The 54,986-nt window shown below is 37.9% G+C and overlaps 1 protein-coding gene and 1 pseudogene across 3 annotated transcripts; both read right to left on the reverse strand.

Annotated features, from left to right (window-relative positions):
• Positions 1-14,909: 14,909 nt before the first annotated feature.
• LOC129438980 (uncharacterized) lies at positions 14,910-40,218 on the reverse strand. 3 transcript variants are annotated; one of them, XM_073865786.1, is made up of 3 exons: positions 38,759-40,218; positions 15,875-15,897; positions 14,910-15,788 (listed from the first exon to the last, which is right to left on the reverse strand). In XM_073865786.1, exons 2-3 carry the CDS (start codon positions 15,884-15,886, stop codon positions 14,925-14,927), a joined length of 876 nt encoding a protein of 291 aa, XP_073721887.1. In that variant the 5' UTR covers positions 15,887-15,897; positions 38,759-40,218; the 3' UTR covers positions 14,910-14,924. The 3 variants fall into 3 exon arrangements, with proteins under 3 accessions (XP_073721887.1, XP_073721886.1, XP_073721884.1); XM_073865785.1 differs by having other exon boundaries at positions 15,875-15,931; positions 38,759-40,204; XM_073865783.1 differs by lacking the exon at positions 38,759-40,218 and having other exon boundaries at positions 15,875-16,139.
• Positions 16,438-46,345, reverse strand: LOC141349265 (uncharacterized; annotated as a pseudogene).
• Between the last annotated feature and the right edge of the window lie 8,641 nt (positions 46,346-54,986).

The following is a 54,986-nucleotide window of genomic DNA, read 5'->3' on the forward strand; positions in this document are numbered from 1 at the left end:
CGTTATTTGGTGTTGTACCTGCAGACATACATTTGAATAGCTCACAAATTAATGTATTGTGTTTTGTGATGTTGCTAGCCAGATGCCTAATTTTACTAAACTGGAAAAATGAAATTCCTCCTAGTCATCAAAACCTTCTTCGCGATGTAATGGCGTATTTACAATTGGAAAAAATTAAGTATTCTTTAAGAAAAAAAGAACAAACATTTTACTCAATTTGGCAACCTTTTATTGATTATTATAACAGGTAAACTTGGTCGGTCCTCCTAATGTTTGATTTGATATATCTAAGTAATTTGTACATAACTGTTGAAAAACATTAATAAAAAATAAATGGGAAAAAAACATATTTTGCTCAGTGCCTCAGATTAGTAGCCTAGAAATCTAGACGCACCCTAGCGGCCGCAAAATATATTTGCTGCCAGGGTTTAGTCTAGGCACTCACAATACACTTAACAGCTCCAAAACCCAAAATTTGGTCAGGCCAATCACATCGTGTGTAGCGTCTGAGGGGCGGGCTTAACATGATGACGACAGAGCTGCCTGCGACGGTTCCTACTTGAAAACAAAGAATGGCTGCTGCTGCTGGCGAACAGCTTTCTTTTAAAGCGGCTTTGGCCGCGACTCTGGAGGACTTAGACTTATGTTTTTCTTTGAGAGAAGAGCAAATAACCCTACTGAAGTCCTTTTTAAGCAAGAAAGATGTGTTTGGAGTTTTGCCGACTGGTTACGGTAAAAGTTTGATATACCAATTAGCTCCACTGGTGGGGAAACGCAGGGGACTCATACGTCACCTTCTTCGTTGCTCTGATTGGTCATAGCGCTATCCTATTGCGTGCAGAGGCATTTTGAGGGACAACCTTATATCCCGCCCCTTGCATTGAGCCGTTTGTGTGAAGAGTTGCCAGACCTTACATCTTGATGTAGGTCTGGCTAACCAGGCTATCAGATTAGATAAATAGGGGGAGAAAAAGCGAACTTGTGTGACTGTCCGAAGACATTCAACCACATGTGCGTTCACACTACAAAAACAACCCAGTCTCATGTGTTAAGTCAACAACCTCTTAATGTGGTCGAAAGTGGACAAGCTCAAAACATTTTAAACATCATTTACACCTGTCTTTAGCGTCGCCCACTTGTGATCCACTGGTGATTACAGCACAAGAATGTGATTTCTTTACTCAAGTCTTTGTTTTAATGTAGCCTGAAGCTTTTACAACAAACTAAGAAAAAAATTGTTTGTAAGTTTGATAGTTTACAGTAAGACAAAAATATGCATTCTCTGTATTTGTAACGAATTTATTAATGAAATTAGTTTTAGTGCTTATTTTTTTGTTTTTTAACCACCCAGTGACTGGTGCAACCTATGCATTGTGCTAAACATTATTTTTTAAAGACCTACACAGGTAGACCTATGATAACGTTAGAATAACATTAGGGGAACGTTATTTTTAGGTTAGTTTAACGTTACCCTAACCTAAAAAAAAATGCTATTTTAACGTTACACTAACCTTAATATAAAGTTCTATTTCTGTAAAGAAAACGTTCCTGGCTAACAAAAACAAACCTTAAAAAATAACATTATGGGAACCAAAAACTAACGTTAGGGGAACAATTTTAGAGCAAAAAAACGTTAGGAAAACGTTTTGGTAACCAAAAATTGTTAGCTGGTTTTTCTTTATTCTCATTTCACATGTTTGTTCGTTTCTTGAAATTTGCATTCATTTTTATTGGCACAAAAATGATCCAATAACGCAGGGGTGGGCATCGAGGGCCACAGTCCTGCAGAGTTTAGCTTCAACCTTAATCGAACACACCTGAATGTCATTTCCAAACAGTCCTGAAGACTTCAATTAGATTTTTCAGCTGTGTTTGATTAGTGTTGGAGCTGAAGTCTGCAGGGACACTGGCCCTCAGGACCAGGAGTTGCCCACCCCTGCAATAACGCAACACATACCAGTAGAGACCATTATAGTTTCCATTACAACCAATAAGAATACCATTAAAACTATTACATCCAATAGAATTTATGTGATGATTTCTATCATTTTTTAGCAGGGAGGTTTTGGTTCCCAAGAAAACAAAAAAACAAATACCATATGGGAACATTCTGTGTTTGCTGGGCTCTCGGTTTTCATCAAAAATATCTAAAAATGTGTTCTGAACAGAATCGAAGCACTTGGGGTTTAGGACGACACAGGCGTAAGTGATTTATGATCAAATTTTCATTTTGGGGTGAACTAAGCCAACATGCATGTTCCTCAATAAGCCTATTAAATATAGCCTAAACTCCTTTAAAATTTTCATTTTTTGGTCTTTTGATTAGTGAGTTTGTGACTGAAAACCCAAAACAGGTGCTCACATGACAGTTAAAGTGTAAAAAACACGACAATAATTATTAGGGGCCAGTTGTTCAAAAAGTTTAATCTTTTGGTAAACCATCTCACCTTTGTCCTGGTTTTTCAAAGCAAAATTGGATTGGATCACCCTGATCCAGATACACACTTTTTTAGATTAGCAAATCTGGATTAAATGTCAATGTTGACTATTAGCTATGTAAGAAACAGCAGGTAGTTTTGTTTGTATGGGGTCACTAAGTGTTTTTACTTGAAAAGACAATAAAACAACATAACTTTCCCTTACTTTGCCATACTGCCATACATTGTTATAGGAAGGGGAACGCTGGCGCGTTTTGGCTGCCGCTCCTTTCTCCCGTTTTGTTTGTTTTATTATTGTTTTATTATTGATTATCTCTATTTTTGTTTTATGTGATTACGTTTTGGAGCTTTGAAGATCGTTGTGTCGTTTTATTTTATGGCGCTGTGTGATCACGCAACACGCGTTGGATTATTATTTCTACTTCTGAGTGTCTGCTATTGGAACCAACTCTCCTATTACCCTGCATTGGATTTACACTGCTGCGAGACTGCTGTTAGTGTGGACTCCTCCTGCATGGCATTAAGGTACACTGCCTGTCAGCTGTTGAAACTTAAACGGAACTTTTATTTGGCAAATGACATTTATAAAATTGGTGATGATGCGGGAATTCTCAGGCGTAAGCCCTACATACATCGCTCTTCTAGGCACAGTTTCATACATCTATCATCTGATGTTGTTTCCTATCCCACATTTCATCGTAAATCTCCAAGGCTGTCACACAGACCTGCTGGGATTAATTGCAATAACCTGTCTGCGCCCACACAGATTGAGTTTTCCGGGGCACCTCCTGAGTCCCCGCGCCTGTTGAAATCTGCGCTTTTTAATACACGCTCTGTCAACAATAAAGCGGTGTTGCTATCTGACATCATCGTGGACAATAAACTTGATATTTTATGTCTGGTTGAAACATGGCACAAGCAGTCGGATGGTCTTCTTTTTAATGAACTTACTCCTGCTGGCTACGGGTTATTTGATTTTCCTCGTTCCTCTGGTAGAGGTGGGGGAATCATTGTGTTGTATAATACAAAATACAGTTTAAGTCCAGTAGCTGCTCCGTTATTTAATTCATTTGAATGCCTCGTTCTGACAATTTCCGAATCGCTCCCCACTGCTATAGTTACAGTCTATCGGCCTCCTAAGGCAAATAAAGACTTTCTACCAGAATTTGCAGAGCTGTTGTCATATGTATGCCTCAAATATGAGAGAATCCTAATTTTGGGGGATTTCAACATCCACATGGACAAAAATGACTCTGCATTAACTAAAGACTTTTTGTCTTTACTGGAGTGCTTTGACTTGATTCAGTCTGTTGACCACCCTACACATAATAAAGGTCATATTTTAGACCTGGTGATCTCTAGTGGATCCCTTGTGTCTCAGTTGTCGACTGTTGATCTTGGATTGTCTGATCATATGGCTATCATTTTTGATCTGTTTTTACCTGGTGCCAGTGTCTCCTCTTCTCGTACAGTGACATATCGGAAATGGAAATCTATTGAGCCCTCTGACTTTTCTGTTTTTATTGATTCCTCATTAAACGGTTTCTCTTCATCTGATCCTGTGGAGACTAAAGTCTTTATGTTAAATTCTGTTCTCCTGTCTGGCCTGGACTTTTTTGCACCTCTAAAGTCACGTTCTGTATCATATGTACGTCCTGCTCCTTGGTATAATGATGACTTGCATACGATGAAGACATCTTGTCGTAAAATGGAACGTAAGTGGCGTCTGACTGGTCTGACTGTTCATTATGAAGCTTGGAGAGACTCCTTACAACTATATAAAGCTAGGATTGTATCTGTAAGATCTGATTATTTTTCAAAGATGATTGGTGACGGACTTCCGGTTTGGCTAACATGTGAAAGCAGCGTTGTTTCAAGCTCCCGCAGCAGTAATTTCGGAAATTTATCTTTTCTCTTTAATCCCCGAAAACTGAGACTTGAAGTATCAACATTAAAACTTTGAACATCCTAGAAAAAATGTCAAAAGCATCAAAAGCGGCGAAAAAGACTGAAGCAGATGTCTGTTCTACGGACAGCAGCACAACGCTAGCCACCATTGCTAATATGCTAGAAGATCACAGAGCTAGTATTGCGGCCGACTTCAAAGCAACATTCGATGCTCTGGAAGCGAGACTTGACAAAATGCAAACAACGATAACAGAACATGGTCAGCGAATGAATTCGTTGGAATCCCACGCTGAGCTGCAAGCCCAACGAATTCAAGCACTGGAGGAGAGGTGTCTCGCATTAGCGGATAACAACGCTAAGCTAACAGCGAAGACTATCGATCTTGAAAGCCGCAGCCGCAGAAATAATATTAGAATAATCGGCCTCCCAGAATCAATCGAGGGACCCAGGCCCACGAGCTTTTTCGCCGAGCTCCTGACTGAAGTACTGGGTGATCAGATCCTTCAGTCTCCCCCTGAACTAGACCGAGCGCATAGAACGCTCGTCGCTAAACCACAACCCGGCTCGCGGCCCAGACCGGTTATACTTCGCCTTCATCGCTATCAGACCAAAGATCTGATCATTCGGGAGGCTCGTAAGAGACGTGGAAAACTTCAATACCAAGGAATACCAATCCAGATATTTGAAGATTACACACCAGAAATCGCTGGGGAACGAGCTAAATATCGTGCAGTGATGACTGAACTTTACAACCTCGCTTTACGGCCAGCGCTCCTTTTCCCGGCTCGTTTACAGATCACTCTGGAGAACGGAGCGAAGAAGAGATTCTCATCCCCTGAAGAAGCCACCACCTTTGCGGCCAAATATCAGCAGGCCCCGAGGCCTCTATAGTTTGACTGCTATGCTACCCACGACATTTGTGGACCATGTTAACCTAGCTAGATCTTTTACGGGAGGAGCTGTGCTCGTATTGAGATGTAAGGTCTTGTTGATCGATGGATCGATGTTTATCACTTAAATACTATACTGGACTAACCATACATCTGGCTCAGCGGTTTCAAGATACAATATTGTTGTGTATTACACTACACTTTATTCTAATTTGAAGTTAAAGTAAGTAAAAGCTTATATTATTTTATTTCATGTTTAAGTTACAACGATCTCAAGCTACTATATGGTTATAAATGATTATTTTGAGTGGAACGGTAGTAAACATGCAGTTCACTCGATGTTAATCGAGATTAATATCCAATATATTATTTTTTCACTCTACATTTACATTTCCTTTTTGTTTGTTTTGTTTTATTGCTTACAAATCACTTATTTGATATCCAGCGGGTTCAGAAGCTAAGATTCTAATTTAAAGTTACTCAAAGACAACAATATTTTATATTATATATTATATTATATATTATTTTACTTATATTTAAGTTAGAAGGTTGTCAAGCTAATATATGGCTACAAACGATTACTATGATGTAAAGGGGTTCTAAACCTGCTGCTCACTCAATGGTTAATTGATTCATACCCTTATTATTATTATTTTATTTATTTATTATAATTTTTTTAATTCTACATTTGTTTAATCTTCTTTAATTATTATTATTACTATATGTATATATATATATACATATAGTATATATATATACGTTTTTTTATTTATTTTTTTATTTTTTTTTTATTATTATTTTTTTTTTTATTCTAAATCATTTTGTGACTTTTGAATCACACCATGGCATTTAGTTTATCTTGATATCTATTCATGCTATATAGCCGTTATGAAAACATGTTTACGGTTCACGTTCATTACACTAGGGGTCCCAATTGGCTCTTTACGCTGCGGGAGCTGGGACAAATAAGGGGAATAGGAAAGACAACGCAGAAAGGGAAGTATGACTACTTGGGTTTAGTTCTGATGCATGGGATAGGGGAAAAGGGATGGGGAGGGATATATTCACTTGATTTTCTTTATTTTGTGTTTTGTACTATGTGTGTACTTATTTTGTACTGGGCTATTTTTGTACAGAAGATCCTACTTGCGGTTTGCTGCTTGCTCCTTGAGACTGTTCTGACAACCTTACCACGGGAAGTTGAACCATGGCTAATGTAACTAAGGGGGGGACTGCTGGCGGACAGACTGTGAGGATTAGCTCACTAAACACTGGTGGGTTAAATGCTGTAATTAAACGCACAAAAGTTATGACACATATCAAAAACCTAAATGCAGACATAATGTTTCTTCAGGAGACACATTTATGTAACTCTGACCATAGAAAATTAAATAGACCTTGGATTGACCAAATTTTTCATTCACGGTTCAATGTAAAATCTAGGGGCACGGCTATTTTAATCCGGAAAAATGTCCATTTCACCTCAGATAAAGTAATGACAGATTCAAACGGTCGATATGTTATTGTTACTGGTACGCTATATGAAAAGCAGGTAATCCTGGTATCTGTCTATGCTCCCAATTGGGATGACCATAACTTTGTGAGTTCGTTGTTTGCTACCATCCCAAATTTAGATTCTCACCTTTTGATAATGGGAGGAGACATGAACTGTGTGATAGATGCAACATTGGACAGGTCTAGTACACGGTTAACCTCAATCATGAAAATGTCCCAAGCCTTTTCCACACTTATGAGTCAATATGGATTGGTAGACCCATGGCGATTTTCACATCCGTCTGCGAGACAGTATTCTTTCTTCTCCCATGCACATCGTTCATTCTCGCGCATAGACTATTTCTTGATAGATAAAAAGCTTATTCCAGCGACCATCTCCACTCAGTACCTTCCCATAACAGTGTCAGATCATGCCACTGTGATCTTGGACCTTCACTTTAGTAGGAAACCAAAAGGATTCAGACATTGGAGGCTAGACCCGCTCTCGCTGGCAGATGCCAACTTTTGCAAACATATTTCGGAATCGATCACTTTCTTCTGTGAAACTAATAAGAATGATGAAACTTCCCCATCTATACTATGGGATACTCTCAAAGCTTACATAAGGGGTAAAATTATTTCTTTTACATCACATACAAATAAACTGCGCAGATCTCGGCAGAAGGAGCTGGAGGAAGCTATTGCAGATCTAGATAACTCGCTCTCGTCCGTAAATTCACCAGATTTATATAAAGAAAGAATAAGACTCCAAACAGAACTTGATCTTCTTCTCACTTTTGAGGCTGAGCAGCTTCTCCTTCGCTCTCGGGGGTTAGTATACGAACATGGTGACAAAGCAGGACGCCTTTTGGCCCATCAGCTGAAAGCAAAAGCAGCGTCAAACCAAATTACCCAGATAATCGATGATTCAAACTCAATAACTAACAACCCGGACAAAATAAATGACACCTTTAGATCATTCTTTTCCCAATTATATACATCAGAGTCCCTCACAGATGATAACCAACTAAATAACTTCTTTGAAAAATTGGACTTACCTAAAGTGTCACCTGAGGACAATCAGAAACTAGACGCCGCTCTAACTCTCTCAGAAATTAAAGAAGCGATAAACTCAATGAACTGTGGCAAATCCCCAGGCCCTGACGGATATCCGGTCGAGTTTTATAAGAAATTCTCAGATCAGCTAGCCCCACTACTACTGGAAATGTTTAATTACTCATTTAATCAAGGCACCCTGCCGCCCACGCTTATGCAAGCTTCCATCTCTCTGATTTATAAGAAGGGAAAAGACCCACTGAGCTGTGCTTCTTACCGACCAATATCACTCCTTCCGGTAGATGTTAAAATACTCGCAAAAATCTTAGCTCGGCGATTGGAATCTGTCATGCCCAAGATAATTTCAGAGGACCAGACAGGATTTATAGGGGGAAGACACTCATACTCTAACATAAGAAGGCTTCTCGGCGTCATCCTCTCCCCATCTTCTTCTAAAGTCCCAGAGGCAATAATATCTCTTGATGCCGAGAAGGCCTTCGACAGGGTGGAATGGGCCTATCTCTTCTTCTCCCTGAGACAGTTTGGTTTTAATACTAACTTAATTTCATGGGTCCGATTACTTTACTCCTCTCCCTGCGCCTCAGTGTGCACAAATAACCAACGCTCTACTCCGTTTCCTCTTTTTCGGGGAACACGGCAGGGATGCCCACTATCCCCGTTGCTATTTGCGCTAGCGATTGAACCATTATCAGTGGCTCTAAAAATGGAGGAGGGACTTGAGGGGATTGAAAGATGGGGCGTAAAGCATCAAGTCTCGTTATATGCAGATGATCTGCTTCTCTATATAAGTAACCCATTGGCAAGCATCCCACGTATCATAACTTTGCTGGATTCTTTTGGTCGTTTGTCGGGATATAAGCTAAATATCTCTAAAAGTGAATACTTCCCAATCAACCAATTAGCTGTAGCCATATCGCCATCAACTATACCGTTCAAAATAGCCAACGCAGGATTTAAATACCTTGGCATTACAGTTACACAATCCTTGCGAACAATTCGAGAACAAAATTTTACATCATTAACAATGACGGTCAAGTCTGATTTACAAAGATGGAATTATCTTCCGTTATCCTTGGCCGGTAGAATACAAATTATAAAAATGAATGTGTTACCAAGATACTTGTATGTTTTTCAATGTCTCCCCATATTTCTCCCCAAGTCCTTTTTCACAGCTATAAATGATATTATTTCATCATTTATTTGGGCTGGTAAACGGCCACGGGCAAGCCGTACACTGCTTTGCAGGGATAGATCAGCTGGAGGGCTTGGCCTACCCAATCTAATTGGCTACTACTGGGCAGCCAACATGCATAAGATATTATCTTGGTTTACATCACCTCAATCCAGTTGGTGCCAGAGTGAGTCAGCCTCCTGCTCTTCGTCGCTGCTAGCTTTAACATGTAGCACCTTACCCTTCTCCCCCTCAAGCTTCACCTCTAATCCGGTTGTTGTTGGATCTCTAAAAATTTGGACGCAAATAAGACGCCACTTTGGATGGCTTACCCCCCCTTTAGCAACTCCTATTTGCAACAATCACCTGTTCATTCCAGCAAAGACTGACTCACGATTTTCAGTGTTAGGAAACAAAGGGCTGCGTAGTTTGGGAGATCTGTACATTGATGGTATATTTGCAAGTTTCAATCAATTAACCTCTGCCTTCAATCTACATAAATCAGACTTTTTCCGATACTTCCAGTTGCGGGACTTTGCGAAAACACACGCCACATCATTCCCACAGATACCAACACCCAGCGGGATAGACCTGGCCCTTAAGGCTAAAAACATGTCAAAGGGCCACATCTCCTTTCTCTATAATTTAATTTCCTTAAACAGTGAATCTATTTTAAATAAGATCAAGATGAATTGGGAGTCAGAACTACAATTAAATCTTTCTGAAGAATTCTGGGAGGGAGCCATGGAAGTTGTTAACTCGTCATCCAGCTGTGCTAGATTGTCACTAATACAATTTAAAGTCTTCCACAGATTACATTATAGTAAAGACAAATTATCAAAGCTCTTTCCAGACAAAATTGATGGGAAGTGTAGTAGATGCTCGCAGACTCCATGCAATCTTACCCACATGTTTTGGGCATGCCCCAAGTTGTCTGAATTCTGGCGACTATTTTTTAAAACAATTTCGGATATACTAGGCATAATTGTAACCCCAACCCCACATATCGCCATTTTCGGCAAGCCCCCAGACGACCTCCTTACAACTACCATTCAAAATAATGTAATTGCCTTTGCTTCCCTTATTGCTCGTAAGAGAATTTTGTTATTGTGGAAGTCCCCTCAACCACCATTACTAAAAGTCTGGTTACACGACATCTTAGGTCTTCTGAAACTGGAGAAAATCAAATTCTCACTTATGGGGTCATCTAGCAAGTTTTACACACATTGGAGACCACTACTTGATTATTTAGATAAATTGCCAGCTGGGGAAGTCTCCTTGTAAAGTCTCAGCTTCCTCAGTTCCATTCCACCAGCGGCAGAAATCCCCCCCAAGATCTAGACACTTCAACATAGCAAATAATTTGCTCTGATGTCTGAGGAGTAAGCAGCAACTATTTGACATTTACTTTGTACAATTAAGGATTAGTACTAGCAACTTGCACTAGTATTGGTAACTACTACTATGTACTAATTGTAAGAATTATAATTTTAATTACATCGGTATATTTAAATGTATGTATATGTATAATGAGTACATAATTATTTTTATTACTGGTAGTTATTATTATTTTTTATTTTTATTATTATTATTATTATTATTATATATATATATATTTTTTTTTAATGTACAAGTGAATTATGGGTCTGGGGTGGGTAGGGAGAGGGAGGGAGGGGATGTTGTTAAGTTTAAAAAACAAAAGACATTGTATTTTTGTATGCACCTTATGTTTGTACTTTTTGCATTTGACAAATAAAAGTTATAAAAAAAAAAAAAAAAGATGATTGGTGACAACCAAAGGAATCCAAAACAGCTGTTTCATTCTATGAACAAATTGCTGAATTGTAATTAGGGATGGGCATAATTAATCGACGATCGATAATTGATTGTTAAGAATTTCGTCGATAACGTTAATTTGTTATCAATTAAGACTAGTAAGTGTGGATTAAGGATGTTTAAAATCTGTAGCCTGGTGGTCAGGATCTGAATGGATCAAATCAGCAGTTTTGCAATGCTTTATTTATCTCCACATATAAGTTATCATAAATAAAAATAAGCAGAGTAACTTTGCAAGTCTACCCTTCCACATTATATATTTCCTACTATGTATGTATATGATTTCCAAATAATAAACGAGAGTATTCAACGACAAAAAGCGTCTCATATGGAAATAAATCCTCACAATATTATTATTTCTCAAAACTTTATGACAAAAATAAGCAACTGTATTCCTACAGTTATTCAAAGATGCACACATTATTCCGCATATAATTTGAATATTATATAAAAGTATTCATTTAACGGCACGTTTCATATGGCAAATAAATATCCTCACATTAACATAACAGCATAATGAAATAAATAAACAGACAATGAAACAGGATTGAAATATAAATTGTATTATTATTACCGGAAAAAAGCAATATTGCTAAAATAATCTCTGAGGTAAATGCGTCAAAAACGCTGTTACCCGCACAATAAGTCTAAATGAGCAATAACAGTGAAAAAAGCATTATTAGGCCATGTCTCAAAACTTTATATGACAAAATATATTTAAAAGAAATGTATACTTACAGTTATTCAAAGATGCACACATTATTCCATATTACTCCCGTTTAGGAGCACGTTTGTCTCTGGCCTCGCTCTGTTATGTAATAGATTGACAGGTGCGCATCTCCGTCTTTCAAACATATATCATTTTGTAATTACTACCTTAGGAAAATTAGCCATGATTTTATCATTGTGAAAATGTTTTTTTTGCAGATTAAAAACGATTTGTATTTCCGCAATTTTACTACAAATAACATGGTTATGGTAGGCTATATTGTGGAGTTGGAGACCATAGTAAAATTGTGTCTACTGTTGTTTTACAACAAATAAAAACTAAAAGACTATGTTAGTATAATTATACAATGGTGAATGGGGCTCACAAAACGCACGCTGTTTCACACATACTCTGTATGCGGAATAAGCCAAGTTAGCGCTGAGGTACCTGTGCATCCCGGTCAGTCTCCTTGGAGCGGGTGTTTTCGGCGGCGGCTGGACTGACGGTCACCATGGGTTGCGGTCGCGTCCGACCCCAAAACATGTTTTTATTTCTCAAAAAAAAAATCAGTAGACTGGTGCAGAAGTTTTATGCGAGTTACTAAAGTTAGTTATTTTTCACGAGGCTTTAATGCCTAATTTGTTATAGCCTAATGTTAGGAAGGCTAATATCTTGCACTTTCTTCTGGCTTGAATAATTTTGAGTTACATTTTGACAAAACCTTTCAGATCTAAGTATTATGTTTTTTGTTTAATTTAATGTTAAACATGAATCTGTTTTTTGTTTTTTTTTATTTTGGAACTAATGAGGTCTCTGTTTAAGAACGCTGGCTCGCAGCTGCAGGTTTCGCTGCTTTAGAGCACTGCACATGCACGCACATATATGTTTGAAACATAGTTTAACTGTCTGCCACAAGTTGATCTTGTAATAAAGGTCTCATCGAGGAAAAACACGCTGTATATTTGTATTCATTGCATTTTTTAAGTATAAAAGTTAAATAACAAATTTTATTATAAAAATATTAATGATTAATCGATAGTCGATCGTTAATTCTCCCGACGATCGACAAAGAAAACTTAATCGAATGCCCATCCCTAATTGTAATAATTTTTTCACATGTTACTGCATCAACTCAACTATGTAATGCGTTTTCAAACTTTTTCAATACCAAGATTGATACTGTACGCAAGGGTTTAGGTGCTTCAACTTCACTTTCGTCTGTTTTGGTAAATTTTTCTTACTCAGGTACTGCTTTTTCTAATTTCTGTGTACTTGATTCAATCTCTCTTCATAAGGAGGTTTCTCAAATGAAGACAACCACCTCTTTACTTGATCCCATACCTACTAGTCTGTTTCAGTCATGTTTTGATTCCCTGTGTCCAGTTGTTTTGAGTATCATAAATGACTCTTTGTGTACTGGAGTTGTTCCTTCAGCATTTAAAATTGCTGCAGTTACTCCAGTACCAAAGAAGACGAATATTGGTTATGAAAACCTTTCCAATTTTCGTCCCATATCAAATCTTCCTTTTCTTGCCAAAATTTTGGAGCGAGTGGTTGCTTCTCAGTTAATTTCCCATTTAACTGTGAACAATCTTTTTGAGCCTTTGCAATCTGGCTTCCGCAAATTCTATAGTACCGTAACAGCGCTGGTAAAAGTTACAAATGATTTGTTAATTGCCTCAGATTCTGGGTATCTTTCAATATTGATCCTTCTTGATCTCAGTTCCGCGTTTGACACTGTTGGGGTATGTGATACTGCATGTTTTTGGGGTATGTGATACTGCACTGAATTGGTTTAAGTCCTACCTCTCTGATCGTAAACAATTTGTGTCTATGGGTGGTTTCAGGTCTGAAACTAGTGTTGTGCAATCTGGAGTCCCTCAGGGATCAATTTTGGGCCCCTTGCTTTTTAACATCTACACTTACCCACTTGGTCAGTTTTGAGATCTCTTGGTTTAAAATTTCACCTATATGCAGATGACACTCAGATATACATACACACTAAGCCTAATGACAATGTGCCTGTTGATTTTATTACCACTTGTATTTCAAAGATAAAAGATTGGATGACACGCAATTTTCTTTGTTTTAACAGTGAAAAACTGAGGTTATGCTTATTGGAACACCACACCAATTACGTAAAGCTGGGTCGGTTACTTTGCCCATTGATGGTTCAGTTATGGAATTTAAACCAAAATTGAAGAATCTGGGCGTGATTTTTGATTCTAGTTTAACATTTAAACCTCATATTAAAAACACTGTTAGAACATCCTTCTTTCATCTTAGAAATATCGCGAGATTACGTCCGATGCTGTCTTTCCCTGTTGCTGAGAGGTTGATAAACACTTTTGTGTTTACCAGGATTGATTATTGTAATGCCTTGCTGGCAGGGGCATCTAAAGCTACCTTAAACAGATTGCAGGTAGTGCAAAATTCAGCTGCTAGAATCCTCACTAGAACTAGCATGAGTGACCATATTACCCCGGTTCTGGAGTCTTTACATTGGCTCCCTGTTGGTTTTAGAGTTGATTTTAAAATTTTGATGCTTACTTACAAGGCTTTACATGGATTGGCACCTCAATATTTGGCTGAGCTTTTAATTCCATATACTCCATCACGTGACCTTCGCTCTTCTGAAACTGGCCTTTTAACTGTTCCTTTAACTCGTTTAAGATCAATGGGCGACAGGGCTTTCTCTTCATTAGCTCCAAAACTATGGAACTCCTTACCTATTGAGATAAGGCAAGCCAATACTCTTAGCATTTTTAAATCTCGCCTTAAAACTGATTTTTTTAGGTTAGCTTTTAAGTGAACATTTGTATTATATTTGATACCTTTGTTTATGGTTTTACTTGTTGTTGCATTGTTTTATATATGTGTGTATTATTTGTATATTGTTGTTGTTCAGCGCTTTGAGATTTACATTTAAAGGCGCTATAGAAAATAAAGTTTATTATTATTATTATTATTATTACTTTTAATTTTAATTTAACATGCAGTCTGTTCTTCTGTTTTTTTAAGTCATAAAGAGGTTAAATTTCAGGTAGTTTACATTTGTAGAACTGCTGGTTGTTAAATCTTTTGACTGTTTGGTTTCTGATGGTTGTGATTTATTGAATACTGTACAGTGTCAAATGAGAGTTAAAGGTTACTTTTGTTAAAATTAAATTTTGGTTTGCTATTGTCTGCTGTATGAGGGATTTATTTTGACTTTTTTTCTCAATTGACTGGAAGGCTTAATATAGCCCAATGTTATACTTTGAATACTTTATCATTAAACTGAACTGAACAAAATTTCAACAAACAAATGATAATCTTTTTAAATATTACAAAATACAAATGTTGTATTATAGACTAACTGTAGGTTTCTATGTTTTAGTAACATTTTATTGGAAGTTTTATTACATTTTTGTTCCTGAAATCCACCCTTTTGATGGGATCAGAATAATCCTAATTTTTGGGATCAAACAAATCCCAATCTTACTAAAATGTTTTGACCAACACAAAGTGACGATCTTATCCAGATCAAAACCTAGATTGGATTTTGTGATCCAATCCAAATTCAGAATCCATTTTTTTGTTTTGAACAACCCATTTTGAAATTTTGATCTAATCCGATAGCTGAAATCCAAATGGATTACTTTTGAACAACTGGCCCAAGGAGACATACCTGATGGAATAAAATCATCATCTTCCTCGGTGCGATCTTCCTCTTCTGTGGGTTCAGTTTTGATTTCTGTGGGTTCAGTTTTGATTTCTGTGGGTTCAGTTTTGATTTCTGTGGGTTCAGTTTTGATTTCTGTGGGTTCAGTTTTGATTTCTGTGGGTTCAGTTTTCATTTCTGTGGGTTCAGTTTTCATTTCTGTGGGTTCAGTTTTCATTTCTGTGGGTTCAGTTTTAATCTTCATCATGAGGTTTGTGCAGTCGATGAGTTTAACTGAACACATCTTCAGTTTGGTCTGCAGGATCTGCTGCTGTTCTCCAGCGTTACAGACAGAATCCAGAGACTCTGTGGAGGTTTGATCCTCCTGTAAGCTCTGTTTACTGTCACACACTGTAGTGTCCTGAGTGTCTGTGAGCTTTGACTCAGTATAACAGAGTAAAGTCAGACTGAGATCGGAGTCCTGTGTGTGTCTGGATTTCTCTTCAGAGAGTTTAGAGTCCAGCAGTGTCTGTGGTGTGCGGCTCTGATCTCTGCTCATCCACACTGAATCCAGACTCCCATCATCAGTCACATACACTGAAGATTCACAACAATCCATATCCTGACAACACAACACACACAAACAGTAAGATTAGAAATTATCTGATGTTGTCTGATTCAGGTAAATGATGTTTAAGCTGTACAAACCTCTCGATTCATTGCTAAATCTCCTCTTGACCTCAGCTTTGTCTCCAGTAACGCCACCTCTTTCTTCAGCTGAGATTTCTGTGATGAAATCATCAATATATCCAGCATGGACAGATCAGTTCATACTGATTTACAACCCACTCACCATCAACGTCTTAACACTTAAATGCACAGAAACAAGACTCTGTTTACACTCAATGAAACACGCAAGAGAGAAAAACACTGAGGATACACAAACACATCACACGCGCTCTTTCTTTCTTTCTTTAGTGAGTTTATTTGCGGACTAAAGAGCTGCAGCGCCTCCTGCTGTACTGGAGACAGAAGACGCTCACTGCTTTACAAGTGAGTATGAGGAGGCTGCAGATCTGGAGGCAGATTTACGGCTCTGTTGTTTCTGGTGTGTCAGTAGGTTGTACAGTGTGTACGAGCGTACACGATATAAGATAAACAGTGTAATGATCTGCACAAAATATTAAAATATACGTAGATATTCACTGTTGATTTAAACACTGCCTACAGGAGACGATTGAACTGCAACGGAATTTAGTGAACAATTACTAAAACAAATTATGGTCCCTCCCTTTATTAACAAGGGTTTTATTATGGTAAAAGTGTAGTAACCATGGTTTTTGTGTAGTGATTACTATCGGCAAAACCATGATTTTACTACACTAGTCAAGGTTTAACTATGATTTTTAAAGTGTTACTACAGTAACCATGTTTTTTGTTGTTGTAGTAAAACCATGGTTAATTTTCATTTTCTGATAAACTATTCTCTCTTGAATATGAAAATGAAACTTGCAGTTGAAGTATAAAGCCTTATTTTCATCTGTAAAGATACCTGTACAATGACATTCTTCCTTTTTTCTTACCACATCACATTCAACTGTGATTGTCATAATAATAAAGTAAAAAAAAACTGTTATACAATATATGGTATCCGTGCAGTGAAAGTGTGACAAACTTGTCAAGTACGCAACCTAAACTCAAATAGTGGTGTTCCTCTCAGCAGCAGTCTTTACTCCTCTCTACAAACTCTTGCAATTCATTTCCATTGTGCTACCACATCATACTGTGCATCTGGACAAGATGATATCAATGCAATAACAGGTCCTTTAACTTTCCTAGAAAGAATAAAAAGAATGACAAAATACTGAATAATTATGTAAACTGTCATTTACCAGCCCAGAGAAAAAACCTATAGCAGAAGTCAGGAAATCATAAAAATGATAAATGTGTTAATTCATGTTGTTTTTCATATTTTATTAACACTATTGTAGTTATGAACAGTTTGTTAGCTCCCGGACACATACACTTTTTAACAGCTTGGCACCTAAAATGCAAATTTTAAGGCACTGACATCATGTCAGGTCATCATGTGGGCCGCAGACGCTGATAGTTTAAGATGTTCGGTCAGACGTTCAATTAGTTCAAAGGAAGATATTTTGAGGATCGGTTTCTAATCAAACTGATCGTGAGCCCTATTAAAAAAACTATGAAAGTGAATGGAGCTCATAAATGTTTTAATTTCGAAACATTCCTCAAAATATCTTACTTTGTGTTCACCAGAACAAATACATTTATACAGGTTTGTAACAACATGAGAGTGAGTAAATAGAAAGAGAAAGTATTTTTCTGCAATAATGATCATAATTTGATTATTTGTTCTTACTATTAACGGGGCTTTTTAACAATATTTAAAACTTTATACGTTAAAAGTTTTTGGTGTCATAACCGTATTATATCACTGGTGCGTTACAAAGTTTGACTGTTAATAAACTCTTCCCACAAACATTACAGTGTTAAGGTTTTTCTCCAGTATGAACTCTCTGATGAGATTTTAAATGACCTGACTGAGAAAAAGTCTTGTCACACTGAGAGCATTTAAAAGGTTTTTCACCTGTATGAATTCTCTTGTGATATAGTAATGTAGACCCTTGACTAAAACTCTTCCCACAGACACTACAGTGATAAGGTTTCTCTCCAGTATGAACTCTTTCATGGGTTTTTAAGCTACTTGAACAAGTAAACGTCTTGCCACACTGAGAGCATTCATAAGGTTTTTCACCTGTATGAATTCTCTTGTGCTTTAATAATGTATGCTTTACACTAAAACTCTTCCCACAGACACTACAGTGATGAGGTTTCTCTCCAGTATGAACTCTCTCATGAACTCTTAAATGAGTTGAATTAGTAAAGCTCTTTCCACATTGAGTGCAGACGTAAGGTTTCTCTCCAGTGTGAACTCTCTGATGGACTCTGAATTTAGATGAACTAGTGAAGCTCTTTCCACATTGAGCGCAGACGTAAGGTTTCTCTCCAGTATGACGTCTCTGATGGATTATCAGTTGACATTTATGACCGTAACGTTTATCACAGTGTGAACACTGATAGAGTTTCTCTTTAATGTGAGTAATCTGGTGTGATTTTAATGAACCTGAATCCCTAAAGGTTTTGTCACATTCACTGCACTGATACGGTCTCTCATTGGTGTGTGAATGCACATGTCTCTTCAGATTATATTTACAGCTAAATCTCTTCTCAAAGTGAGGACACTCGTAAGGTTTTTCACCTGTATGAAGTCTTTGATGAACTTTAAGATTGTGTTTGGTTCTGAAGTATTTTCCACATTCAGTGCAGTTAAAAGGCTTTTCATCACTGTGTGTCCTCATGTGATCATTTAGATCAGAGGAAGAGACAAAACTCTTCCCACATTGCTCACAGTGAAACTGCTTCTTCTTCTTCTTCTCTCTGTGGTCTTTTGAATAAAGTTTCTTCTCTTGTAAGGTAGTAAAGCTGATCTCAGATCTGGTGAAGTGTTTCTGTTCTGTGTGTTTTCTCTCATGTCTCTCTAAATGTCTCTGTGAGCTGAATGTCTTTCCACAGGTGATGCAGGAAAGAGTTTGTGCTGTCAGTCGCTCTTTTGACGTTGAGGACGTTATTTCTATATCCAAACATGAATCGCTCTTCACACCTGAAAGAAACATGAAACAATTAAATTGTCTTTTCACTCTTATTTACACAAAGAAGGATGAAGAATTGAGATTCTGTATCTTTTTCTAGATTCACACATAAGACAGAAGTCAGGTGTCAGTCCTGTTATTACAGCTGGGTCATTGTTAGTGATGGAATATTTAAAGCGAGGGTTCGGACTGGAGCGCATGTCTAGAATAAATGGATATGGGTGTGCGATATGACGATATCGTGAACGATTAAAATGTCTCTACGATCTACTTTTTCGGAAACATCATTTTATCCGTGCCTTCATCAAGTACGTGACAATGGGGCGTCCACGGAGCTTTCAAAGTATTGACTGTGTACCGAGTCCGACACATACGCAATACAAATTATTGTTTAATCAAATTATTACTCTACCAGGCCATCAGGGCATCACTGATGTGCAACATTTACAGTAAATAAAAAAAATTAGGATAAGTGAAGAAAAGTAGCCAATCCACCATTGCAAACAAAGTTTAGAACAAACAAAAAACAGGAATCAAACATTAGGGTGACAAAAATGCTCCACAGCTTTTTTTCTTGGAAGAATTAAAAATTAAAGAAGAGAAAATAACAGTGAGTGAGTTTACATGCACAGTCTTACACCAATTATGCTTAATAAACTGATAACGTGTGGGGTTATGTAAACGCGTAAAACTGTTTTCCTTTATCGGGGAAGGCCCATAAACGGCGTAAGCAAAAACCGATCGGCACAGGTCGTTTTTTTGCTCATTACGCCGATTCGCGTGGCATGTAAACACCTTAACCGGCTTTCTCACGGTTTTGTCCATGTGCGCATGTCTCCGCTTATGAAAGATAAACGTCAGATGCGGAAGTAAGCGCAAAGTAACATATAAAAGTCTCAGCTCGACTAAGGCCCTGTTTATATTAGAGCATTTGCTTTTTAAAACAACATTTTAAAATGAAAACGATCCTCGTTTATACTGGCATTTTAAAAAGAATCTTCATCCACACTATACACCACCATAAATGCATGAAACATGACCATTCACGTAACTGAGCATGCGCATAAAAGTGTAAAATAACTTATTCCTCTAATAATAGCTTACCTTTGCGCGTTTATGCAGCCTAGGGGTGTGCAATATTGAAAAAAATTCATACCTGGGTCCTTTGCTGGCAACTATAACAGACACTATTTTTGAACCTATAAAAATGTGTTTGGGAAAGTCTTATACTGTTCTAGCTCCCCCCTACAACATAGTAATATGATTAATAGGTTGATTTTGATTTTATAACTAAACAGAAAGGTCTTTATGATTTAAAAAAAGCATTAAGTGAACAGTACTAAACGAACTTGAAGCAAAAATAAATTTCAGCAAATGCAAACTTCAATCAAACATAGTACAAGATGAAGTATTGCTTTAGCCTACAGAAATGCTTATTGCATTAATTTTTAAAAGTGTGCAAGGTCCGTGCACGTCCTACGCTAGCAACACAGAAATAGCTAAAAGCGCAAGCGGCTAAAGGAGCATTAAATATTAATGACGTTGAGTTTATTGTTTTTATTAATTATATTCACAAAACTTATTAACAAAACATTGATTAAAATTAAGAGACAAATTATCTGAAACAAAATTCGACACAGAGGTAATTGATTTATGATCAAATGATCATTTTAGGGTGAACTAACCCTTTAAGCCTACATACCTGTTGCTCAATAAGTATTAAAGATATCCTAAACTGAAAACCCAAAATAGGTGCTCCCAGTTAAAAATATTAAAAACACAACAATAACTAGATATTAAAGTTTGAAGACAAACTTTATGTTGGCTTGAAAAAGCGTGGCCTGAACAGTTTCACAGGATACACGTAAAGTTAAGACGTTCAATTTAGTCTAGCTGGTTGTTTGCATGATTAAGAATGAATACAGTTTGATTTATCATGAAGACAGCATGACTGGAATGAAGTTAGCATGAAGTTAGCATGATTAGCATGAAGCTAGCATGATTAGCATGAAGCTAGCATGATTAGCATGAAGCTAGCATGATTAGCATGATAAGCATGAAGCTAGCATGATTAGCATGAAGCTAGCATGATTAGCATGAAGCTAACATGATTAGCATGAAGCAAGCATGATAAGCATGACGCTAACATGATTAGCATGAAACTAGCATGATTAGCATGAAGCTAACATGATTAGCATGAAGCTAGCATGATGCTATCATGATTAGCATGAAGCTAGCATGATGCTAACATGAAGTTCGCATGATGTTAGCATGAAGTTTGCATGATTAGCATAAATAGCATGAAACTAACATGATTAGCATGAAGCTAGCATGATGCTAGCATGATTAGCATGAAGCTAGCATGAGGTTAGCGTGATTAGCATGAAGCTAGCATGATACTAGCATGATTAGCATGAAGCTAGCATTAGGTTAACATGATTAGCATGAAGCTAACATGATTTAACATGAAGCTAGCATGATTAGCATGAAGCTAGCATGATGCTAACATGATTAGCATGGAACTAGCATGATGATAACATGATTAGCATGAAGCTAGCATGATGCTAACATGATTAGCATGAAGTTAGCATGATGTTAACATGATTGGCATGAAGCTAACATGATCAGCATGAAGTTCGCATGATTATCATGAAGCTAACATGATGATAGCATGATTAGCATGAAGCTAGCATGATGTTAGCATGATTAACATGAAGCTAACATGATTTAACATGAAGCTAGCATGATTAGCATGATGCTAGCATGATTAGCATGAAGCTAGCACTAAGCTATCATTAGGTTAACATGATTAGCATGAAGCTAACATGATTTAACATGAAGCTAGCATGATTAGCATGAAGCTAGCATGATGCTAACATGATTAGCATGGAACTAGCATGATGATAACATGATTAGCATGAAGCTAGCATGATGCTAACATGATTAGCATGAAGTTAACATGATGTTAACATGATTGGCATGAAGCTAACATGATCAGCATGAAGTTTGCATGATTATCATGAAGCTAACATGATGATAGCATGATTAGCATGAAGCTAGCATGATGTTAGCATGATTAACATGAAGCGAACATGATTTAACATGAAGCTAGCATGATTAGCATGATGCTAGCATGATTAGCATGATGCTAGCATGATTAGCATGAAGCTAGCACTATTTAACGTGAAGCTAACAAGATTTAACATGAAGCTAGCATGATTTAACTTGAAGTTAGCAAGATATAAGCCGTTTCTCAATATGCGTTCTTGTCTGTACTTGCGTTCTTGTGGACTTGTGAAACGTCATCAGTCGCGGCCCAAGTACTGTTCCAATTCAAAGTTCGCATCAAGCCCAAGTTCACATAAAATCCCCGGATGTGTTCTTGATCCGCCCATTTTATCGAGGATGCATCAGAGGAGACTTGTGTGGACTTATGACAGCGAAGTTTCCCAGAATGCATTTCGCGTCAGGAGTTCGTTCTTCCGAGTCTGAACTTGCAAGTTCGAACTACGAAGGACACAAGTCCGAGTTTGGCGTACTTGGTATTGAGAAACTGCCATAATATGATATTAGCATAAAGCTAGCATGAAACTAACATGACTTAACATGAAGCTAACATGACCCAAAGACCCAACCCCCATGTCTCTATGATGTTCAGATCCAGAGATATAAGGCTTTGTTTATTATGTTGCTAGGGTGCTCATATTTGGTTGCTAGGGTTGATATTAAGACTAATTGGATGCCCGAGTAAAATGACTCCACCCCTATGTCTCTATGACACTCTGGTGTAAAGATATCCATCTGGGCTTTTTATAATGGTAGTCTATGGGAGATGTTGCTAGGGTACCCAAAATTGTTGCTAGGGGTGTGGCTTAATAGCTCTGGGGTAATCCTAAGAGACTAATTGGATGACTGAGTAAAATGAGCCCACCCCCATGCCTCTACGACACTCAAAAATGAAGATATTCCATCTGGGACGCTTTTATTCCCTAATATGGGCATGTTTCCTGCCCCATTATAAGTCAATGGGAAATTTTGGGGGCCTATTACACCCCAGGGGTACAGCTTACACCATATTGTGATGTATGTTCTTACAGAGCCTGTCAGGCTCCTTAAATGTGGTAAGCCACAAGTTTCTACAAGCTTCTCACTCGCAGCTATGACCCGTCAAAGTTTGTCTCCATGTTAAGTTAATGGGAATTTTGGGGTGTTTGAACGCCCGGTTTAGGAATTCGGAAGGTCCCATCAGTTAGAAAAGATATAGCACACTAAGTCAGACCAGTCTGAAGGTCTGTGGAACACTTGGTGCATGTAGCTTTAAAGCTCTAGGACGAGTTAGTGTCAGAAATTTTGGGGTGCTAAGAAGAATAAGATATAAGTTTAAACACAATAACAGTATGTTGGCTTTTTCAAGCCAACATAATTAAGGAGACATACCTGATGAAATAAAGTCATCATCTTCCTCCGTGCGATCTTCCTCTTCTGTGGGTTCAGTTTTGATTTCTGTGGGTTCAGTTTTGATTTCTGTGGGTTCAGTTTCGATTTCTGTGAGTTCAGTTTTGATTTCTGTGGGTTCAGTTTTAATCTTCATCATGAGGTTTGTGCAGTCGATGAGTTTAACTGAACACATCTTCAGTTTGGTCTGCAGGATCTGCTGCTGTTCTCCAGCGTTACAGACAGAATCCAGAGACTCTGTGGAGGTTTGATCCTCCTGTAAGCTCAGTTTACTGTCACACACTGTAGTGTCCTGCATCGTCTAAACACTAAAATACACAGAGACAAGACTCTGTTTACACTCAATGAAACACGCAAGAGAGAAAAACACTGAGGATACACATCACACGCGCGCTCTTTCTTTCTTTCTATAGTGAGTTTATCTGCGGATTAAAGAGCTGCATCGCCTCCTACTTTACTGGAGAAGGCGCTTCTTCTTCAGTGGTTTTACTGACAGTTTACGAACAATGTGCATTACCGCCATCTTCTGGAGTGTGGCGTAAACTCCTTGGAAAATAAATAGACGGTATGCACCTTTGGCGAAAGTGCCTGCGCGGTTACGCCCATGAGTGGCAAAAAGACAGAGCGCAGAATTTGAGTATAGAATCTGGGAAAAAGCTGTTGTGCGATAGACTGTACTAACAGATTTAACAAGAATTCGGATCTGTCGTTTTACAGACTACCAAAAAAAAACACACCAAAAAAACACAAGGAGAAGTTAATAGATCATTCATGCCAACGTCCACTGTCCACAGGTGGGTTGATAAGTTGTTATGGTCACTATCAAGCAGAGGTTTACTTTCTACTTAAAAGTATTTTTTCAAGTATTGTATTTTATCTGTGTTTTTCTTTGGAAACATACCAAAGCATATTATCATGTCTATTAAATTTCATAAATACAAGTTTTTGTCTTCTCGCGGTTCAATTGAAAAAATTAAATAATAAAACACCTCTGACACTTCTGAGTGTAAGTACAAATAGGGCATGTGTGCTGCACAGTTTAAGCCCTTTCTGTGAACGTGTGCATGCCATTTATTATTTATTTCATCATTTCCTGTTTTCTATTATTTCTTACTTATATTTATAGCCTACGTGTTTGTTCTAAAACTTTTATGTTTACATACAAATTAATATGCATATGCCTGTTTATATATGAATCACTTCACGATTGTGTTTGTGTGTTATATGTATATATTTATTAAGTATGTAAACATAATAATTTTAGAACAAACAGGAAGAAGAAATAGGCTAAGATATAAGGTAAAAAGAAATAATAGACAACGGAAAAATTATGAAATATTTAATAAATGGTGATATTCCTTCATAGTATAACCCATTCAAAACTTAATCTTTCTAAATAAATTATGAATGTAATGTGATGAAAACGCTATAAGAAACACATAGGGAACAGACTTCAACAACAGGTCCTTTAGCTTTCCTAGAAAGAATAAAAAGACTGACAAAATACTGAATGATTATGTATACTTTAATTTACCAGCCCAGAGAATAAGCCTATAGCAGAAATCAGGAGACGTAATCATTGTAAAAATGAACAAAGCATTTATTATCTGAACAGTTCCTTTTCCAGTGTTTTTTATACCAAGCAAAGTTAATTGACAATTAATGACATTATGGTCCCAAGACATTAAGACTTTAAACCTATTTGTAAAATCACATAGCACACAATATACAATAAACAAGTTTGACACATAACAAAAGAGTTTATAAAAGAGACAAATGTGTTATATAAATAATAAATCTGTAAATAAAATATGAAAAACAACACAAATTAATACTACTCTATATAGTTCTGAACAGTTAATTTGCTTCCGGACACACACGCTGTTTAATAGCTTGGCACATTACCTCATAAAAACCCAGCTACTTTTAAGACGATGACGTCATGTCATATCGTCATGGGTTGCACATGCTGCTAGGCACTAAAATTTCAAGACGTTTGGTCAAACGTTCGATTAGCCATTTGTCAATTGGACGTTTATTTGCACATTTTATCCGCCATATGGATAACCTGCCATAGATTAATAGTAAAGCGGCATTACCTGGGGCCTCATTTATAAAATGCTGCATAAAATCCATCCTACTGCTGCGTCCGAAAACTCAAGGCAGTGACTCGTTGCCTCGCTGCCTCATGAGAAAATGACTTCGGAGGCATGAAGGTAGCTCAGAGAAAGACTATCAGACACACTTCTAGGCAGCATGTTTGAAATTTAAACAGAGAGCGCCTTTGTGATAACTAATCACATATTTGAATACTAATTTCTCGCTAGAAATGCAATTAAAAGGTGTAAAAAGTGAAAAAATACTTTTATTTACACTAAATTGGTGGTCCAGTCGCGTCCTTGGCCGCCATTTTATTTTTTCGAACTCGACCAATCACATTCTTAATGTACGTCCACGCATAGGTATCTCAGGAGACAGGAAGTAAACCAAACATTGAATTCGGACATGCCTTGCTGCCCTGGAAAGCTGCCTCAGAAGGCAGCATTTTAGAGTTTTCAGACGCAGCCTACATTTGATCTTACAATCATTTAATAAAAATGCGTACGTGTGATTCATAAACCGAACGTACACGCAGAAAACGAGCGTACCCCTTTCAAATCTATAAATCGCAAATGAAGTTGAACTTGTGCGCGCAGCCGAGCAGTTTCAGATCTTTGCCTTTAAATAATGCGTAATTAATGTCAGACATAAAAGAGCCCTTGTCAATGTTTAAACCCAATTTCAAACAGCAAGAATGGCTTATTTTCCAAAAACCTGCAGCAATCGGACAAGCAAAAGTGTGTACCTCTGCTCAGACCCTGACGTGGCGCCAAGCACATTTCCATGTCAAAGACAGTTTTTATAAATATGGACTTTCCCATGGATTTTTGGGTACGCACACTTTACGATCAAATCTGTGCATACACACGCTTTATAAATGAGGCCCCTGCTTTCTGAACCGGCTGCCGCTTTACTGACGAGATGCGCGAGACAATCCCATGCGATTTATCATGCAGCCCTCTTTTTAAGTTACATTATTAAGCCAGAGAAAACTAAAATTATATATTGTAAATGAATATGTGATGCTAACGGGTTGTTTTGTAATGCTAAAGTCTTTAGTAGCCACAAGTTTAGATAAAATATCTGTTGGAAATCAAACTTTTTTTTTTAAGTTACAGACACCGGCCCATTTAGGGTACAGAAACTAACATTTAGTTACCTCCATGGGTAACATTATTTCAAAACAGGTCTCAAAAAACAACACTTTCATAGAAATATTTTTTTTATTATGGAAGCGAATGGGGATCACAAATAGCTTGATTTCAAACTTTCCTCAAAATATCTTTCATTGTGTTCATCAGACACAGGTTTGTAACTGTTACAAACAACATGAAAGTGAGTAAAAAAAGAACATAAGGACATCATAACCTAAAATAAAACTTTCAAATATGGGACCTTTAAGTCATTTTTAGTCCTCCATAATACAGTACTGTTAGATTAATATAAAAACATGAGCAGCAGTTTTATTTCAATTGTTTGTTTGTTCTGTTCTATTTATCTGCAATATTCCTCATAATTAGAATATTTGTTCTTTTTTTACTATTAAGTTTTAACAATATTTAAAGGTGTCATAACCTTATTAAGGTCACTGGTGCTTAAAGCTCAAAGTTTGACTGTTGATGAACTCTTCCCAAAAACATTACAGTGTTAAGATTTCTCTCCAGTATGAATTCTCTGATGGGCTTTTAAGTTACTTGAACAAGCAAACGTCTTGTCACACTGAGAGCATTTGTAAGGTTTTTCACCTGTATGAACTCTGTTGTGCTTTAGTAATGAACCCTTTACACTAAAACTCTTCCCACAGAGACTACAGTGATAAGGTTTCTCTCCAGTGTGAACTCTCTGATGGGATTTTAAGTAACCTGACTGAGCAAACGTCATGTCACACTGAGAGCATTTGAAAGGTTTTTGTCCTGTATGAACTCTCTTGTGATTTAGTAATGTAGTCTGTTGACTAAAACTCCTCCCACAGACACTACAGTGATAAGGTTTCTCTCCAGTATGAACTCTCTGATGAACTCTTAAGTTACTTGAACAACCAAACGTCTTGTCACACTGAGAGCATTTGAAAGGTTTTTCACCTGTATGAATTCTTTTGTGATTAAGTAACTTATTCCAATGACTAAAACTCCTCCCACAGACACTACAGTGAAAAGGTTTTTCTTCAGTGTGAATTTTCTGATGATCTTTAAGATTTGGTTTGGTTCTGAATCCTCCCACACTGCTCACAGTGAAACTGCTTCTTCTTCTTCTCTCTGTGGTCTTCTGAATGAAGTTTCTTCTCTTGTAAGGTAGTAAAGCTGATCTCAGATATGGTTAATAGTTTCTGTTCAGTGTGTTTTCTCTCATGTCTCTCTAAATGTCTCTGTGAGCTGAATGTCTTTCCACAGGTGATGCAGGAAAGAGTTTGTGCTGTCAGTCGCTCTTTTGATGTTGAGGACGTTATTTCTATATCCAAACATGAATCACTCTTCACATCTGAAAGAAACATAAAACAATTAAATTGTCTTTTCACTCTTATTTACACAAAGAAGTGAGATTCTGTGTCTTTTTCAACATTCACACATTTAGACATGTAATAGACATGTCACAGTGATGGGATATTTGAAGCGAGGGTTCAGAGCGCATGTCAAGAATAAATGGGGGTGCCAGATGAAGCCCTGATTTGTGAGTGTTGTGGCGTTTTAGTGTCAGATAGATGTCAAGAGTAGGGGTGGCACGGTACATGAAAAAACATTTGAACAGTTTGGTTTGCTTGTCTCGGTTTGGAGCATGTGTGTTGCACGGTTCGACGCATGCACAATGTAGCCTCGTGCTCGTATGTTACCTGAAGCCTTGTATACCTTGTCTGGCTCCACAGCGCGAACCTCCATTTGGGTTTTTTTATACTCGACTCACCGACTGGGTGCCAGCGTGATGAGACGTCATGCTTGGCTATATTCACCTGGAACTTGTGCTTCTTGGATTGCGGAGCCGCGTGCAAAGTTACAAAATTTGACGTGCACACCGCCTAGTGAAATGGGGTCTTGCGCACTCAACCAACCACTCTGCGTCTTCTAATTTTTCATTTTTGCCGCGCACACCCTTGTGCTCGTGTGGACGCGTCAAGTACAAGGCTTAAAGCTACACTAAAGATGGCAGTTCAAAGAAAGACTAAGAAACATAATGTAATGCATGATTATTTGTGAGTAATCCATTATTTTGTAGAAGTCAAATGGACCAACATTATATACTGACCGCAAAATTATAATTTTATCATAAATCACTTACACCTGTGTCGTTCTAAACACCCAAGTGCTCCGATTGTCTTCACAACACATTGTTACATATTTTTGATAAAAACCATCAAACCATTTGGCTTCTGTCTGTCCCACTGACTTTAGTTAAGTTTCACGGTTCATTTCCTCAGAAAACAATGAAAAGACATTACCAAAAAGGTCCAACATTCGTTCAATAAAAATATTATAAAGTGATGAGAACACTGAGTTGCCAGCGTACAGACACAGAATACACCGGCAAGTAATATTGGCATTTATATGGGTTGTTTAAGTATTGTTTACAATGTTTGCATAACGGCTTAAATAAAAACATTGTCAACTACGTCAGCAAGGGCCTGTTTAAGAAAGGTGGTTAAGTGAAAACTCTGAGTTTTTTAACCCTGAAATGAGGAAAACTCAGAGTTTTCTGTTTCAAAATGAGAGGTAGGTTAAACCTAAGACAGCGGGGTAAGTCAAGCCTGTTTCAGAAGGAGGTAACTTATACTCAGAGTTTGTTTCCGCAGTAACTTACTCTGTGAACCTAACCTGGTCGGGAGTAGTGGTGTGTCGTTCATGAATGATTCGTTCATTTTGAACGAATCTTTAATATGACTCGGGACTACCGAGTTGTCTCAGAGAGTGATTTGTTCATTTTGTGTTGACCGCGCATGCGCATTGCGCAACATATGGGCTCTGAATCTGAAACAGAAATGATTAGTTCATCATTCTCTTGAGTCTCGAGTTCGGGACAGGTTCGAGTCTTTTGTTCTTCCTGTCAGTCCCATAGAGGCTACACTACCAGTACCGGAAAGAGAAATGATTAGTTCACCTTTCGAGTTCGGGTTCGGTTGGGTCAGAGTCTTTCGTTCTTCAATAAGATGGAACTTTAATTTTTCAAATAATGTTTTTGCACATATTTTGTATTTAATTTACTAAATATAAAACAATATAGGATACATTCAGACGCAATCAATAATACGAATCTAATGTTGTATTTAATGTGATATACCAGCGGTCACGTGACATAAGGACTCGGACCCGGCCGAACCCGATCTCAAGACTTGAATGAACTAATCATTTATCTTTCCGGTACTGACAGCATAGCCTCTATGAGGCTGACAGGAAGAACGAAAGAGTCGAAATCGTCCCGAACTCGAGAGAATGATGAACTAATCATTTCTCTTTCCGGTCCTGTGCTGTATATCATACGGCACAGCCTGGCCGAACACAGAGAGTCAGTAAGACAGTGACGAGTTGACAACTAACATCTGTAAGTTAGACACGAGAGGAGGCGTACAAATGTGATAAATATGGAGTTCCGTTTCTTATATTTTGGCTTTGGCTGCATTACCATGACTTGTACACGAGGACTGACTTAGGAGTAAGCTAATAATTTCTATCTCTTGTGTATGTTTCAGAGCTTGTGTCAAGAAATAATGAAATAAGGATTTTTATTTCTCATAACTTGTTAGAAATGTCATATTTGTTTGCATAAGTGGTTATTTTGGGGTAATTTGTGAAATTATAGGTAATCATATTTTAAATGAACGAAAAGAACGAAAAGACTCAAAAAAAGATTCGTTCATTTTGATGAACGAGATTCAAAGATCCGAATCAGAAAAATGATCCGAACTTCCCATCACTAGTCGGGAGCAGGTTTTATCCTGTAAACTCAGAGTTTCTTGTGGTCTCCTCCCCTTTTTTAAAGGAGCAGCGGTGTTTAATCTTGTTAGTTGCTTTAGTACATTCAATCATTGGGCACATTTTTATTATGAACACTGTAAAATATTTTAAGCTGTCTTTAAGTTATAATTAAATTGCCAGTGCAAACCATTTTAACTTACGACTTTATATTTTTATATATTACACTAAACTTTCAACTAAAAAATTCAAACAGTAAATTGAAATGACTTGTAAAGCTAATATGATATACTTAGATGCATAGACCGTCTAGGTCAGAGGTCCCCAACCACCGGGTCGCGACCCAGTACTGGGTCGTGGACAAGTTTCCACCGGGTCGCAAGAACGTCCCGAAAAAATTTGTATAATAGCCACGTAATAGCTTAATCGGGTATTTTGTACTGTAAGAGCCGACTTCAAATAACATCAATCATTTCCACTTTTGAACAGAGCTGCGCTCTCTCTCTTTTTCTCCGCCCTCTCTCTCTCTCTACCAGCGCATCAGTGATCACATTGCTGTCATTAGAGTTTGAGCATACAGTACTTCTAAAACACAATCGATCAAAGAATTGCGGAGGTATGACTTTATGAATCATTTGCAAATGTACGTCGCAATGATGTACATATGCGACGACGTTCAAATGTGTGACAGCGCAAATGACTGAAAAGTAATTATTTTATTCTTCTATAAAACAACTTCAGTATTATCCATCGATCATAGCACCATGATCAAAATAAACTATTAGGCTAATAATATTTTAACGGCTACACTTTTAACGTAGGTTTGAAAGGAACCTAAACTTGTCAATCATCATAATCATGGTAAACGTGAGTCTCCGTGCCTCTGCGCCCAGCCGCAGATCTTCTGGCATCTCTCCTCCTTCACTGCATTTTTCTTCTCTTCTGTTACTTGGAATTGGGTCTCGAGCCCGACCAAAATTCGAGCTGCCTTCGAGAACAGCAAGGCAAGTTTGTTTAGGTTCCATTAATTATTAAGACTAAATGGGCAGCCAAACTAGTAAAAACAATGAAAGTAAAAAACAATCCGCCAAAATATGGTTTTACACGTCTATAGAAAATATACTATAGCCTAAATAAAGCAATTATTAATTTTCCTAATGCATGGTTGTTATCTTTACTTCCGTTTAAAACGTAAATTTCGAAAAGGAGGATTTTCAGCACGTTTGAACAACAACTCTTCGAACCCCCCCAATCTCCCCCCCCCAGTCCGCGAAATTTTTTTAAAGCTGAAACCGGTCCGTGGTGAAAATAAGGTTGGGGAACCCTGGTCTAGGTGACTAAAATGTCATGTACTTTTATAGAGAATCCTGTAGATGATGATTGGATGGTTGCATTCATTTGTAGAAAGTTAGATTTATGTCGTGAGAGGATTTTGAGACCCCGAGTGGTTTTTTGTCATATCCACTTACATTTATGTGAGGAAAATTATACTTTTTTTGCAGTCATTTTAGATATATAAATATCCTTATATGACTAATATCAGTCTTTGTGGTGCTCTTACATCTATACAGTTGCCTTGACATTTCTTACGTATCCACTCGTCATTATCGCTGGTCTAGTGGGTAGTGCTGTGTGCAGTAGTTAGGGCAGATGTACTGTCGGCGATCGGAGTTCGAATCCTGGCCCTGCGAGTTTTTTTTATTCATGACAAACATTTGTAAAGTTCATAGCCTTATATGACAAAGTATTATGCTTAATTTCATTTTTAGCTGAGCTGCTGTCATCTTTTTGTCCATGAGATTGCATCTGCATGTAAATGAATATAATAACGTACAGTCCTAAGTTTATTTACTTCGGATATTTTAACTGTGATGAAAAATTAAAGGTGACATAGAATGGTTGAACGGAGTATTTATCCTTGTTCTGTGATGTGACATGTAGACAAAAACTTTTTTGTTTGGGTCTGTAATGCCTTAGAAGCTTCCTAAAAACCTCTCTCAGATAGCTCTATTAGGTTGGGGGATTTTAAACAAGTGGTTTGCACCTATTTGGCTCCCCCTACTGGCTTAACTTGCAATCTCATTACTGATTGGCTGACTTTGCTGCCACTCAAAAAATGTAGCCAATTATTTTAAAGTGGAGGGGCAGGGAGATGCCTGTGATGTCATAACAAGCATCAGTTTTTCAGATTGGGCCGTTTTCTGGCTGACATTTCGAAAAGAGGAATTTCTATGAGACTGAGATGTTTAACATGTTTAGCACTTTTTGTATGTTTGTGAATGTGGGTAGACTACCATATTCAACAAAGACAAGGTAGAAATGGTTTTTCATTCTCTGTCCCCTTTAAATGTACGCATTTACTAGAGTAGCAATTTACAAAAACAACTCTTTTCTTTGGTGTACACTTGCAGTAACACTTTCAGTTTTAGTAGTAAAAAGGATTAAGACCTCTTTGTCACGTGGTGTTGCCATGGTAAATCGTAATATCTGAGCTTCATCGATGATGGCTTTTCATTGTGGCTGTGCATGCGCTTAACTCAGAGTCAACCTACTCAGAGTCGATTGAACTAACTCAGATCAACTGTTCTGTAACCGAAAACTCAAGAGTTTACTATCTCAGAGTAAGTCAACTCAGAGTTCAAGTTTAAACTCAGAGTTGGTTGAACCTCCTTATTGAAACGGGCCCCAGGTGATGTGTCGTAGTCTGCTCATGAACAACCAAGGAGGAAAAACAAATTATTGAATAAAATGATTTGTTTTGGTTTCTCTGCATACAAAAGTTTTCTTTTCACTTCATAATTTTATTATTGAATGACTGATGGACCTTTTTTGGCTATGTCTTTCATAATTTTCTGGGGGAAAGAATTGTGAAACTTACTGAAGTCAATGGGACCACCAAACACTTCCATGTTTTCCCTATTTAAAGACTGTTGCGTGAGAGTAGTTACACGAGTAAGTATGGTGGCACAAAATAAAACTTTTGTTTGGACATTCAAGAAGCGCTGTACAAAGATTAAAAGTGCACGCACCGAAAGAAGATAGAACTGTGTTAATTCATCTAAGTTGAGGTAAAAACATAGTAAAATATTGAAAAACGGTGGTGTTTTCCTTTAAAAAAAAAAGTAGTTTAGGACCAGAGATGTATAGTAACGAAGTAGAACTACTTCACTACTGTACTTAAGTACTAAAAGACAGTATCTGTACTCTACTGAAGTATTATTTTTTTCTCCTACTTCCACTTTTACTTCAGTACATTTTTTCTTTGAGTTTAATACTTTTACTCCAATACATTTTTTATGTGCTGCATAGTTACTCGTTACTCTCAAATGTTACGAATCATGGTCACATGGTGGTCTGAACCAATTGGAGATAGTAAAGGGCGACCCCTCCCAACCTCTCACTCACAAATATGAGCCAGGGTTGTTGACAAATGTGAAGCGAAGAGAGAACCAAAGTGCGCGAAAAAAGACAGAGAGAGAGAGAATGCGCAAGAAAGGGCGAGTGTGCGCGAAAGAAGGAAACCTAAATTCAATGAAACACCTTGTACCTTTACCTATTACCATTTTATCGACTAATATTTCATTAATTCTGAATTCTCTATCGCCATATCAGTTAAATTAATCTGAATTATCTGAACATTCATGTCCTTGTACTCCTGCTACAGCCAAAGGAATTGTAAGTGTCCTTTAGCTTAAACATTTGAAATAATATAAACAATATTATATTCAAACTTTTGACTGTTTTCTTTAATTACTACATCACACAATATAGACGGTGGGCCGAGGCTCCGTATCTGCTTTACTTTTCGAAATGGATGATCCCCATGGAGGGAGAACCTGAATTTGTAAAGTTTGGAAGGTTGTTTTATTCTCAACGATATGAAAAGTGTTGCCACTCGCATTTATTGCACATTTTCCCCCGAAATGATAAAATGTCCCCGTAAATATGCAGGCAAACGCGGTTGCCTACTATATCAGTCGAACCAATAGAGCGGCAAGATACTGACAAAAGATTATTATTAACCAATCAGACGTTGGTTAGTAGAACAGCTGTTACACGGATTCAGACACGAGCTGCAGCGGAATTGACCATCGCCAAGGACATTCTTTGTGTGATTGTAAGTATTCATTTGATTTAATTGATATCTATTTAAAATGTTTGTTGTGTACATTGGTTTGTTCAAACGTATGTATGCGTCTCGTTAGTGTTGTTTTACGTAGGCGTAGACTAACGTTAACCGTTCCGTACAACAACGATGTTCCGTGCATATTAACTTTTACCGCCGATCGGTCATACACAAAATATGTATATGTGTCGTGTTCATTTCTCTTACATCTCCGTTTAAGAGAGACACACCCCAGCCGAATGTTCTAGTAATATTTCATAAAGTTTGCGCCCACTGCGCTTGAAAATGACCGGTGGGCAAGCCACACTTCGACAGCTGCTGGGGTGTGTAGACAACTAACGTTAGAGCAGCGAAAATGTACATTTTTATATAATTTATGCTTTTCACAGTATTATAGTTTTTATAAGCTGCAATGTTTACTCCCTCTGTTTCTTCCACAGTTTTTTTTAAAAAGTACATTTAGCTTTGACAGTCAAAGTTCACGTTGTTAACAGCCTCTCCTCAATGACTGTTTTGCCGAAGTGCTTGTAACGTTACCCATTTGCATATGTGTGTTAATGTTCTTGTGTTTTTGTGTGGTGAGGTACCGGGTATAATCTCGATAGCACCCTTACGAAAATTAACCATGGTTTTATTGTGGTAAAAGTGTAGTAACCAATGTATTTTGTTGTATTGATTACTATCAGCAAAACTATGGTTTTACTACACTAACCACGATTTAACTATAAAACCATAGTTGTCAAAACAATAGTTATTTTGTGGTTACCATGGTTTTACTACAGTAACCATTTTTTTAACTGTAGAAAAACAATGGTTAATTTTTGTAAGGGCAGGTGAAGTGATACCTTGTTTTATACTGTTAATTTTATTTTAACCCCTTTACTGCTGTTTTTCTGAACCTTATACTTCTTATGTTTGCAGATATTGCAAGGTGTGGGGCCTGCTTGGATGTGTAAAGACCATGGGCTTAAGACCTCAGAGCCTGTGTTTTTACTGGCGTTGCCTCGCCATCCTCTGCCTCTACCACTAAAAAAGTGCAAAACAATAGGTTTAGGTTCTGCACATCACTGATTGAAGAAAAATGATTTGTAACTTTCAGCAGTGAAAAACTCATGCTACATATATTGTTTCCACCTGTTCCCTTAAGATGGATAATAAACCAATTTCACATTGTTTAGGGGTCTCATTTATAAAACTGTGCGTAGGATCCTTACTAAAAGTCTACGTACACACAAAAGCCAAAAATGGCATACGCAAAAAAATATTAAGACCTATAAAACAAAGCACTGTTCCCTTTATAAATCACAGATCACCTGCAAGTGTTCATACATAATACCTTACATTTATATAGCGCTTTTCTCAGTACTCAAAGCGCTTTACATATGAATGGGGGAATCTCCTCAACCACCACCAATGTGAAGCATCCACCTGGATGATGCGACGGCAGCCATATTGCGCCAGACAGCTCACCACACACCAGCTTATTAGTGGAGAGGAGACCCAGTGATATAGCCAATTAGTATGAGGGATGATTAGTAGGCCAATGGGCAAGTTTGGCCAGGATGCCGGGGCACACCCCTACTCTTTTCGAAGGACATCCTGGGATTTTTAATGACCACAGAGAGTCAGGACCTCGGTTTAACGTCTCATCCAAAGGACGGTGCTTTTTTTGACAGTATAGTGTCCCCATCACTATACTGGGGTGTTAGGACCCACACAGACCACAGGGTGAGCACCCCCTGCTGGTCTCACTAACACCACTACCAGCAGCAACCTGGTTTTCCCAGGTGGTCTCCCATCCAAGTACTGACCAGGCTCAGCCCTGCTTAGCTTCAGTGGGCAAGCTGTATTGGGCTACAGCAGGGGTGTCCACTCCTGCTCCTGGAGGGCCGCTGTCTCTGCATAGTTTTATTCCAACCCTAATCAAACACACCTGATCCAGCTAATCAAGGTCTTATAGGCAGACTAGATACTTTGAGGCAGGTGTGTTGAGGAAAGTTTTAGCTAAACTCTGCAGGACACAGGCCCTCCAGGACCGACTTTGGACATCCCTGGGCTACAGGGTGATATGGCTGCTGGGTAATCATGAATCATCCTCAGGTCCCACCCTGCAAGCCCATCTCTCATTAAGTTTTTTCTTTTATAGAACACAACCTTTGTGTGGGAACTGGTGTACGCACATTTCCAGCCCCGTTTTGTGCATACGCCAGTTCCCACACAAAGGTTGTGATCTATACAAAACCGAACTTAATGGGAGAATGGGCTTGCAGGGTGGGACCTGAGAATGATTCATGTATGAACAATTGCAGGTGATCTGTGATTTATAAAGGGAACAGTGCTTTGTTTTGTCTTAATATTTTTTGCCGTATGCCATTTTTGGCTTTTGTGCATACGTAGACTTTTAGTAAGGATTTATAAATGAGACCCCAGGTGTCTGGTTTTGTTGATAATAACGATGCCAATCATGCCATAATTGAAAAGGAAAATTTTGTAGGTTGTTTTTATTATATTACTGTTAATACACTGCATCTACATTTGTACTACTCTTATACTTTTACTACACTGCACATGTGTATGTATATACACTGTACATGTTGCCACCCCCCAGCGATTTTCTATGTAACTGTTATAATAATCTTAAACCATTTGTCTTTGATGCATTTTTGCTCTGCTATTTAAAGGCTACTGCTTAAACATTGCATATTTAATTTATACTACTGTAAACCATGCTACTTTCTTCACTGCATGTCTATACAATATACTACCAACCTTCCTTTGCAGTTTCTTCAATAAAAACTTCCTCTCTTCTCCTTTGTGCACTTTTTATCTTTGTGATATTTGTGAAATGGCTGTAGCACTGCCTGTGGAAGCTTGTGTTAGCTAGTTTGATTAACTTGTTTGTCGGTTCCTGGCTTTGTAACTTATATGCCTGTATTATTCTTGTGTACTGCTTTCTCTGCATTCAAGGTCTTTCCACAGAAACACTGATTAAATCGATTTCTGCCAACTTGTGCCTGTGAAGGGAATGGTGGGTCCACTACCCTCAAATACATGCATGCAGCACTTCATTTTTTGACATTTCTTTCCAGTAAACATGATAAAGCATGGAAAATAATTGTCTGTCTTGCTTTATGACGTTGTGTTTCCAAGCGATAACAGATATCAGAACGGTGTAAAAAAAAATAGAACGGTGTATTTATTAAAGATTACAAAAAAATGACAGGACATGACAAAGATGGTTACATAAAATAAAAACGGTAAGAATGGGCAACGTTACCTCTACATTCACATTTTGTGTCAAACTGAATATTAAAACTGCATTAGTGGCTAAAATTAGTTAACAAGTTCAATCTTTCCAGCAAAACTCGCCAGTTTGTTGACACGCGTCATCACTTTTCCACGCACGCTATTGGATGAAGGCAACAAATACGTCATGAACTTCGGACCCCAAACGTAGCTGCTTGCTCTATTCGCCGGGAAAATAATCTGGAGAAAGTTACCGATATTATAGTAATGTGCAAGGTGTGTAAGTGGCAAAATTTTTATTTGCTTTGTTGAAAAGCGTAGCGGTTACATAAAAAAAACTGGGTTATCCATCACAAGAGATCGTCTGATAACACGAAATCTCCCCTCGGCCCACCGTCTAATACTTGTACTTTTACTTTCAGTACTTGAGTAGTATATTTTAAAATAAACTACTTGCAATACTTAAGTACAAAGCATGTTTAATACTTTAGTACTTCCACTTAAGTGCTGTGCTTAAAGAGCACTTCAACTTCTACTCAAGTCACTTTTTTGATAGAGCACTTGTACTTTTACTCAAGTCTGGGTCGCTAGTACTTTATACATCTCTGTTTAGGACTAGTCTAATCCCTGTCCAGGAAACGCACCCCTTGATTAGTGAGTTTGTGACTGAAAACCCAAAACAGGTCCTCTCATGACAGTTAAAAATACAACAATAATTAAGGAGACATACCTGATGAAATAAAATCATCATCTTCATCAGTGCGATCTTCCTCTTCTGTGTGTTCAGTTTTGATTTCTGTTGGTTCAGTTTTGATTTCTGTGGGTACAGTTTTGATGTCTGTGGGTTCAGTTTTAATCTTCATCATGAGGTTCGTGCAGTCGATGAGTTTAACTGAACACATCTTCAGTTTGGTCTGCAGGATCTGCTGCTGTTCTCCAGCATTACAGACAGAATCTAGAGACTCTGTGGAGGTTTGATCCATGAAATGATTTGATGTTGTCTGATTCAGGTAAATGATGTTTAAGCTGTACAAACCTCTCGATTCATTGCAAAATCTCCTCTTGACTTCAGCATTGTCTCCAGTAACGCCACCTCTTTCTTCAGCTGAGAGATTTCTGTGATGAAATCATCAATATATCCAGCATGGACAGATCAGTTCATACTCATTTACAGCACATCTCATCATCAACGTCTCAACACTTTAATACACAGAGACAAGACTCTGTTTACACTCAATGAAACACGCACGAGAGAAAAAAACTGAGGATACACAAACACATCACACGCGCGCTCTTTCTTTCTTTCTTTAGTGAGTTTATCTGCGGACTAAAGAGCTGCAGCGCCTCCTGCTGTACTGGAGAGACAAGACGCTTACTGCTTACAATGGACTTACAATGGAGTATTCGTCTCAATTATGGCTAGAAATAATCACAAACTATTGTATAAAGTAATTACTAAAAGAAAAGAAGATATTGGAAATTAAATGCTGAAGAATAAAATCCAAACATCAAGCAAAGCCATAAAGATAGGACATTGTAGGACAAAGAGATTATGATCAGAAAAAAACCCCTTACGAAAATTAACCATGGTTTTACTACAGTTAAGACCAAAAAACCATGTTTACTGTAGTAAAACCATGGTTACCACAAAATAACTATGGTTTTGACAACCATGGTTTTCAAAAACCATAGTTAAACCATGGTTAGTGTGGTAAAGCCATAGTTTTGCTGATAGTAATCAATACACCAAAAAAATAAACATGGTTACAACACTTTAATCACAATAAAACCATGGTTTATTTTCGTAAGGTTTGTATTTTCAGTTCAGTTAGACGTCTGATCGACCAATGAACGGCTATTTGCACGTTTAATCCGCCATACACGGATAACCCGCCATAGATTAATAATAAGGCGCCATCACCTGCTTTTAGAACTGGCTGGTTATGTGATGCTAATGTGTTGTTTTGTAATGCTAAAGTCTTTTGGTAACAAGTTTTGATAGCCACAAGTTTTGATAAAATATCTGTTGGAAATCAGACGTTGTTTGTTTTCTTAAGTTACAGACACCGGCCCATTTAGTGTACATAAACTAAAATTTAGTGTACTTCCATGGGTAACGTTATTTCAAATGTGTATTTCACTCATAAAACAACAGTAAAAAAAACAGCACTTTCATAGTAGGAAAAAATAATACTATGGAAGCGAATGGGGATCACAAATGGCTTGATTTCAAACTTCCCTCAAAATATCTTCCCTCGTGTTCACCAGAACAAAGAAATTTATTTGTAACCACAAGGTTTGTAACATGAGATTGAGTAAATGATGACAGAATTTTCATTTTTGCGTGAACTATCCTTTTAAGGACATTCAAATATGGGACCATTAAGTCATTTTCCGTCCTCCATAATACGGTACTGTAGAACAATCTAAAAACATGAGCAGCACCGATTTCATTCTTTGATTATTTGCTCTTATTTCACTACTAAATTGTTTTTTAACAAAATGTAAATCTTTAAACAAGTTTTTGGTGTCATAACTTTAATTAATGGTGCTTTACAAAGTTTGACTGTTGATTAACTCTTCCCAAAAACATTACAGTGTTAAGCTTTCTCTCCTGTATGAACTCTCTGATGGACTTTCAATTGATCTGACCGAGAAAAAGTCTTGTCACACTGAGAGCATTTGTAAGGTTTTTCACCTGTATGAATTCTCTTGTGCTTTAGTAATGAAGACTTTACACTAAAACTGTTCCCACAGACACTACAGTGATAAGGTTTCTCTCCAGTATGAACTCTCTGATGGGCTTGTAAGGAACCTAACTGACCAAACGTCTTGTCACACTGAGAGCATTTGAAAGGTTTTTCACCTGTGTGAAGTCTCTTGTGATATAGTAAGTTTTGCTTTAGACTAAAACTCTTCCCACAGACACTACAGTGATGAGGTTTCTCTCCAGTATGAACTCTCAGATGAACACTTAAATGAGATGACCTAGAGAAGCTCTTTCCACAGTGAGCACAGACGTAAGGTTTCTCTCCAGTATGAACTCTCTGATGAACTTTAAGATGGTCTTTGGTTCTGAAGTTATTTCCGCATTCAGTGCAGTTGAAAGGCTTTTCACCACTGTGTATCCTCATATGAATATTTAGTTTACAGGAAGAGACACAAATCTTCCCACACTGCTCACAGTGAAACTGCTGCTGCTTCTTGTTCTTCTCTCTGTGGTCTTCTGAATGAAGTTTCTTCTCTTGTAAGGTAGTAAAGCTGATCTCAGATCTGGTGAAGAGTTTCTGTTCTGTGTGTTTTCTTTCATGTCTCTCTAAATGTCTCTGTGAGCTGAATGTTTTTCCACAGGTGATGCAGGAAAGAGTTTGTGCTGTCAGTCGCTCTTTTGATGTTGAGGACGTTATTTCTATATCCAAACATGAATCAGTCTTCACATCTGAAAGAAACATGAAACAATTAAATTGTCTTATCACTCTTATTTACATAAAGAAGGATGAAGAATTGAGATTCTCTATCTTTTTCTAGATTCACACATATAGACATGTAATAGACATGTCATTGTTAGTGATGGGATATTTGAAGCGAGGGCTGATTCAGGGCTTGTGTTGCTAATGTAGAAATCATGTAACCAATGACAAATGTGGCCTCTTTTCATTCTGAGTATTGCGTCCGTATAAAGGAGTTTCGAAACTTGTGACACCTTGTGAGTGTTGTGGCGTTTTAGTGTCAGATAGATGTCAAGAGTAGGAGTGGCACGGTACATGAAAAAACATCTGAACCATTCAGTTCGCTTGTCTCGGTTCGGAGCGTGTGTTGCACAATTCGACGCATGCACAATGTAGCCTTGTGCTTGTATGTAACCTAAAGCCTTGTATACTTTTGCCTGGCTCCACAGCGCGAGCCTCCGTTTGGAGAGTTGTTTATACTCGACTCACAGACTGGGTGCCAGCGTGATGAGACGACATGCTCGGCTAGATTCACCTGGAACTTGTGATAATTAAGCTATATCATATGCTTTAGTAAATTTCTGGAGTGTTAACGATTAAAAGAAAAAACAACAAGAAGAACTGTATAGAACGGAAAACCTTGACCCTAAAACCATGATACGACCCGAACCGTGGGCTTTGTGAACCGTGCCACCCCTAGTCAAGAGTAGTAGAAGAAGAGTGTTGGAGAGTTTATTAGTAGTATATATTTATATTATTAGTTATAGTATATAATTAGAAATTAGTTATAGTACATATTTCAGTGCTGGGCGATAATTCGAAAAAAATTATTTTACGATTCTAATTTTATATAAATTTACCCGATAAAATGATAATGACGTAGGGATGGGCATTTATCTCATTTTTTCATTTCGATTAATCCATAGGTCTGAAAAACGAGTACTCGATTAACTGGGGGCGGGGCAATCAAAGGGGCGGGGCATACGCGTCATGGTGAAAATGATTTGTTTTTATTAAAAACACTTAAATAAAACTTAATTTTGAAGAAACTTTACCAGAACAATGAACACATACTTAGATTATTAATTAATTAAATGTTTTTTTAACAGAAACCTCTTACAGGAAAAGCTGCGTGATGAAGTGAAACTAAATGGTTAATAAGCAAAAACTGATGCGCTTTCTTTACTGACGCACTCTACATAATGTTAAGCCTTATTTACAACATAAATGTATTATACAACATGCATCTATCTGCATAAAATGCAAGACTTCAACTAAGTTTTCAACTAAGTTATGTACAGAAAGTTTTAACTCCCGTTGTGGATGTACACCATAAACAGTGCGCTTTTTAACACATCCAGTCAAAGCTCAAGCTTCACAACATTAAGCAGCTTTAAGTGTTTTGCTATCATTTTAGCAATTAGCTGTGTCGTGTTATCCTCTCACCTGTTGTCAGTCAAGATGTAATGTTAACATGGCTCTCTGGTATTTCTTGGCATTTGATGTTTAAATGTGAGATGATAATCCATTGAACTTTTGACGGCGCTGTACATTTTGCACCTAACCGAGTGTATTTCCAAAAATCACGGCATCCTTTTAAACCATAGTGCCTCAGTGATGTGAGGTGTGGCCGGCTTCGTAGGATCGGCAAGATAGGCGCGTTGCCGCGCATTGCGCGGATCGGCGGGTTTCTGCGTGGCGGGTGCGCGGAATCATCTGTTTGTTTTTGAATCATGCACAGTGGCGGAACTAGAATTTTTTTAATGGGGTGGCCAGGGGGTGGCCAAAGCTACTTTAGGGGGTCCATAGTCCACAAAAGAAAATGACATGTAACCATGTATCAAGAAAGCATAAATGAATCTTTTGACCGCATTAGATGTAAACAATAAGGGTGAATTTTAAATCTTTCTACTGTATTTCTTACATCTTTACTGTCTGTTAAAGGGATTCACCCATAAATGAAAATTCTGTCATCATTTACTCAACCTTATGTTGTTCTAAACCTGTATTTTATTTTAATAAACACAAAAGAAGATATTTTGATAAATGATGGTAAGCACACAATTAATGGTATATCCATTGAATTCCATTATGTTGTTTTTATTCCTACTATGGAAGTCAATGGTTAACAGCTGTGTGCATACCATCATTTATCAAAATATCTTCTTTTGTGTTCATAAGAAAAAATAAATTCGTACAGGTTTAGAACATCATAAGGATGTAAAATGATGACAGAATTTTCATTTTGTGAACTATCCCTTTAATGAAGCAAAAGATCAGGAAATCTAAACTCCATGATAAACCTTAAACTTACTTCAAATAGCACAACACAAAGGATGTTTCGATTAATCGTTATTTACGAAGATACAGAAGATGCAAAGGTTTTCTTTTTTCTTTTGATATTTAATTAACTTTAATGACAGAGAGACTTCAACAGGTTAGGCTAAGACCGAATGCACCAATCAAATGTTTATTCTTTTAAGACGTACAGTAACCAAATGTTTAGTATTAAAATCACCAAGACAGCTATTTTGACATATGAGCATTTGTCCGTTTAATAAGCCAAAAAGACGCGAATATGAAGTCGTTTAAGCTCTGGCTGTGCACGCGCACTATATGCTATCAAGTTCAATGTGGCAATCCAGCCGAATTAACAATTATACAGTAGCCTATAAAGATCACGTCAAGAATGAAAACATGGTGCTGGGTTTTGTTGTAAAAAAAATTGGCAATCTTAGACTTTATTCAGTCCACAAGACACACTTCCAGCATATACGGTGAAAATAAATCATGTAGTATTAGCAAAATGCACGACTTCACTTACATCATTTTAAAGATTCCAATCATGTTGACATGACATGTATCTTCTGATGGTATGAAAAGTATTCGTTAAGTTACAGTAATTTTTCTGACGCGTTTTTGAAAAGACGTCACTGATGGAGAGATAACAGAACGCGCATTATGTATATTTTCTTAATTTTGTGAAAATCACAACATTCAGTTTTATAGACACACAAAAAAATGACACTTGAACGTTTTAAATTATGTATAAATCATATCTGTATGTCCAAAATCAGCAGAGTAATCCAAGTCTCTTTGCGCAGTGATTGAAAAATAAAGAGTTTGCGCCGCGACCGCAGGGAGGGTTAATATTCATAATGTTTGTTTTTAACAATGTACTGCGCTGCCGCACGTCGAAAATAAACACAGCGATTAAGTGAAAGTAGCGCATTAAATTTGGGGTGGCACACGGGGTGGCCAGTGACATGTCAAGGGTGTCCAGTGCCACCCTGGACACCCCTCTGGCTCCGCCACTGATCATGCATGGTGATGTCATACGTCGGTCTGTGTAGCTCAGCACGACGTCAAACACGCATCTCCAGACCCACAGACGCTTGTAACGCTATCAGACATCCATATACAGCCATATCCACAATAAATAAATAAAGAAACCCACATGATCATCGTTTTCGTGATCGATCATCGATGCCACGTCCGAGTACTCGTGCCCATCCCTAAATGACAGTTCAATAAGTGATCGATAAAGACAAAGAAACATATAATGTAATGCATGATTATTTGGGAGTAATCCACTATTTTGTAGGAGTCAAATGGAGCAATATTTTTTATTTGTACAAAGACTTTCACAATTCTTGTTGCATTATATGGTGACCCCAAAATGATCATTTTATCATAAATCACTTACACCTGTGTCGTTCTAAACACCCAAGTGCTCCGATTGTCTTCACAACACAATGTTACATATTTTTAATAAAAACCATCAAACCATGTGGCTTCTGTCTGTCCCATTGACTTTAGTTAGTTTCACAATTCTTTTCCTCAGAAAACAAAGAAAGACATTACCAAAAAGGTCCAACATTCGTTCATTAAATATATTATAAAGTGATGAGAACACTTCTGTACGCAAAGTAAACAAAAAACAAAAACAAAAAAAATGTATCCTTCTTGGTTGTTCAGTGTGTGTTCACAACCAGATTATGGCGCATGCAGATTGCCAGCGTACAGACACAGAATACACTGGCAAGTAATATTTCCATTTATAGAGGATGTTTAAGTATCATTTACAATGTTTGCATAACAGCTTAAATAAAAACATTGGCAACTACGTCAGCAGGTGATGTGTCGTAGTCTGCTCATGAACAACCAAGGAGGAGAACAAATAATTAAATTAAATCATTTGTTTTGGTTTCTTCGCATACAAAAGTGTTTTTGTCACTTCGTAATTTTATTATTGAGTGACTGATGGACCTTTTTGGCTATGTCTTTCAATATTTTCTGGGGAAAAGAACTGTGAAACTGACTGAAGTCAATGGGACAGACAAACAGGGATGAATTTAGAAGCCACCACTTACATGTTTTCCCTATTTAAAGACTGTTACATGAGTATGTATTGTGGCACAAAAACTTTTTTAGTTTGGAGCCATAGGAATGAATGGGGCTAGGCTAAATGCTAACACAAGAAGCGCTGTACAAAGATTAAAAGTGCACGGACCGAAAGAATATAGGACTGTATTACTTAATCTAAGTTGAGGTAAAAACATAGTAAAATATTGAAAAACTGTGGTGTTTTCCTTAAAAAAATTTTTTAGTTTAGGACTAGTCTAATCCCTGTCCAGGAAACCGCCCAGTGAGTTTGTGACTGAAAACCCAAAACAGGTGCTCACATGACAGTTAAAAATGTTAAAAATACAACAATAATTGAGGAGACATACCTGATGGAATAAAATCATCATCTTCCTCAGTGGGATCTTCCTCTTCTGTGGGTTCAGTTTTGATTTCTGTGGGTTCAGTTTTGATTTCTGTGGGTTCAGTTTTGATTTCTGTGGGTTCAGTTTTGATTTCTGTGGGTTCAGTTTTGATTTCTGTAGGTTCAGTTTTAAACTTCATCATGAGGTTCCTGCAGTCGATGAGTTTAACTGAACACATCTTCAGTTTGGTCTGCAGGATCTGCTGCTGTTCTCCAGCGTTACAGACAGAATCCAGAGACTCTGTGGAGGTTTGATCCTCCTGTAAGCTCTGTTTACTGTCACACACTGTTGTGTCCTGCATCGTCTCAACACTTAAATACACAGAGACAAGACTCTGTTTACACTCAATGAAACACGCAAGAGAGAAAAACACTGAGAATACACAAACACATCACACGCGCGCTCCTTCTTTCTTTCTTTCTTTCTTTCTTTCTTTCTTTAGTGAGTTTATTTGCGGACTAAAGTGCTGCAGCGCCTCCTGCTGTACTGGAGAGAGAAGACGCTCGCTGCTTTACAATGGATTAGCAAAACAAGTATGCGTCTCAATTATGGCCAGAAATCATCACAAACTATTGTATAAAGTAATGACCAAATAAAAAGAAGGGGTGGGAAAATAATTGCTGAAGAATAAATACGAAACATCAAGCTTTTAAAGTCATAAAGATAGGATATATCTTTATTCAAATGAAATCAAAGAGATATAAGGACCACATTGAGTTTCAGTGCTGTCTAAACCACTGTCTAAGCCAAACTCTCAAAATTAAAGATCACAGTCAATAACAAAACACTGTGATATGAAATTTATCAGAAAAAAACAGCATCTCTTCCACTTAACACAGCCAAAGCAACTCAAGCAGTCATCACACCCATTTTTATGTTTATGCCTTGGGCAATTTTTTTAATGATAGAGATTTTGAAATTTCACTGTATGGATAAAGTGAGTTGTAGTTTCAACATGTAAGTTGTTGTAGTTTTCTTATCTTCAGTTGGAGTAAAGTTTAAGCTTTTTAATTATGGTGCTTGCATTAATGCAAATCATCACTATTATAATCCTGCATAGGCTGGCAGGCTCAGGTCTGTGTAAGTTCACCCTAGCAACCATTTAAAGAACCCTAGCAACCGATCCCATAAACTGCCATTGTAACAGATACAGATGGATATTTTTGTGTCATAGAGATTGTATGACTATTATTGTATAAAGTATAAAATAAGTCTTTACGTATTATATCAATTTATTTATATGCATATGTACTTATATTAATATGATTGATTAAGTTTGTCTTTTATTATTAAATAAAATTAATAAATAAAACTATTATTGGATGAACCCCCCCCCCCCCGAATTTCAGCCAATCTCATCTGGTCACCCTAGTTTTAGCGGATCAAAAAGATTGAGTTTTTTTTATACCTTTAACCCCCTGGGGTCCAAAAGCGCGGTGCGGCGTTTTGACGTGTTTTTTCCTTATCATGGCAGAATCAACTTAAAATACTCCATCATTAATAATCATACACTTACGTGTTTGACATCATTTGAAACGGTAAAGGGTCTTCTTTAATATGTGTGTATTCACAATAACAACAGATCTTTGTGTTTTTGTCAAATAAAGAAAATAAACAGGGTGTGCATCCAGACATTTGTCACAGGCCGGGGCGGACCCAAAGATAGCTAAACGAGGTCACGCCCCTTCCTAGTTTCCACCTCAAGGAGGTTCCCAAGACCACCCCAATGACCAGACAGACAAGTATACTAATATTAAAATAATACTTTATTAAATATTTAAAAGGAAAGGGTGAAGGGCAATTTAAAAGCAATTTCTCCTTCGGTCTCCAGGACCACATGGAGTGCAGCGGGGGCTCGGACTCCTTTCCCAGAGGGACCCTGCTATCCGTGGCGCCCTCCGCTTCTCCTGGAGGCAAAACAGGAAAGTCTAGTTAGTGCGGTGTTTGATGTTTTCGTCAGTACCTGTTCCTGTCACTGAGCTGAAATAGTTGTGTCCTTCTCTGCCCCCTTAAGGTTCCTAACGTCCCCTTCGGGCCGTGCCGGAGGAACCAGATGGATGACGTCCACAGGCAAGGTAATCCGGGCAGGGATGAAGAGTTTGCTTCGCCGGGGCCTTTATGCTCCTCTTCGTAACGTGCTGGGGGACAGAGGTAAGTTACACCACACAGGTAAAATATTTTCAACAGGGGCAGGAGGGTCAGCACTCTGGGATTCTTACGTTCTTCTCCACAGCGGGCTACAAGACAGAGGTGAGCTGCACCGCACAGGTAAGGTATTACTCACAAAGGTAAGAGGCTTACTACACTGGGTCTTGTGCGTTCCTCCTCACAGCGGCCTCAAAGGCAGAGGTAAGTTGCACCACACAGGTAGGACTTTACACACAAAGGTAAGAGGAGGTCCCACCTTACAGATTGGTTCTCCTTCTGCTGGGATGACCACAACGCGCTGGTGTCCTCCCAAGGACACTCCTGGACTGAGGGCGGCACCTGGTTCTACCAACACAGCACACACAGCAATTCTTAGTGCACACACCCACAAAGTAAAGTCCAGACTCACCCACAGCAATTTCCACACGTTACGTGACTCCAAACAGATGCTCAGCTCCACCAAGATCCCTGAGAGGGGATTCGTTGGGTATAATTTCCGCACCAAAAAGGAGAGGGTAGCAGTAGTGGTCGTGGGACCTCTTCGTCGCATAAACTGCGCCTCGCTCGGCTCGCCCACCCTGTACTCGTCTGGTGGGGCCGGTCGCTCGGTCGAGGAAACTTCCAAACCTAATTTAGACACACAAGCTGACAGCAAACATACTCCATATAACTAGTGGCCGTGGTACTCACGTGAAAGCGGGGGCGAACTCAGAACAGAGATCTCCCACTCGCCTAGATGTCCGTTCCCGGCTCACCTACATTTTCTCTCCCCGTAGGGCCGTTAGCAAAAGCACCACGCTCACAACCCGCTTCGGGTACACCTCATCACAAGCAATAGCAGTGTTGTATGCGGTACTCACGTGCCCAGCTCTTCACAGATGCTCTGTAACTCCTCACTTGTTGACTCAACCCTGTCACGCCAAGATAACAATCACACTTCACCCAGTCACCTCTCTTCTCTTTCCTTGCAGTCCCACCTTCAACGGCTTCCGCTTCTTTCCCTAAGGGAACAGTATAAGGCCCATACACAGCTCTGCACAGCGGTTATCAAACGCACCAAAAAGCACTTTCGGTGTGGTGCTCCTTTAACTATCACAGCCCCGTCCCTTTCGCCTCTTCTGGCTGCCGTACTCTTTCCTTACGCTATAAGCGATTCGCGGATCAACGGCGCCCTTCAGCTCCTCCGGGGACGGAGCATGTGGTATGGTTTGCCCTAGGCATAAAGGGGCTCACGCCCGAAAACAACTTCCCCTATTGTGCTTCTTTGGACCTTTTTATCTGTCTTGTCTCTGCTCCTCCTCCAATCATGGGTTGCTCCATTGATTCGCCGCACCTGTTGCTCATTCCTCGTAATTTTCGTTGTCAGGGAGACCAGGAAGTAAAATGGTGTAGTTAAAAATCGGGCCCGGGCGGAAACCATCTTCAGGCGGAACCTTTCTCCGCCACTTTTGGTTCCGCCCCATCATAGTCACCCGGTGACACATTTCTGTCTCCGCCAGCTGTCTCTCAAAACACGTTACAAAAATCAATTGAAACTCCGCGAATACTCGTCACACAAGCATGATACACATATCCAAAGAAAGCCTGAAATGTCTACTTTTAAACAAGCTAAATATAATCGAAAACAAATAATGCCTGTTTATGTAATCTGCATTGAAGTAAAGAGAGTACCGTTTTTCCTGGCTGACTTCATTATCTTTAATTTGGTCACGCCCACAGGCTGTTGACATGAAGAGACGAGCAGTTCCAACAATAATAAACAAAGCGTAAAGTTTTATCAGATTTAAAGACTTTTTCGGCATGTTTGGATTATAAACTTTATACACACACGTGAGGAATATCTTTATTTATGTCTGGACATTGAGGAAGAGAAGCATTTATCTTTAACGTTACCTTAGAAGAACAATGGAGGACACACTGGAGCTGGATTAGAAGTAAGTAACGTTAACAGTTAATTTATACCATTTATATTTGCTATCATGTAACTTAATATGCTCATGGCTTGTGCAGTTCAGCCTACATACAGTAAGCATCAGCAGACTGCATGCTTCGGATTGAAAAACTTTCGCATTGTTTACAAACGGACGCCCCTGCTGAAAAAAACAGCATACCAGCATATGTTGTGTTTTGGTGCTGGTTTGCTAGTGAAAACCAGCTAAAGCAGCATCAGCACCAGCATTAGCACCAGCTAAACCAGCATCAAACCAGCATTAGCACCAGCTAAACCAGCATCAAACCAGCATTAGCACCAGCTAAACCAGCATTAGCACCAGCATCCCATGCTGGTCATACCAGCATATGTTGTGTTTTGGTGCTGGTATGCTGGTGATCAGCTGTTTTTTTCAGCAGGGGCGATCTCACGTAATGGCGGATTTCACTGTTGCATGCTGTAACAGTGTTAAACACAGTTATTCACTTATATCCTTCATGGCAACTTTCAGTAAGCCTGAACTGCTGTATCTTTTAAGTGTGTGCTGTAATATGATTCCATGTTTACATGCTTATTTACAAACAAATCCGCGTGAGCTCCCGTAATGGCGGATATCTTTTACATGTTTGCGTTAGACACAGTTATTCACTTTCGTATCCTTCATGGCAACTTTGAGTAACGCTGCACTGCGGGATTTGCCGTAAAATGATTCCATATTGTTTACATGCAAGGCAATTCCATACATTCCATCTTTACACGCGACATGGTTTTTATGAGCGCCGTGTACACGGAGACGCAAGCTCGCGCACATGGACGCGCCATATGCGATGTGTTTTTAAAAATTCATACGCGCTTACAGAAACGCGTTTAAAACAAAAGCTAGACGATAAGGGGATGGGCATCTGAAAACAGCTTTTATATAACTAATCGCTGCAGATGTTTATCTGAGATTTAGTTTATGTACAAGATAGTTTATATGAATGTAATATCAGTGATATTTATATTTATGTAACAGCTGTTTATAACTCTCTTAGAGGCATCTCTCTCATCAGTAGCCTACAAAACTATGAAGTGGAAAAACACTTTTTGGACATAAAGTTATATGGTAACATGAGCCACATGAAGTTTACAGCTCTGTTGTGTATCAGTTTCTTAGTTTATACAAAGTTTTTGAATAGGGTTTGTTTCCAAATAAACTGAAAATGTCCTACTGACCATCATTTCTATTTTGATTATATTGTTAACTTAAAGCCCCACTGTGTAGGATCTACTCCCATCTAGCGGTAAAATTCTATATGACAACCAACTGATTATTACGTTCTAGCCCCCAGCAAACGGAACGCGTTTTAACTAGTACGGTGGCCCTGTCATGCCAAGGCTAACATGGCTTCCAGTAGCTAAAGCAAAAGCAATGAAAAAAATGAACAATTTGCAATCGTGTGATCCGTCAAAGCACACAGATGTATGTTAAACATGTAAAAAGTCTGATTGTCATGATATGTCCGCTTAAAATCACATACAAAAAACAACCATAAACGTAGCTTAGACACTCCTTTTTCATCCACGCGAGGAAAAATATCACAGGGGCTGTTACACTTGGTATTTAGATGTGTTTTCGTCGATCAGATCACAAGTGGACGAGAGAGACACATTACATTTACACTTGGTGTTTAAATCCGTCTCTTTTTGTCCATTTTCGACCGCTTCTTTTCAGATTACTGAGGAGATGGTCTGTGGACGAGACCCTCTCCTGTCATTAAATCATGAGCTACAGTAATCACAGGTTTAAATGGACGCGAAACTAATATGTCAGAGTCCAATGCTTATGTTTTAAGTAAGCGTTACATGTCCGTGTATATGTAAGAGCTTTCTCTGATATTGGTGAAATAAGATTGCACAACTTTCACACGCTTGTAAAATGAAACGAAAGACGCGCAGATCAGCAGCGTTTTATCAATGAAAGGCTAAAAATAGCGCTGTCACCGTGTGTTTGTGCTAGAGGTCAGAAAATATGAAAAACATTTATCTCAGTACCTCAGATTACATAAATGGGCGGAGAGACGGCGTGTGGCCGTTCGAGCACACAAAACCACATGCGTGTTTACACTAACTGCATAACCATGCTATAGTTAGCCAAGGAACTATAAAACTTTAAGTTTACAACATAGACTGTATAGATGTAAACGAATATGCTGAATTACCTGTGGTGAAGAAAGTAACTTAGCAACTTCAGTGTCCATTGAGCCCCATCTTGGAAAACTAACTCCAATATTGACTTTGGTCTTGATGCTTTTCCTGTCGCGTTGTTGTTTAAAATCCCTGTTTCGCTTCCTTGGCGACTTGTTTTAATGTCCTCGAGAATATGTCTTCAACAGGCTTTCAAATCAAAGCATAAGATCGCAGGTTTATCACGGCGTGCGGCCGAAGGATTCAGTCTACGCAGGTCGCAGGCTGCATACGTCATCAAGCCTGGTTTATTTAAATTAACTGAGCATTACATTCCCAAGTCATAAGCATATTACATCAATTTACAATTAACTAAGAATAATTGTCAGCTTTATAATTGTTAATATTCTGAAATAAGACTGTCTTGATGACGTATACCGCCTACACATGCAACCTCCGTGCAACCAGCGTGAGTGTAGTCTGAAAGCGCGAAAGGCGGAGCTTGAATTTCAGGAATGTCCCTCGTCGGCGAATGTATTTCAAAGATGGAGGCACAACATGGATTCAGCCAGAGAGCGATACGGCGGTATGTATTTTAAATAGCAGATTCTACACTTACGAGAATACTTTGATTAGTGGGGTGGAAGTAATTACACATGAATGAGCACATACCTTTGAAAGAAAACATGGGTTTTTGCTAAGAATTAACTAAAAGAAGTACACAGTGGAGCTTTAATAAACCTCAAACAAACATGTATACATTTGTCCTCACATTCTTTACTGTAGTTCACTCTCAGATTCCTGCCTAAAGGCTTATTATGCAGCTCATTATGCAAGCCTTTGTTTGCTAGCTGTCAATCAATCCTTCTCGCATACGGCCCCTCTAAACAAAAAGTGTCTTACAATTTCTAAATCAATACATTGTCTTATGTGAATAAGTAGGCAGGATGATTTTCACATCATTTTAAAGAAAAAACTCTAGGCTACTAGATTCTGTTTAGGAAAGTCTTGTTAAAACATGTTTAGTATGGGTTTTGTTGACTTATATCAGTGACTTAAAAATTTTGCTTTTTTAAAAACCACGCATAAAGATTTATATACATGTATATACATGTAGCTCATATAATATTTTAGCCCAGTTTGTGCTGAACGCAGTGGTATGAGACACTTGCCATTATTATGTTTTAAAACAACTGAAAAAAGACCAAATGTAAGAGCATGTCAGAACCTCTGACAGTGTCCCAAAATGGTCGGATCCCAGAGGGTTAATTTGATAAATATATTTTTGTAAAGGGTTACCAATATCATTGATTTATTAAAAAAATTAAATAATAAAACAACTAAAAAAAGGGCACTTTTGAGTGTAAGGAAAAATAGGGCATGTGCGCTGTACAGTTTAAGCCCTTCTGCACAGTTTAAGCCCTTTCTGTGCACGTGCCTGCCATTTATTAAATGTTTCATAATTTTCCTGTTTTATATTATTTCTTTTTTATATTTATAGCCTACGTGTTTGTTCTAAAACTATTGTGTTTACATACAAATTAATATGCATAGGCCTGTTTATATATTAATCACTTCACACTTGTATGTTATATTTATATTTAAGTATGTAAACATAATAATTTTAGAACAGGAAGTAGACATAGTCTAAGATATAAGGTAAAAAGAAATAATAGAAAACGGAAAAATTATGAAATATTTAATAAATGGTGATATTGCTTTTTATTATAACCCATTCAAAATGTAATCTTTCTAAATAAATTATAAATGTAATGTGATGTGATGAAAACGCTATAAGAAACACATAAGGAGCAGACTTCAACAGAACACCGGACATCTTCTCAAATTATTTTCTATTCTAATTATTAAAAGATTTCCAAATGATTTCATCACTCCAGTCTGTCCGATTCATAAGCCGATATTTTGATTTTGAAGATAAACTGGATATTAGACCCATTTCCTATAAACTGCACTTACACAACATTTAATAGCAAAATATCTGCCTGTATGTGGGCTGTATAATAAATCATTTTCCAGAAGGGATTAAAAAAGCCTTAGATTAGATTACAGTCTCAATGACTGAACAATTGCACATCAAAAGTATATATTTGTTAATGATCAAAACACTCTCGTTTTAAACATTTAACACTTTTACTTACTTCCAGTTGAAGCTGGTTTTAACAGTCTGTGTACTGTAAATAAATTGTAATGCATGTCCCCTCTGGTTTAAAGGGATAGTTCACCCAAAAATGAAAATTGTGTCATCATTTACTCAATTATATGTTGTTACAAACCCGCTTAAATTTCTTTGTTCTGATGTACACAAGGGAAGATATTTTGGGAAATGTCTGTAACCAAACTGTTTGTGGACCCCATTTACTATCATAGTATTCTTTTTCCTACTATGGAAGTGAATGGGGTCCACAAACTGTTTTGTTACAAACATTTCTCAAAATATCTTCCTTTGTGCTCATCATAAAGAAATTTATACAGGTTTGTATCAACACAATAGTGAGTAAATGATGACAGAATTTTCATTTTTGGGTGAAAAATCATTAATCATTTCTGACGCACCTACTGTAGTTACTGTAACTACACTATATTTGCTTTTACAGACACATTTACAACCTGATCATTTTTCGGATCAGCAAAAAAAAGGTGGGAAAAATCTAATAACAAATAAATAAATTACAAACATTTATAAAAACAAAGTTGCACATTAATGGTCTAAAATTAGCATTAGGTACAGAAATCGAATTAAATGAATAATAACACTGTCTTTATTGTACGAAATTAAATATTATTATTATTTTAGAGCCGACTTAAGTAGGTTAATTGAGGTTACTGTCTGTTTAAGAA

This window comes from Misgurnus anguillicaudatus, unplaced genomic scaffold (genome assembly GCF_027580225.2).
Source record: "Misgurnus anguillicaudatus unplaced genomic scaffold, ASM2758022v2 HiC_scaffold_33, whole genome shotgun sequence".
NCBI classification, from domain to species: domain Eukaryota; kingdom Metazoa; phylum Chordata; class Actinopteri; order Cypriniformes; family Cobitidae; genus Misgurnus; species Misgurnus anguillicaudatus.

Excerpts from the sequence above, each read along its gene's own strand:
- LOC129438980 (XM_073865783.1), bottom strand. The coding sequence starts at position 15,982 with ATGCTGGATATATTGATGATTTCATCACAGAAATCTCAGCTGAAGAAA. Across the intron at positions 15,789-15,874 it reads ATTTAGCAATGAATCGAGAG|GATATGGATTGTTGTGAATC; the intron begins GTTTGTACAGCT and ends TTGTGTTGTCAG.